Below are 72,089 nucleotides of genomic sequence, written 5' to 3'. Positions count from 1 at the left end.
ATGAAATTGTAATATTGTGGCTATATGTGATAATGATGTTATAATTTGATCTATTTTTAATGATTCGATTATACCTTTGAATTGTTAATTTGTTTATGACTTACTAAGCTTAAATAGCTTACTTTGTGAGTGTTCTTGTTTACCTCTGCTTTATAGATCTTGGATACAAGTTACAAGCTCGAGGATCGTCAGCCAAATCTATCACACTATCGACCATCTTCGATATTTTATAAGCTGAATTTTTGGAACTATGGCATGTATAGGCTGAATTATATTTTGAATTGTTTAGTTTCAGTTTATGTAACTATGAGCCATGTGAAAATGGCTTAATACTTAGTTATGTTTGGTTTTAATGCATTGTCTTGATGATGGTTATGCTTAGTTGCGATTTGGGTGTTATGTTCATTATATATCTTTAAGTGAATGATGGCTTGATTAAAATGTTTGATACGATAGGTTTTGGTAATTTAGTTTAGATGAATGAATTATAAGGTAATGCTTTGAAAATAGTTGGTGATTTTGGATATGTGCATTTGGTTAATTTCGGTTATGACATATGGATAAATAGGTATGTTTATGAACTCGGTTGTGGTTTGTGATATTTTACAAGTTCATTATGTATGCTTAAAGTGAAAGAATTGCTATAAGTTTTGTAGGTACGTTATACATGATTTGGCATTTAAATATGCAGTATATAATGTATTGTTTTGATGTTTATATATATTAGAGAATATATATATTTGTTATGTACTTAACTTAAAGTATAAAATATATGTGTGACATGTATGTTATCAAAGATGGATGTATTCGGCGATTGCAATTGAAAATGGATAAATATGTTATATGAATTACATATCTTGATAAGTTACAAAATGACTTTGCTATATCATAAATTTGATTATCTAAAGTGGTTAATTATTGATATTAAATTTAATATATGATTTGTTGTATAAACTTTGCTTAGAATTAATAAATGATAAGTTAGCATATTCAGTTATTGACGAATACATTTGATAAGTATGCATACGATATATATATATATATATATAGGTTGGTAGCTTAATATTTATGTCGTAAGTTGATGCATATATTCAAACAAAATTTATTCTTCTAATTCAGTTATAAAAGCAACGTATGTTAGTATAATGTGTTTGATTGAGTATATAATTATATATGGTTGATGGATATGATTTGGTAATTGGTTTATTTTGGTAAACATGTGGATTTGATAATGGTGTGGCTTATTGAGGTTAAGATTATGACCGAATAAATGCTTATTTGATTGGGTAGACATATGAGGTTAAACTTGATAGTATGCATACAAGATTTGGACATGTAATGAAAATATTTGGTTATGAGTTTAATATTCAATTCTCATGTTTTCGTATAATGTTGACTGAATATAAATTTGGAGGTTCTATGATTTATTGAATCAAAGTATGAAAGTTTGTTATGAATTGTATTTGTTTGGTAATGTCTCGTAACCCCATTCTGGCCACGGATACGGGTTAAGAGTGTTACACAAAAGCTGCCTTCAGACAATCCCGAATCAATCTAACCTTGTCCTCGGTCTTAGAAACCAACTCAGGACCCAAAACTCGATACTCACCCAACTCAGTCCAACAAAGCTGAGTGCGACACTTACGACCATACAAAACCTCGTAAGATGCCATCTGGATGCTAGACTGGAAAATTGTAACGCCCTAATTTTCGGGAATTCTGTGAATGTTGGCAAAATTTCATGCTTTAATTTTCTCATTTGTGAGTGAAATTATGAAATAGGACCTATGTGAAAATGTTTGAAAATGCTATAGGCTAAATTGAACTGGCCAAATAAATAGGAGTGCAAAATAGGAGGATTTGCATGACAAACCTCCCATTTTACATGAAGTGGCCAGCCATCATGTTGTTGTAGACAATATGAGCACTTGATATCCATAATTTATGGTACAAATTGATACAAATTGATAATGGGTTTAGGTAAATGTTCCATGATGGGAATTTCATGTCTTTTGTATTAAAGAATTAAATGGATGAAATATGAAATTTTATTAAAAGAAAAAGGGGTGAAAAGAACAAAGTTTTGTCCATCTTTGTTCATCATAGCCTAAAGTTAGAGAAGAGAAAGGAGAGGAGAAAGCTCTTGAATGTTCGGTCTCTTGGGGAAGAAAATTGAAGGTAAGTTCATGGTAGTTTGCTTCTATCTTGATGTTCATGAGTTCTTCTTGATTCTACCTTAACTCTTGAAGCATATTTTGGTTTTAGTTGTGTTGTGAGCATTTAGTCATGAATTAAAATGAAGGAAATGGTTGTTGTTTCATGTTCTTTTGATGAAAAATGGAAGATAGGTGAAGTTGAGCCAAACAAATGAGCATGCATGTGCCTTAGATGCTAAGGGGAAAAATCGGCTAACATGTTGTGCTTTAAAATGATGAAATGGAGATTATACTTAAGTAAAATCATAGATATGTGATGATTGATTGGTGATATACATGTTTAAATAACAAGCATGCAAGTTAGGTGTAAAAGAGTGATTTGGTAATAAATCTGCTTGGGACAGCAGCAGTAACGTGACTTTGGAAAATCACCATAAATTTTGGGAGATGAGTTAGAAGCTGCATAAATTATGTAATTAAAGCTTAATGAGTCTAGTTTCAAATGGAATAAACGAGAACATATTTTGAATTCTGTACAATGAGAAATTTGATTCGTAATGAAGAGTGGTCAGATTAGTCAAACAGTGAAACATGGGAAACTTTAAGAAAAATATGGTATTGATCGGCCATACCAAAAATTCTGAAAATTTTATGGATAGAAGATATATGAGTCTAATTTTCAGGGAAAATTAACGGCACTTGATTTGGAGTTTCGTAGCTCAGTTATAAATAATTTAGTGATTTGTTGCTCGGGAAGACGACTTGCGGTGAAATTATGATTATGTGGTAAACATTGACAAAAATTTGTTCATGAGTTGCTTATTGTTTTCTTATAAGCTTACTATGATCTGTAGGTGTGGTTGGCGAATATTGTAAGGGGTTAATCGTAGTTTGTATTTGAATAGTTAGATTAACGTGTTAGTAATCCAATTGTAGGTGGTTAGTGTGTGGATCTAAATCGACATATAAATGCAAGCAGTGTGTAACTAACACCCTCTTTCTTAGTCGGATCGGTAAAAGTCGAAAAGTCGAAATGCCGAAAACCGGTATTTTGTAGATTTATGTGTGTGCGAATGCTTGTGAGGTAAATCGATTAATGTTTTTGGTAAAGCGCAAAATTTGGACGCAAAGTGCATGATTTACGTGCCCTCGATATTTTTGGGCTTAATAGGCCAAAATTGGAATGATGGGCCAGCGGGCCCAATTCGGTAAGAACCCTCGATGCGTGATTCTACTAGTACATGAAAAGTAGGAATATGCATGAAAACCCTAAAATAGATAAATTCTTGAAATACCTTTAAAAGTGGAAAATTTATAGTTTTACCCCTAGTAGATAAATTCTTGAAATACCCCAGGGTTAAATTGACCTAAATGCATGTTTGATTGTTGTTATTTCTTGCATGCCATGTTGTGATTATCGATGCATAGGATTGGGATATTGACGGTGGAATATTGAAAGTGGCTTGTCCACGTCTTGGAGGCTTTGCCTCAATTTATTGTTAGCTGAGCGACAAAGGTCGCAAATCGTGGAGTGTTAAATTTGGTTGGGTTGAGCTATTCCCACATGGAGTGTAGAAATGGTGATGCGGGTGGAGTGTAGTGGTTGGTGGGTTGAGTAGTCTTCCCAAATGGGCTTGCATATGTTATTGATGTTGCGGTATTTTGAAATAGGCCTATGGGCCATCTTGTTATCTGAATAAGGGCTAAGGCCGGTTTATTATAATCTGAAAAGGGCTGCAGTGCAGTACCACACATTACTGAATGGGCTTAGCCCAATAAGCTTGAACCGACTTGGGCTTTGAATGGGTTTTCCTTACACACTGAGTTTCCCCAAACTCACCCTTTTTTATTTTCATCCACGCAGTACTCCCCAACCATAGTGGGCTTGGAGTCGTGAGGGAATTGGATGGCCATTGCTCGAAAGTTTGATTTTCCTCGGTGAACTGGACATCCTTTTTTACGTTTGAAGTTTTGGGTTTTTAAATGTAATAAGGCCGCTTAATTATTTTTGATGGTGTTAATATGTGTTACTAAGATAAGTATTACTTATTTTAAATGTTGAACTTGGAAAGCTTTAGGGCGCGTTTTCAAAAACAACAATTGATTTCAAAATACCACGATGACAAGCAAAGCTTCCGCAATGAAAGTATTTTCCAAAATTAATCACTTTTCCTAAAAAAGACTTAATCAAATCGGTTTCCTAGAAATATACATGACGTTAAGGTGTGGCAATGGCGGTGTGCATGTCTAGGATTGGATCCGAAGGAGCTTGGTACTTAGCGATCCGATGGACTCACCTCCTCTTTTCCGGTTTCCTACACGGTGCGACTTCCATCCACTTTAACGTATAATCATCTTTTAAAACACTAAGTAAGTTTTTCTGGATCAACAATATAAAATGTTTTGAATGCTTCGATGTGGCATGTCGGATCTGACCATAACGTTTGGGCCGGGTTTGGGGTGCTACAAAAATGTTATTGTAGGCGAACTCAGCTAACGGCAGATAATCCTTCCAACTACCTCGAAAATTAATTACACAACTCTGAAGCATATCCTCCAGTATCTGAATCACCCTCTCAGATTGACCATTAGTCTAAGAATGGAACGCAGTACTGAAGTCTAATCTAGAACCCAAAGCCTCATGCAATTTCTTCCAGAACCGATAAGTGAAGTGAGGATCTCTATCAGAAATAATCGAAATAGGAACCCATGCATTCTTACAATCTCAGAGATATAGAGCTTCATTAACTTCTACAGAGAATAGTTCATCCGAAGAGGGATAAAATGAGTGGACTTGGTCAATCGATCCACGATAACCCAAACAGAATCCTTCTTAGTGGATGTCAAGTGCAACCCACTATCTAAGTCCATCATTACTCGTTCCTATTTCCATAAAAGAATCTTAACGAGTTGTAACAAACCCGAAGGCAACTGGCGTTCCTCCTTAACTTGCTGGCACGTCAAACAACAAGCAACAAAATCCGTAACTTCACCCTTCAGACCCAGCCACTAGTACAATTCACGGAAATCCTAATACATCTTATTACCACCAGGATGCATAGCATTAGGGCTATTATGCACCTCTCTTAGAATTGATTGCCTCAAATCAGAATCATTCGGCACACAGATTCGACCTCGAAAACACAAAACTCTATCATTATTCAGCCTAAAGTCCGAAGTATTGTCACTCTCAATCTGACGGAACCACAAACCCAGTGACTTATCCCCTAACTGCTTATCCTAAATCTGATCAATCCAAGTCGGCTTAACTTGCAACTCAACTAACAGACTTCTATCATCAAACAGACTAAGTCGAGCAAACATCACTCTTAAATCAGTCATCGCTCTTTGACTTAGAGCATCAGCCACCACATTGGCCTTACCAGGATGATAATATATCGTGCTGTCATAATTTTGAGCAGCTCAATCCATCAACCCTACATAAGATTCAACTCTTTCTGGGTAAGGAGATACTTGAGGCTATTGTGATTCGTGTAGATAATACACCTCTCACCATACAAATAGTGCCTCTGGATTTTCAATGTAAAAACCACTGCAGCCAACTCGAGATCATGCGTCAGATAATTTCCCTCATGTGTTTGAAGCTGACGGGATGCATAAGCCACAACCTTACCATCCTACATCAGAACACAATCCAAACCAACACGCGACACACCACTGTATACCACAAATTTTTTTCCAGATTCAGGATATATCAGAATAATAGCCTGAGTCAGAACAAACTTGAGCTTTTCGAAGCTCGAATGCTGCACATCGGTCCAAACAAAAGGAACACCCTTACGTAGAAACTTATTCAAAGGAGCTACAATTAGAGAGAACTCCTCAACAAAACACCGATAATACCCCGCCAAACCCAGAAAACTACGGATCTCAGATACGTTCTTAGGCTATTTCCAATCAAGCACAACCTCAATCTTTCTAGGATCAACTTGGATCCCCTTATCAGAAACCATATGACTCAAAAAAGTCACCTCACGCAACCAAAACTCACATTTGCTCAACTTAGCGTAGAGCTGTTTCTCAAGGAGAATCTGAAGCACTACTCTAAGATGCTCATCATGCTCATCTTCGGCCTTAGTATAAACCAGAATGTCATTGATAAAGACCACGACAAACTGATCCAGATATGGCTAAAACACTCGATTCATCAGATCTATAAATGCAGTCGGAGCATTCTTCAGACCAAAAGGCATAACTAGGAACTCGTAATGTCCATAAAGAGTCCTAAATGCAGTCTTATGAACATCCACCTCCTTAACTCCCAACTGATGATACCCAGAATGGAGATATATTTTCAAGAACACTGAAGCCCCTTGGAATTGATCAAATTCCCTAAACGTAAGCTCCATCAGATTTGCCAGAAAGACAGCCCCTTGCACCATTAACGGAACACTCCTATAAAGTTTACTAGCCCAAACAGACTACCTTAATGGAATCAGTATAGTAACCTCACTAGAAGTGCTCTTAACAGAAATCCCCAAGTTTCCAGAAACAGAACTAACTACATAGGAGTGTGTAGAACTTATGTTTATCAAAGCAGTATAAAGTACATCAAAAATTAAGAACATACCGGTGATAACATTTGGAGCATCTCTATCCACTCGTCGTCAAGCAGCATAAACCAACGCAGGCTGATTCCTAATACGGTGCTCTAAAGACCCACATCTCAAATAAGCCCTTACCCTCCTCCAACACTCGCCCGGATGGCGCCTACAACAATCTTCACACGGCTAAATCCCAGTAAGAGCAACAGGAGCTCTCACTCTAAACGATCTATCAAGTCTAGCCTTTTTCTTAGGCCTCTGAATAGAACTAGAGGGCTCTGAATCCCTCTTATCCTTACCTCTCTCTCGGTCCCTATTTTGGCATTCCACGCGCTTTAACATTCTCGATGATCTTCATCTTCTCAACCAGAACTGTGAACTCTTGCTCCCTCTATGGAGCAATCAGTACCCTCAAATTATCCCTCAATCCATCCTCAAACCAGACGCACCTCTTATACTCAGAAGCCATCATACCTCGAGTGTAGCGGTTTAACCTCAAGAACTCAACCTCATACTCGACCACAGATCTACCACCTTACGTGAGATTCATAAACTCACGCCTACGAGCATCTACATAGCTCGCCCCTACATACTTTCCCTGGAAGGTAGTCTTAAAGAAATCTCAATTTAAACGATCAGGCTGAGTACCCTTCTCAACTGATAACCACCACTGATATGCCTTGTCACGAAACAAAGAGACTACACACTTAAGTTTTTGCTTGGGTGTACAATCTATATCATTCATGATCCTCTCGGTGGCCTCCAACCAATACTTGGCCACAGTAGGGGCAACTCAAGTGACACCCCTAGACAGCTCAGCACCATTGGACCGGAGTTGTTCAGTTACCGACCCAAGGCTCCCAGAACCAAAATAGGGTCCAGCAACCCTCTCCAAAATCTTCAACATGGCTTGGGATAGTGCGTCGTCCCCAGCCAAACGACTTTGAGACCCAGTCTTAGTAGTAGAAGAAACCGGTGTCTCACTCATATCTAAATGTGGCATACTGCCCAAAGAGAAAGACTCAACTCGAGCCCCTACAGCCCTTTCCACGGCCTCGAATACCACATCTACGAGTTCTACAAGCGCTCATTGTATAATTCGAATTTATCTATATTATAAAGTTTTATGCATCAGTTCCAGTGTTTATTAGCAGATTTTATGCATAAATTATCAAAAGTTCAAATATGTTTTCAGAAGTTTCAGTCTCTAACTATTTCAGTATGATTCTAGAAAGTACTATCTACACTATTTTTAGAATATACTTTCTAAGTTTCAGAAATACTTATAAGATCGGCGTCGGAGACTCGGTGTACCACATACTTTCTCAATTATTCAAATCATTTAAAAACCAATTCTTTTTGAAACACAATTTTAGAATCCAAAATTTTACAGCTTGAGTTTTGCAACCTGACTCTGATACCACTAAATGTACACCCTAAACCTGGCCTAGACGTAATGGCCGAATCTGAAGATGTCACAAAAAATTGGTTTGAAAACGGAGTTGTCTTGTCAAATAATTCACATTTCATAATTCACATACATTCACAATTTTACTCAAAACACAATTTAATTAGTTCATTTGCCAAAAACTTATTACAGCCGAAGCCTTAAAACCGTTATATTTGAAAATAAAGTCGTGTTTTTTAGAAAAACCTTTTTCTGCGTAAATCGTTGTTTTAAGAGAAACATTTTGTTGAGGCATGCAAGATATCGTCAAAAGAAACCAAAACCAAAAGTTAAAAATCATACAGTCTACAAAGTCCAAAAAATTACAAACTCTCCATTGAAAACCAAAATCTTAAATAAAACCATAAATGAACAAGTTTTAATAGTTTACGGTCGAGTGGTCACCGCTGAGTCTCTACTGCACTGATCTACCAAGTCCGTAGATTACTTGAATGGAACAGAGACATACAGACATGAGTTTTTGTAACTCAATATGTAACCCTACAAAATTAAACATGCAAACATACAACAATCTCGTAATCAATCAGGTACAAATTCGGGCTCGTGCCCATTTCAGATACAGTAAACAAAATCAGACATACAGAATCCTACCCCATCCTCTACACATCATCTCCGACCATCCCAACACACCATGTGGGGTTTAAAACACCCACCCATCCCTACACACCATATCGTGCCATTGCAACACGTCAGATAATGTGCAGCCAAGCTGCCAGAATATATGTGATGATCATCGTACAAAATGCTTCCTCATCATATACAATTCCCACCCCAAAATCATATACAAAAACAAATACAAAAATAACAGACTAGACATGCTCAACTTGCTTATATATAGATATCAGAAATACAGATAGCAGAATGGACAGTCATGCTCAGAGCATACTATCATAATATCAAATCACATAAATTAAAGTTTGGTTAGCCCTTACCGACCCTACGGTAGGCCCACAGTCAATCGGAGCGACCCGTGTGTCCTTAGAGAAATTTCTAGAATTATGAGCCCACATGCCCATGTGGCTTGCCCATATGGGCCCACACGGTCTGGCCCAAAAACCCACATGCCCGTGTGGTATGCCCGTATGGGCCCACACGCCCAACTTGGCCTAGCCTGTGTGGCTCATACGGTCGCGCTCACGCCACTACATGGTCGTGTCTTGCGCACGGCCATGCCTTTGTCGACCACACGGTCTTGTCTCGCACACGACCAACCATACAGGTGACCACACACCCTTGTGGTGTCGATAGAACAGTTTTTTGGCTTTTGCCGAAGCCTCGTTTTTTGTATTTTGGGTACACACTTGGTATCAATTTGATGCGAAAACTATCCCAAGCCTTTTAAGACCTAAAAACAGTGTACCCAACATCGATTTAACGGATTAGTTAACAAATTCAACACAAGAATTGATAAGGAGTCGACTTACCACCGATGCCAAAATGCCTCTAACGTGCACTAAACTGCTAAAATACAATTCTCCGTTTCACAATCTTCACCTAAACACCGAATCCATCAATAAATCTCCCCAGATTTCCATTGCAAAAATCTCAAACCAAAAATCAACGAAAATAGAGTTCTACTTACCACACCAAAAGGAGAATCTGGCAATTCCAACAATACGATCGAACAATGGGTTCACAAGCCAAAACGAAAGAAAACCAAAACAGAGAGTTGCAGAGATGGAGGAAAAACGTCAGAGAGGGGAAAATAAAGAAATTTTAATGTGATTTTCTTTGTAGGAGAGAGAAAATTTGAAAAATAAAAAGATAAAAATAAAAATAATAGATATCCCATATCGCTTAATTTCCTCCCATTAACCCACTAGCTCAATTCTCTCAGTTTCAAAATTTTAACTCCACTGAAACTCTAACAGACAACTGAGCAAAATTAATACTCATACTCACACAGAGGTTCAAACACAAGACTTCCAACACACCTACTCCCTTACCACTTGAACCAACAAGCTCATTGTAATATAGATTAACAGACAATTTATATAAGCCCACTCAAGAAGGGTAAGGCTTGGATCAAAAAATAACAAAATTAGCAAAGATGAGGCTTGAACCTAAGACTTCTTAAACTTACCCAAAACACTCAACCACTGAAGTAGATACACATTCATGTTAAATAATTACAAAATCAAAAATAAATTATTTATGGTGTTACAATAACAATCTCAAAAACATAAAATTTACTAGAAATAAACTCAAAAAGCATACCATGTATGCTCTAAAAGAAGACTGAATGCTCAAACCCCCTTCCATGGCTTCTTTCATTTAAAAGGAGAAAGACGATTGCCTTGATCGTTTTATTTAATTTTCACATTAATTAGTTAATTACCAAATTGCGATTAATTATACATTCAATTTACACATTCAATTAACCGTCCACTATATATAAGCACATGGCATATTTACCAATTAACTCCATAAATTTTTATTTCCTTAACTATTAAATACCTATTACTAATAAAAATTTACTTTTGCAACTCTTACAATTGGTCCTTTTAAATTAATTAACTATCTGAACATTGAAATTTCTTAATCAAACTTTAATACAATCTTAACAACACTTGATCCACTTGACTTTAGAGTCTTACCACTTAAACTTAATTAATCATTCATATAACATAAGTTACCATATTAAAAACCTTTTTAAAATAATATTTGACTCGTAAATATTAAATAATAATATTTATGAACTTATTAAATCGAATTTGTTGCCTCGAAACCATTGTTTCGACACCTTTGAAAAACAAAATTTTACAATATTTTTTAAAAGAATTCTAAAAATTTCAAACAAAAATTCTAAAAAATATATAAAGAAAGTTAAAAAAATAAAAATTTTCTAGAATAATATTATTGGGACCTAAATAAGTTAATTAATGATTCAAGTTTATAATACTAAAGTATTTTTATTATTTTTTGAAAAACCTTGAAGTATATACGGTTTCAAATTTATGTGCTTTAACATGAAATTAGTTATTCTCTAACAAGATTTTAATTTCACATGTTTAATTTTTTTAATTTAACTCGAACAATTTCATTCGATTCGACTCGACTCAAATTTCATTTCACTCAACTTGATTTGAAAAAATTTCAAATTGAGTTAGGATGATAAAATAGGACTCGTCAACTCAATTAACTCAATTTTTTTCACTTGGTTCGATCGAACACTCACCCCTATTTAAGAGTAAGTTTAGTTCAATTCAATTGGGTTTTTTGAATTGTTGAAATTGTCCATGGTAATTTGATTTGATTTGGTTTTAGTTCTTTATTTTCTATACTAATTTTGAGTTTTAAATTTTTTAACTTATTTTTGAAAAAATGAGCTTTGTTTTATGTATTTTAGACATTATTTGGTAAAGTTTCAAAGTGTTTTCCAGAACTATTTTTTTTAAATAACTAAATTTTCAAGTAAAAAACAATTACTTTATAGTATTTTTTATAAGAAATATTTTTATATATTTTTAAATTCATTTACCATTTTAAATATAAATCATTTATTTTTACATCATAAAAATTAAAATTAATTATAAAATAAATAAAAATAGAATTTGGTTAGGTTATAATAACAATAGTGTTTTTATATTTATTCAATAATCATCTAAAAAATTAGGTTGATTTTTTATTTTTCCAAACATACTATAACATAACAAATTAAAGCGACTATTTACCATTTAATCTCGAGATTTGAAAGGATTTAGACAAAAATATTAAGTTTAAAATATGGGTGTAAATAAAAAGACTCATTTTATAAATGAATCGAGCTTTGAGTAAAAGATTTCAAGCCTAAACTTACTCCAGACTAAAGTATTAGTATTTTATATAATTTTAAAAATAATAAATATATGCCAATAAAATCTTGAGATTGTTAACAAAAAAATTGAGGCATTAGTTCATTGAGTATTCAAATTCGAGTTTTACAATAATTCATTGCAATTATCATAAAAGTGAATTTAGTCCAATGGGTGGATTTTTTGCATTTTACATATATTTATACTTGTTTGCGATTATAAATATAACTCTAGTACATTCTATTTTAGTGATTCTGAAAAATATTGATAAAAGTATATTTTTGGTCGTAAATTGGTTTTGTAAAAAATCAAATTAATTTAATTCATATTAATTTTGAAAATGAGCAATTAAGAATAATTAATCATAAAAGCATTTCATCAATTGTACATGATTTTGATTGGTATAATTATAAATTTAGCCCACAAAGTTTACAAGTTCTATCAATTTAGTCGTGATTTAACAAATTTATCCCGCAACATTTGAGCGAATGTGTAAATATTGAGGTCGAGTTTGTTGATTTTTTTAGAATTAAATCTAAAATGACAAAATATATAAACATTGAAGGTTAGAATTGTTATTATACCAATCAAAATTATGTACAATTAATAGAAGACATTAATTGTCTTTAGTTGCTCACTTTCGAAATTGAAATTGATTTAATTGCTCCAATTTTTTAAGAGGGACTAATTTACTTAATTTCAAAATTGTAAGAGATTGAAGAAATTTTTTACAAAAAAAAGAAAGAAGAAAAGAAACATTTAATTTAACTTAATCTAGAAATATCGAATTAAATCTAAATATTAACAATAAAAAATGGGCACAAAACATTAAGCTCATATTTCAAAATAGGCTTAACCTAAACATAAAAATATGTTTAAAAATATTGTCTTATCCTGACCCTATCCAACCGAAGAATAATCTAATCTCAAGCTACCAAAACAAAAACATCAACAGTACGATTAGTTCACTGTAATTGAATAGAGCTGTAATTGAATAGAGCTGTAATGGAATAGAGTTGTAATCAGTAATTCAACTGTTTGGTTGAATGGAATGGAATAGAACTATAATAGCATTCTTTTGTTTGGTTGAATGGAATAATGTTGTAATAGCATGAGGAAAAAAACTAAAATAATCAGAATACCCTTAGCAAAATTTTTGGTAGGTAGATGATTATTGTTATTGTTATTAAAATTTAATAAGATTATTATTAAAATAATTAAATAATAAATAATTTAACCATATTTTAACATAATTATTATTAAATATAATTTAATAAAATAATATATAATTTAATAAAACTCTTAATATAATTATTATATGAATTAAAAATCATAATATATAATACTATAAAAATAATATATAATCTACTTTATTATTTTTAAACGCAATACATATTTAATGTGTTAAAATATCATTTTTAAGCATTAAAATTTTTAATTACAACTTTTATGGCAAATAACAATTCACAAGTACTTCATGCATTTTTTAAAAAATTATGAGCTTTTTATAATTTTGATTTTATTTGAATATTTTTATGAATTTTAAATTATTTTTGATGTGCATAAGATAAATAAGTTATGTCAAAATAAAGTACATATAAATTATCATACGGGATATCAAATTAATATTTTAACCAACATTTCCGTTAAAAAATCCCCTCTTTTTAATACATTAATTATCAAAGTTAACTTAGGAAAAAAAAAACTAAGAATTGACAAAAGATTTTTAGGTTGAGGGAAAAATTAAAAACCAACGAAACCGATGAATCCAAAATTTCAGTTTGGTAATTTTAAAATTTGACTTATATAGTCAATTAATTGTGTCAAGTCTTTTTAGGTGATTACCGGTATATTCGATTTTTAATATAAAAATCACACTTACAAATTCATACAAAAGGAAAGATGGTAAAAAGTTTTCTTTGGGAATTTTATGTGCAACAAAATGATAATGATGGTGATGCTCAAATCCTCAATAGACTACTACTAATCTGTGATCTTATGATTTCGTAATTGCAGAGAACAGATTTGTTAGATAGCAGAAAAATTTCTCAGAATTTAAATAAGAATCTAAGTTGTACAATGCAATTTTTCAAATATAAATTGCTCCCTTGTTAACATGGTAAATATGGCTGGAAATAGGACAATGTGAGAGGGAGACAGTCAGATGCCCCTGGAAATTTGAAACAAGATCTTGTATTATCTCATCCATTGAATACACAAAACTTTTCAACGCCAAAATTACACCCACAATCATCCGAGATATTTGTTTGTCGTTCCTTCTTGCTCTCAGTATCAAGTAGCTTTTCTCTAAGTTTCATCACAAGTTCTTCAAGAGCACTGCCATTTTACGCCAAAAACCTTCTAAAGGCTTCCTTGCCATGGAGTTTCCTGTCGTTGAAACTGTAAAATGCGCCAGATTTTGTAACAAGTGTGTGTTTCATTGCCAAATCTATGATCTCCCCTTCCCGGGATATTCCCTTGCCAAACTCAAGCTAAAATTCAGCTTTCTTAAATGAAGGGGCAAGCTTGTTCTTCACAACCTTCACAAGAACTTGACTTCCAATAGTCTACAGATTAGACATTTCAAAAACACAATGAGACATAGAACATATACAAGAGTGAGATTTGCTGGATTGCAGATAAAGCTACATGTTTAACTTGCTTGGGAATGTAAGAGAAAGTTCAAAGGAAATTTTAACAGGTTGCTCAAGAGAGTTTCAATCAAGCTAAGAGTAAATAAACATATCATTTATATGCGTTTACCCACTACACATAAATCCAACCAACAAACTGAATAGGAAAGAAGGGTGCGAGTTTGATACCTCTTCTCCTTTCTTGACAAGTCCTGTTCTCCTTATATTTAGATGCACTGAAGCATAAAACTTCAAGGCATTACCACCATAGGTAACTTCGGTTGGCCCACCAAATCCAAATGTCGAAATTTTTGACCTCACCTGATATGTTTAAATAGTTAGTATGTACTAAAAAAATATTAAAAGCTACATTTAATTAGCGGTAACAATTTAGCTAGGAAATATTGCATCAATCAAACAGCCAACAAATTAGTGGTTAGAATTATTAATAAAGCCTTTAAATGGGGCAAAATTCAAAAAGTTGACCGAAGGGCAAAACTCACAATGTACACAGAGCCAGAGACTACAACATTAATCAAACTAATTAATGGTTAGAATTATTAATAAAGCAAGAAGGAAACTGAGAGAAAGAATATGTGAAAAGTACTTGTTAGGGTCCAGTTTCTGATATCTGCTTGCATTTGAAAATATTCATGTAGAACCGGGGGGCCAACCGATGATGCAAGCTGCAAGAATTAGCAATAAGAAAGTTACACAAAATATCTATCTACAAAAGGAAAGAGAGAAGAAAAAGAAAATAGTAAGAGTGAACCATGTTAAGAGACATAGTGCAACACCCCTCTTTTTTGGTATTTACCTTGTCCAATAAGAACTGGAAGTAAATAGGTGAAAGAATGCTCCAAAGTACACGAATGCTACTACTAAGGATCATATTTATGCCATTGACATATCTGCCACAAAGACAATAAGATTGCTTTCAAAAGTTGACCCTAGCATGGGTGAAATTAAAATCTTAAAAAGGAATGCATCTTACCCTGATTGGTCCCCAACGCTTTCAAGGGTTCCCCATGGAACACAGGTCATTGTAGCCATTTCGGCATCAAATTTAGTTTCCTGGCCATGCATAAAGGTTACTAAAGATTTGGTTATAACCGTTGAAAATTCATCTTGTAAAATAGCAAGACCTTGTAGAACCAACAGAAGCAATGTTGCAAAATGAATTTGTTATGAAGTAAGCAATACCTGCACTTCAGACATATCCACCCGGTCTGCAAATTGAGAATCGATGATTTTGGATACACTTTCAGCCAGTTCACCAGACTGTCGAAAAATTAGATGTGGGTTACTAAAACTCTAAAATCAGTTTTCATTATCAATGTAAGCATGAATCTTAAGTTCGTCTATAACTAGAATACATGGGCATGATGTACATCTATACCAATATATAATACACGGGCATTATACTTAAGAAGCTCCAAGATTCCCAAAACCAAAGTCATTGATGTAACAAAAGCCAGATGCCTCCCACTTCTTGGCATGATGTAAACCACCAGCCCAATTTATAGCAATATCACATAACTGATTGTTTAATCTTCTTGCAGCATCTGCCAGCCATGACAATCAATTACAACTGAAAATGCACAAATCAAATAAAGAGAAACAGCCCACCATATCAGAATTTACCTATTGTCCCACCAGCATAAATTTGACAAAGTTCAAACAAGTTTTCAAACATAGGGCAGTCCTTCTCCAAGATTGTCTGGGAAGAAGAAAATAGAAAAATATGGAAATCAAACTCCAAACCTATATACATCAGAAAAAGCATAACCTAATCCTTTCTCCATATGATATTTGCATGTTAATTGGAACGGGTGAAATAAAGATGACAATTTTGATAGAGAATTTCTAAGAGGGGAGAGAATAAGAAAATAGATAGCAAAGGGAAGAAGACTAACAACAATCGTTGATAATTGATCGGAGCCTCGCCGTTCCCACAATCGCTGGGCTGCACAGTGGGAGACGTGTGCATTTCTTTGGAAAGCTCCGCCTTCGACATTGATTTCTCCATATTTTCCAGTTCACGCAAATCCACCACACCCAAAATCCAAAAACAGAGAGTATTCTATGCATTTTATGAAAAACCCAAAAAGATTTTCGTTTGAATGATGAGTAGAAGTAGGAAGAGATTTTCCTTTGAAAAAAAAATCTATTACGAGAGCCATTGAATAGGCATTCAGCGCCTAACCCTCTGAATGGTTATGCAGCGTTTACGCGTAATGAGCCCGCACGGAATAGCTATTCGGCGGTCAAATTTCAACCAAACAAATGAGTCACTGTAGTGCGTGGAATAGGGGCGGAATGGAATGGCCATTCCGTCGAACCAAACATGATGCAAGGCTCCATGCTCTTGAATAATCAATTCAATAATACATTTACGTTGTATAAAGAATTAAATTATGTTAAATTAATAAAAAATTAAACCTCAAATTTTAACGTAGTAAAGTTACAAGCCATTTATTGGTTTTGAATCTCAAAAGGACTAATGAGCCCTAAATTATATTACAACAAACTAAAATCACCAAGTATTGAATTAACAAAAAAATCTCTATGTACACTTAAATTACTCTAAAAGTATTGTAAAAGTTCTTGTACTAAAAGTCATATTATATTTTATCCCCTACTAAAAATTGAGTAAATTAATCTTTGTAGGTTAGATCAAATAATAAAGTGATCCTTCTATTAAAAAATTTATTAATTTATATTTTTAAAAACTAGTTATGTGTCACGTGTAATTATCTAATTATTAAAAGAAACAAAATATAACCTAATTCACACTACAAAAGCTCCATTGTAGTTTTACCCTTAAATGGCATATACAAACACACACAAGTCTCAATGAATTGGTTCTGTATTGAACTTTACAGATTCTCTATAGATGAGTTCCTTGATCTTTTGTTATACTTATAATCCATCACAACATCAGACGAACATAAAACATGATGTACGATAACGAGATTACACACATTTTCATGAACTAAACAAGTCTCTGGCAAGCCTCCGTTTCCGCCCTCCATTGATCTTTTGTTCTTCTTTGGAAGCTTCACCTCAAAGATACCCTCAAAGGCTACCGTCAAAGGTTAGTGAAGTTTCTTATAGCTTTTATTACTTTATTATTGATTCCTTATAATAATATGTTTCGTTTGGTTGCTGAGAAAATGCAAGAAAAAAAAAAAGCTAATCGCTTAGAAATTTGAATTACTTTATGTCCTTTATGCATATGAATTTGAATTACTTATCGCCTAAAACCAACTGGACTGAAATCTACTCGCGGAAACCATTAGTTCTAACTCTTTTTTTTTTTTGGTTAATTCGTATTTTTATTATTGAAATTGTATTAACTGTGTCTAAATTTATTCCAATGTTCAATTCTGCACAAATTTTCTTGATCATGAAATTGTGATTGACGTTTTTGAATTTAGCTTTGATAATAATTCGTTGAAGGTTTTGTTATTTGCAGAATGGAAATTGTTTGTGGATTCAGTTTGTTATTCAAATTTTGTAGATGTTCACTTTTTTGGACCATGTGAGTAACTCTCAGTTGCTTTGTTGCTGTAATGATTGGAATTAAGCTTTCAAGACTGAGGTTATTTTCTAATTCCCTATATTCCTCTTCAAAATCGTCTTCGGCTTTATACAACTCATTAATGAAGCGTACAGGAATTGCTTATAAGAACTATGTCAGACCATCTTATGGTTCTGTGAATGGTTTCTATAACAAAACAAAACTTCGTTGTGCTGCAAAGTTTATGAATATTTGTAGTAAAGTTGCGGTCTGTTATTGCATTATCCTCGACTTCATCAAATTTTCCTTTCCAGAGGGTGTTTCCTTTTGTTTCGATAAGCCCAGTGTTGATACATCAATCGCAGTCATTGTCTTTCAGTAGCAAGGCAGATAAGGTTTCAGCTGCTTCTGGTGGAGCGGAAGTAGATGTTAGTAAAAGTGATGGTATTCGTAGTGGTTGGGGTGATAAAGTCAAAGATGCTTGGCATAGTGCTGCGGATGCAATGGGTTATACTGGGCAGAAGGCTAAAGAAGTCTCCAATGAACTGAAGCCTCATGTTTATCAGTTGCTTGATACTCATCCGTATCTTAAGGATGTGGTTCTTCCTGTTGGCTTTGCTTTGACTCTCACCATATTAGCTTGGGTGGTCTTGCCTAGGCTTTTGAGAAGATTTCATGAGTATGCGATACAAACTTCAATCCTGCCATCTAGAAGAATGCTTGGGGATCAAGTGCCATATGATAAAAGCTTGTGGGCAGCTTTGGAGGATCCAGTGAGATATGTAATTACCTTCGTGGCAATCTCTCAAATGTCAGTGGTTCTGGATTTCTATGTTCAACTCTTTGTATCCATTTGTTCATATGTTTCTACATTTTTATTGGGGTCTATGAATAATGAATAAAGATACCCCTGGACTTGCAGTTGCATGCTGGTGGCACCAAGTACTGATCCATCACAATACATTGTGCAGGCATAGAGGGGTGCAGCTATCCTTTCATTTGTCTGGTTTTTGCATCGTTGGAAAACAAACGTGCTTGGTTGTGCACTGGCTACTAAGACTTTAGCAGGGCTTGATAGGGAGAAGTTGTTAACTATAGACAGGTTTTCATCTGTTGGTCTATTTGTTATTGGGATTGTGGCTTTAGCAGAGGCATCTGGCGTAGCTGTGCAATCTATTCTGACAGTTGGTGGTGTAGGAGGTAGATTTTTCTGTTAAATGCATATGTTCTTATCTGTTTCAGTCCATGTTAACAATAAGATCATAAGTTTACCGTACAAAAAGTATGTAATACTCCGAAAATTTTTACAGTAAAATATTATCCGTGATATAGTAAAATAAGGAAATAAAGTGACAAAAAGGGAATTTTTGAGTTATGTCAATATTGGGAAGTATATTATGATATATTAATTCAAGAAAGGACTAAATTGCAAAGATGAGAAAAGTCTTGTTGCATAACAGTAAATACTCAAAATTTAAGGGGTTGAAGTGTAAATATAAAAAAGTTGAAGGACTAATGGTGCAAATATTTTAAGGGTGGAATGATCTAGAAACCAAGAAAAATTGATGAATTAGGACCAAATTGAATAGGTGAAAATTTATAAGGGACTAAATCGTAATTTTACCAAATTAAGTGATGACTCAAGGATGAAATTCTAAAAGATCATGAAGGGCAAAATGGTCAATTAGTAAGAGAGAGAATTCTAGAATATAATGATTATGTTGATGATATTTTAAATTAATTAATTAGATAAATATTATTTTATTAATATTTTTATGAGATGTTTATTATTATATTATTATTTATTTAGTATAAAAGGAAGGAAAGATGAAGAATTAACATCACATTTCCTTTCCTATGCAACCAACGTTAGAAGAGAAGGAAAAGAAAGAAATTTTATTTTTTTTTACAATTTTGTCCTTCCACCAAAAATTCATCATTTTTACCTAAAAATCAAAAGAATTTCCATAGCTACTAAGAGAGAAAAATGTTAAGGAGACCATGGGGAGTTAGAATATCAAGTTAGATTCAAGAAATAGAAGCTGGAGGAGAGAGAAAATTAAGTTAAAGATTAGTATCAATAGAACAAAGTAAGTATATCAAGATTTCAATATGTTTTTAAGTTTGTTATTATTGACAAAGCATGGAAATAATGTTATAGTAGAGTTTTCTTACATAAGGTCCTATGTTCTTGATATGTTAGTGAAGAGAAAATAAGAGAAAGTGATGAGAAATGGTGTAGAAAAAGAAAATAAAGGTGTTATAACATGGTAATTAATATCTTGTACTAAAACAGTTTTGGATAGCAGCAGTAGTATAACTTTGAAAAATCATAAAAATTTTAGAAATCTAATTATAGGATGAATAAAATATGAAATTAAATCTTATCAAGTCTAGTTTCTTATAGAAGAAATTATGTAAGAAATGGAATTGTAAATCATGAGATATGATGAATTTTGTGAGACAAGGTCAGAATGATTTTGGGTTCCCCTGTTCTGACTTTGTAAAATCATAAAAAATTGGATAGAAATAATTATGGGCTTAAATTTATATTTTTCGGATCCTTAATGAGTCTATTTTCAATATAAACAAATGGGAACATCATTAGAATTCTGTACGAGGAGATAATTAAATTTTAGTGAAGAAAGGCCATAACTGTCAGACAGCAGAACAGGGGTAACTTTAAAGAATAAACTGTACTTATTGGATAAACAAAAAATTCTGAAAATTTTATGGTAAGAAGATATATGAGTCTAGTTTCAGCGAAAATTAGAGGATCTTAATTTGGAGTTCTATAGCTCCAGATATAAATAATTTAGTGACTATGATGCAGATAGACAGCTTGAATATTCATAAAAGTAAATAATAAAAATTATTGATAATGTTACTTACAAGTGTGTTATCTACATTAAGGATGTGGAATGGAGAGGAGGAGGAGGAAAAATATGTATGAATATTCATCAAGCATGGCTAATTTGTATATTTTAGGCTCAGGGACTAAATTGAATAAAAGTAAAACTTTATGGGCAATTTTGTAAAAATGTCAGAAATGACCAAATTGCATGAAATGGATTATTTTATTATTTAAATTACAAAATTGAATGAAATTATTAATTTAGTTCAAGATCGGGGGAAAACATGTTTTAGGGATTAAATTGAAAAGTGTTGAAATTATGGAAAATTCTGATATTTTATAGAATTCATGAACTGTTATCAATACATATGAGAATAATAGCTGGAAATAAGGATTAAATTGCAAGAATTTTATTTTCCTTGACCCTAAGGATGAAATCGTCATTAATTAAAAGTTTAGGGGCAAAATGCTAATTTTGCCTAGAGCATTAATTAAATGCATTAGAATATGAAATGAATGAAAATGATGATCAAATTTATTTATAAAGATCCGAACGACTCAAATATGAGACTTAATCGTAGAAAAGAAAAGATATCGGATTAATGAAATTATAAACACAAACAAACAATGAGGTAAGTTCGTGTAACTTGAATTATATTCTTAAATGCTTGAAATGTATGTTATTGATGTGAATATGATTTGAATGTTCATTGTATGAAAATTAATGAAACATTGATATATTTGATAAAATGGGAAGAAATCCCGGTTGAATGAAAGGAAAATTCGATGGATTTCTGAAAATGAATTGACGGTAAAAAGGATCTAGCCCGGATGGGTGATCCTATCTTGATATAGCCCTCCCGAAGAATATGTGTAAAATGGATTTAGCCCGGACGGTAATCTCAATTAGGGTCAATTTAGCTTTGGACTGGTAATTGATTCAAGCTCATTAGAGTAATTGTCATTGTAGGGATTTAGCACGATGGTAATCCCGACAATACTCTATGAGTTTATATTACTGAGGATTTAGCCTGGTGGTAATCCCATTGTAAGGATGAGGTTTTTGAGTGTGCTCTCGATATGAAATGTGTAAGACCATGGTTGAAAAATACCATGGCAACTCGATATGAAATGAATAAGACCATGGTTGAAAGATACCATGGCAACATGACGGAAATGAATAAGACCATGGTTGAAAGATACCATGGCAGCGTGACATGAAATGAATAAGACTATGGTTGAAAGATACCATGGCAACATGACAGAAAATGAGAAAGACCATAGTTGAAAAACACTATGGCATCATGTCAAAGATAAATAAGACCGTGGATGGGAGACACGATGACATCTATTGAATAATTGATATTCAGGTAATATGTATCAGATGACGAATGGTTATATGAAATAGTTGTGTAAAATGTTTACAAGAACTGGTCATATAGAAATATATGTACAAAATAGTTGTATGAAATAATTATGAAGATAGATAAATAAAATAAGAATAAGTACATGGAATATAATTTATGTTAAATTTGATATAAACTTTACGGAATAAATATACATAAAATATATGGAAATGATGGTGCATGAAATATTGATATAACGAAATGATTGATATATACTTATGAAGAAAGCGGTAAGAGAATGATATGTTTCATGACATGTACATATATGATTATCTTTGATATGTTGATATAAGGAAATTATGTAAGTAAAGATAATTATTAAACTCAAGTGTAACATGTCGAGAAAATAAATATATAAATGTTGAATTTATATGAAATATATGCAAGTATACTAACAATGATGTTGTTTGACGTTTAGACAAGTGTCAAGCTATTGATTGAATGGTAATATGTTTAATTATAAGAAGTATTGAAATGGTAAGTACTTAGATGAAAATAAAATTTAAGATTTTGCGAAATTTTTTTTATGATCCCGATTTAATTCTGGCTGATTTTTAATGTATGTTTGGGGCTTCGAGGGCCCAATAGAGAGACGTTATGATTATTTTCAAAATATGAATAATAAATGACTCAGAATTATCTGAAAATATTTAGTAAACTCCGGTAATACCTCGTACCTATTCCGGCAATGGATACGGGTAGGGGGTGTTACAAAGTAGGTACTTTTATCTGTGATAACTCAAATAAGACTTTTCTTTTAGTGTTTTTCTTATCATCAATCTTTGGTGTTAGAATGATTTTTAAGAATATGCAATGGTTTAGGAAATGCTAATTTTACATGCTTTATTGCCAAAATAGAAAGGCGCCAAATTGATGTTTCTTGAATCCTCATATTTGTAGATATAGTATGCGTCACTCGTTTATCATCTTCAAAGTATTCATATAACTAATTCAATCTCCTTAATAAGAGTGGCTACTGCTTTTTCTGCCAGGGACATCTTTGGAAATGTGCTCAGTGGATTGTACATGCAGTTTTCGAAACCCTTTCCTTGGGTGATACAATAAAGGTAACACAAATGAACGTGTAATTTTCTTTTAGTGAAGGAAAAATGTTTTCTTTCTTTCCGTGTGAAAGGATCCACTCAGCTTTTGTAATAGTTACAGTCTACAAAGACAAAAATAGTTTTTTCTTTATTTCTAAATGTATCTGATGAACCCTGTATTTCATCCTAGATTGTTAAGAACTGACCTTCTCTTAGAAAATTGCATGGTTGGATGTTGTACTTAATAATTTATTATTCTTGCTGGCTAATTCTGAGTTGTCTGTTAGAATCAGTTATCATCTTTCAACTTAGCCTGAACTGGCTCTTTCCCTCCTAATTCCACTATTCACTGACTCTTAAGTTAATTCTCTGAAGTTAATTGGGGTTTATTTGATACATTCTTCATGATATATGAGGTCATGGGCAATTCTGACCTTTGCAGAGATGTCAGTTATTTATTTCATCATACCGGGAACTCTGTCATATAACCTGAATGCCCTTTGTTTTGGTGGTAGCCAGGTAAATTTTGATTTACACTTAGTGATTTTTAAAAGTTTTAGTTTGTTCTTTTATTTATTTTTCTTTTCTGCAGGATTACTAATAAATTGTTCTTACTGCAGGCAGGATCTATAGAAAGTCAGGTGGTTGAAATGGGACTGACAAGCACAACAGTACTGAACTCTGAGAGATTTTCGGTTCTGGTTCCGAACTCATTTTTCTCGAGTCAGGTTGGTATTTTTCTTTTTCATTTCTTTTGTTGAAAGAGAAGAAATCCTTGTTTTCAACTCATCAACTCTTATAAGCGTATGCTTATATGTTTATTTACACACAGTAGTCGTACTAAAAAGGCCAAAATTATCGTTGTTTTGTTTACTATGTAAAATTTCAGGTTATTGTAAACAAGTCACGTGCCCTATGGCGTGCAGTGGTGACCAAAATTCCCTTGCAAATTGAAGATCTGGACAAGGTTCCTGAGATATCAAATGAGATCAAGAGCATGCTGAAATCAAACTCAAAAGTTTTCTTGGGAAAGGAGGTCCCTTACTGTTTCCTGTCTCATGTAGAATGTTCTTATGCAGAACTAATCGTTGGATGCAATCTCAGACATATGGTAACCTCTCATCCTCGGTACTTTTCAGATGCATCTTGTATGAGCTTGGTCTACCTAATTAATCTCAACTCTTTTTTTTTTTGATCTTTGGTTTGCCTTGACCTAGCCTTCAACCTCGACTTATAAACATTGTTTTCGCATTCAGTGATTTTGTTGCGATTTGCTAATGCTAGATATTTGTTGGGATCATCTCTGAAATTCATCATTTTAAGCCTGACTTCTGTTTACCTTTTCTCATTTCACTGATATCTACATTGTTGTTTTGATATGCAATTATAGAGCAAAGATGAATTGTACTCTACACACCAAGATATTCTTCTGCAATCTGTCCGGATTATCAAGAAGCATGGTGCTACATTGGGCAGCACATTCCAATGTCCTATAGGTCAGCGATGCTAAGAGAATGAGATCTTTTGCACCCAAGTTGCAATTTATGCGGTTAGACGTCTTCCACAACTGGAATATATCTTGAGATATAAATCGTGTTTGGTGATTTCGTGTTTTTACATTGTTGTGGGACTGGAGGGTCACCATTTTAAATGGATTCATGAAGAAATGGGTATGACTAGAGGTGTTCATGGACCGAGCTGAGTCCTAGTTCCAAAAAATTCCTCACCCGATCACGGTGTGCTTACGCCCCTCCAAAGGCCTATTTTACTGTTTAAAAACAATGTTTTTATTTAATTTAATTATAAAAATATATAAATACTAATATAAAATTAATTTTTATATTTTTATAATTTATAAACCGTAAACTGGTACAGTCTCTGAGGTTGAAAAACATAAACTCAAGCCCGGCCCAAAGCTGGCCGAGCTGCCCGGCCATGAACGCCTCTAGGTATGATTTGGTAAAGAATTTTCTTTGCATATATATATTGTTTTGGTAGACAATAGCACGCCGTAGGACTAGAAACCACAATTCTAAATCATGTGAACTAATATTTTATACATCGCCAATTTAGTTGAAAATGTTTTTCAAGAAAGAAACTCTAGTAGTATGTTGTACTGATCGGGGCAACTATAAATTTGGTGTCGTTTAATTTCATGCCATTGCAGTCATTGAAAATGGTGATATAACATGGGACAACATATAGGGCAAGTCAAATTATTAAAGTGGACATTGAAATAAAACGGAAGGTACCTAACATTTTGTCCGAAATAAATAACTTAGCATATCTTCATTCCTCCGTTTTTGTTTAATTTGCAGCTCCATTTTCCTTCAGGTACTCCACAAATCTATTGAAGTAACTGTCATGTCGGTCTCGGTTCCCAAAAACTTGAGCTGCTTCCCTAGTTCGGATTCTTAGTTTCTCTCCTTCTGCAGACACCATTGCAAGTCTCAGAGCTTTAGCTATATCATCCCTGCTAAACGACCCATCTTCACTTCTCTCTATCTCTACACCCAAACCCTTGTCTACGAAAAGCCTTGCATTCAATGGTTGGTCTATCACAAAAGGTAGCACCACGAGAGAGTGTCCGAACTCCAGTGTTTCGATAATCGAGCCCCACCCGGCGTGAAACAAAGATCCCCCTATTGAAGAGTGTCCTAGTATCTCCAACTGCGGTGCCCAACCAAAGCAGACCATCCCTCTCCCTCGCGTACGCTCTTGAAAACCACAAGGCAACGCATCAAGTTCATTGAAAGCCCAGTGGGGTTTCCTTAGTGCCCATAAAAACGGTAACCCCGATAGTTCCACCCCATATGCTATCTCATGTGTCTGTTCTTTGCTTAGCTTGCACTCGCTCCCGAACCCTACAAACACAACCGAGTTAGGCTTTTGAACATTGAGCCACCTAAAAATTTCATCGGTTTGTCTTCCTTGGGGTTTTTCCGGTAGTAGCAAACCAATGGGAAACACTGGTTTGCTGCCACTGATGGTTATCTTCTCGAATGCGTTTAAGTACTCAGCTTCATATTCAGGGCAAGTACGAAACGCAACAGCTTTAGATGCCTGTAAAATTTTGTGAACCCTGTCAGCATCCGATATCCCGGAAGCATTCTCCCCATGAAATCCTTCGTGCATGGCAGTAGCTAAGGATTTAGGATAACGCAATGGAGAAGAAAAACCAAACCACTCAGGCGGTGACATCAAACTTTCTGGGGATAACCTCATCAACGTCTGATTCAAAAAGAAACTATAAAATGAAGCCGAAAAAAACTGAGAAATTAACGAGAGGGATATGTTGTTCTTGAGCTATTTCCATCATCCAATGAGGAATCACATCAATCAAAATCCAATCTGGCTTTTGATCTATGACGAACTGTTTCACCGGTTGACGAAGCAGATCGTATGCAATCTTCAGGTACTGGATTTTCTCGAAAGGGATATCGACAGTCGCCTCACAACCTTCGGGCAGCTGTTGCTCATCGTCTAAGTTTGGCAATGGAAAGACCACTAGGTCTAAAAGGGTTGCTATGTTTGATGGAACATTGGACAGTCTTTTAATGTTTCCAGGGGTTGATATGAAGGAGAGTTTGATACCTGCTTTGGCTAATTGTAAAGCGAGTTGAAAGAAAGGTATAAGGTAACCAAAAGCTGACCATGGAACCATCACTATATGCAAATGTGTGGTAGCCATATCTGTAACCAAGGCAATACCCTGAGTCTAACCTACAGCCAACAAAGATAAGGGGGAAAATTTAAGAGTTAACAGCATCAAACCTCTTCAAATTATTGGCCAATTTTACTTTGGTCCTTAAATTTCAAAAACATTACAATCCAATTCTTGAATTAAAGTACCGTTCCAATCAAGTTCAATTGATTTATTTGATGATCTACTCAGGGTAGTTGCTTATGGTACACAACAATACTTTCAATTGTTAAGGAATTGATTCACTACTTGATGGACAGCACTTTAAAGATTTTTCTCGAATAAGTCAACTCCTTCAACTAATAACTAAATTAACGAAAAAACTTACTTAAAACAATATTTTAATTTTATGATTTTATTTAAATATTTTAAATTAATTCTTCAAGGTTTGGTAAAATTATACCAATAAATAAAGATCTAAAAATGTTTTTGTTTTTTAATAATATGCCACTTGTTTATAGTGTAATCGGAAGTTGCAGCAAGTTGGATTTCTTAATTTGTTAATATTAGTGCATTTGTCCGACAAAACTTTTAAGTTATTTTCTGTCGGTAGAAATATGTAAGAAATAAACCCATTTTGGTTAAATTATCGAATAAATAAATCCAAATGAGATCCAATTGATTTTTTCTTAATATATTAATGCCACCCTTGTACATCTTTAACTTTATCGGTTGGCAACCACTTCTCTTCAGCCTCACCTGTAATGGAAAATATTATTTTATAATAAATTATTTCAGAAATTTTAAATGAAATAATAAAATTTAGATTTTTAACATTTCTATGAATTATTGACCTATTTAAAAATTTTCTTTTTATTTTGTGACTAAATTAAAATTGATTTTGTTTTAATGATTAAATTGAATTTTTAGCTATTAATGAGGGGTTAGTCTTGAATTAACCCTTTTGTTTCATTTTAAGATGATGGTGATGTACGTGTGATGTTATTATTATTAGATTTATTTTTTTTCTATTAGGATTTTTTGTGATATATGTTTTAGGATAATTATATACAACTTGATTAAGTATCCAGTAAAATTAGTTGAAAATTCTTGATTAAACCCCCAATAATTTTTTTTTATAATTTTTGATGATTTTTCAAAGTCAGAATAGGGGAACTTAAATTCATTCCGACCTTGTTTCATGAAAATTAATATATCTCAGACTATAAAATTATGTTTCTTTCACCGTTTTTTTCATGTGAAACTAGACTCAATAATTTTTAATTTCATATTTAATTCAATCTCTAATCTATAATTTTTGGTGAATTTTCAAAGTTAAGTCACGGCTACTGTCTAAACTGTTTTAATGAAAATATTTTCTTTTCTATGGTTCTTTGTACTATCTTTCATTCAATCACGCATAATTTGTTGGAAAATATGGATGTCACATATATAACAAGCGTAATTACATATTATTGTTTACTATCATGATAGGTTAGCCCAAATTAAAAGTGATCTAATTTGGTTAAAGTTTTATTGGGCTTTAATTATTAAATAAAGTATGGGTCAAATATGTGTAGGTACTCTAGTAATTGAGTTCTAATCAAATTTTAATTAATGATGGGCTAATTAGGAATTAGAACTAATATGCCAAGATTATAAATATTAGGGTTGATATCTTTTCTAATATCTCATCCTTAAGAAAAGGAAAAGAGAGGGTAAATATTCTTTGTGCTAATTTGGAACATCAACTCCCCAAGATCATGAAAAGCTTCAAGGAATTCATGGATTAAGATACGCTTCCGCATTTAGTTTTTTTTTTATTTATTCTTGATGATTTGACATGATAAATCTTAGTTTATTCAGTTTTATTTTAGATTTATTTTACAAATTTAACAAGTGGCATCCGAGCTTTGTCATGTTGAATCATTGATCTGAATTTATTCTTTATTATTTTGAATTGATTTGTTTTTCTTTTTAATTTTATGTATTTGATATTTTAATTATATATTATGTTAAATCTTTGAGATTCTTGATAAATTTTTGGGTTTTGGTTCTTTAAATAAAGTTTTAAGGTTTTATAAATATAATCTAGTTTAATATTTGCATATGATATTCGAAAAATGAAGTTTTATTTATTTATTTATAATCAATTGATATAAATTAATTTGTGAGATTTCTTTTCTTCTTTTCACACAATTATTTTATAAATTTTGGTTAAATTAAACTACAGACTTACAACTTTTTGTAAATGAAGAATTCTAATTGGGTTGTATAATTGGTTTTGAAAGTTAATTCACTTGATAATTAAATAAATGAATGTTGTTAAGATTTTTTTTGCACTATTTGTTTTAAATTTTCTATTTGTGGTTGAATGTATATGAAATTATCATCTTTTGAATTCAATTCATATATACAAATGATTACTTTTGGTTCCTTCTATAATTATTTTATATAAGTTTTAGTCCTTATGGAACCCGACTATAATTAAAATGTTTGGAATTTTTTTAATATAGTGGCTATGAATTTTCATAAGTGGTTGTGCATATGAAGATTTTTTACAATTTGGGATTCTTTTATATTTGGTGGTTATGAATTTTTTTAAGTATTTGTGCGTATAAAGAAGTTTTATGATAATATCTTTAGTCATTAATATAAATTTAAGTTTACATGAAATATGTAAGGCAAACCAATATTATTTTTCTATTATTATAATTGTGTATATATATTATATACATATCAATGATTTTGAGGATTAATGCATGATAATAGTTTATGTGAATAGGCGTTTAAAACTATTATTCAATGAGATATCTTTTATAGTTTTATTAGTAAAATTAAGTTTTGATGGATATCGTTGAAGTAGTTTTTTTTTATGGTTATATATTCAATTTTACGGGTGCTTTGGTGCAAATTCATGTCAACTATATACATATTTAAATAATTTGGTTTTAAGTTTGGTTCTATAATCTTAGGTTTTGGCATCTTATGATTCCAAATATTTGGTTAAACTATGATGATATGGAATTGTGGGATATGCCAACTATTATGATTTTGTTTTTGAGATTTATTGGCTCTGAAAATATTTTTCAAGTATTCATATGAAAATCTGTTTAATCATAAATAGAACTTTGGATTTACATGGTAAATTTAAGATGAGTTTTTCTATGTGATTATGGATACATGTATATGCGTGAATTGCTTTGGTGTTTTTTGTCCATGCCAAAATTATGATTAAATTTGCTTGTTAATTATTTGGCTTTGAACCACTACATTATTTCTGTTTGGTTTTTATATATATGATTTTGAAGAAAAAAGTCAAAGATTAAGGTTTTCAGTTTTTTATTGCATTATTAAAACAACCTTATTTTGGATTATTTCGAAGTTTATAAAGCAATAAAAAATAGTATTGACATTTAACTCTTGGGTAAATTTTAAATTTGAATATTGTTATGTTTATATATTTTAAAATAACTTAATTGAAACAATAAGTCACCAAAGTGATTTTTTATAAATTATTTTGTTTTAAAATATAAAAGGTTGTGTGCATGTAACTTAAGTTATGTTAATATTGATCGGCCCAAATGAAGGTTAATAATATTACATATGCAACTATAGTAATAAACATGTGACAATTATTATGTTTTACATGTGAGCAATAAATTGACCCAAAGGAAGATTTATGGTTCGACATGCTCTTATTGCCAATGTTTGATTATTACACCAATATGTAACACCCCCTACCCATATCCGTCGCTGGAATAAGGTACGAGGCATTACTGGAGTTTACAAAACCATTTTTCATTAAATTTTATATATATAGACAATTTCACATTATGTAATCATATAACATATAGCAACCATATCTCTATATTTTAAATACATTTTCATAACAACTTGTCTTGATTTTTATATTTGAGCTTTACTTATCAAAGTATTTGAAATATCATCTTTATGCAAATAGTACACATGAGGTAGATAATTCATAATTATGAATGAATATATTTATCAAACATATTTCATGTTCATATACCATAGTCTCATGTCTCCATATATCAATAACCATCATTTTATTGTCTTTCAGATAAATACTTGTAACCATACATAAGTATGCAATTCACTATTTCTTCCTGTCAATCACAATTTCAAACGACAAATTCTTGTGAATACGCTCACCAATTTCATAATTCCATGTATTTACCGTTTTCCATATTTATCCTGTTGAATTCCTCGGAATTTCGATAGATTTCCTGTAGTACACTCATGGTGTACAATCTCATTAACCGCCAATTCGTACATATATATACATAAGTCCTTTTCAAAGAGCACACTCTCGCGAACCTCATTTCTTACAGCAGGATTATCAAGGCTAAATCCACTGTAAGAGAGCACACTCCCGCGAACCTCATTTCTTACAGCGAGATTACTAGTCCAGGCTAAATCTCCTGTAACATATGCTCAAAGAGTATTGTTGGGATTATCAGTCTAGGCTAAATCCCCTACAATGACAAATACTCTATAGAGCTTTGTCTGGATTACCAATTCAGGCTAAATCCAGACTCACATTTACTTTGAATTACCCGTCTGGGCTAAATATATTTCACACATATTCTTCAGGAGGGCTTATATCAAGATCACCCGTCCGTGTTAGATCCTTTTCACACTCACCTGTCCGGGTTAGATCCTTTTTACCTTCAAATCATTTTCAGTGATCCATCGAATTCCATTCCATTCAACCGAAATTTATTTCCCTTTTTATTGAATATTATCAACATTTCATCAATAATCATACATTGAGCATTCAAATCACATTTTCATCACATAAACTTACATTTCAAACATTTAAGAATACAATTCAAGTTACACAAACTTACAATTCGATTTTTATACCATAACGATAATCTTAATTTCATAATAAATATTTGAAATAAAACATTATATCATTTCTAATTCAACGTTTATCGATTATAATCGGGCATATGATCAATTTATACACAAGTCATTCATATATTTTCCTCCTCCTCCTCTCCATTCCACATCCTTAATGTATATATCATGCTTATAAGTAACATTATCTATAATTTCACTATTTACTTATATGTATATACAAAGTTGTCCATCGTGTCATAGGCACTAAATTATGTTTATCCTGAGCTACAGAACTCCAAATTAAGATCCGCTTGATATTTTTGAAACTAGATTCATATATCCTTCTACCATAAAAATTTCAGAATTTATTGTTTAGCCAATTAGTACAGTAAAATCTTCAAATTTATCCCTATTATGCTGTTCGACAGCTTTGACCTTTGCTTACTAAAAATTAATTATCTCTTAACACAGTATTTGGATGATATTCCCGTTTGTTTCTTTTGAAAATAGATTCATTAATAATTTAAACATATAAATTTAAGCCCCTAATTATTTTTCTCAAATTTTTGATGATTTTCCAAAGTCAAAACAGGGGAACCCGAAATCATTCTACCTTGTCTCACAAAATTTATTATATCTCATGATTTACAATTCCATTGCTTACACTGTTTCTTCTATGAGAAACTAGACTCAATAAGCTTTAATTTCATATTTTATTCATCCTCTAATTGATTCCCACAATTTTTGGTGATTTTTCAAAGTTAGACTACTGCTGCTGTCTAAAATTATTTTAGTGTAAAATGTTGATTACCATTTTTCCCCTAAACTTTTAATACATGACAAGTTCGTCCCTAGGCTCGGAAAATGAAATTCTTACAATTTAATCCTTATTCCAAGCCTAATTATTCTCATACATACCAATCACAGCCCATGAATTCCATGAAATTTTAAAATTTTTCATAAATTCAACACTTTTCAATTTAACCCCTAAAACATGTTTTCATCCAAAACTCTTTAATAAAACACTTTTAAACATCCATTAACATCTAAATTTCATCATAAAATAACAAAAATCATATTAGCTTATCAATGGTAACTTCCAAAACTTTCAACAAAATCAAAAACTAATAGAATACCAAGTTGGACCTAATTGTAAAATTCCAAAAATATAAAATTTCAAGGAAAAAGAAAGAATTGAACTCACTTTAAGCTAAAATATGAAAGAACAGCTCAAAAACCTTTTCCATGGCTGTTTTTGACAGAAAGTTTAAGAAGAAATGGCCTAGAAATCATTAAAATCAACTTTGGCCATGTAACTTTTGTTAAAATTCCAATTTTGTCCTTTTCACATAAAAATCTTTGATTTTTTCACGCTATGCCGCCTCAGCCATTTTAAAATGGTCTATTTTCCCTTTTAGTCCTTCCTTATTTAATGGTTAATCTATTTAATCACTTTAGAAAGTTTTGCACCTTTTCAATTTAGTCTTTTTTATCTAATTGACTACCGAAACGTTAAAATTTTCTAACGAAATTTTAATACTACCTTATTGACACTCCATAAATATTCATAAAAATATTTATGGCTCGGTTTATAACACCGAGATCTCAATACCTTTTTTTCTCAATTTCTTAACCAAATAAATCTTTATAAAACACAGTTTATTATTTCAAAAATCTTTTAAAAGCTACATTTGGCTCGTAAATATTAAATAATATGATTTACAAGTTCATTTCCCAAATTTGGTGGTCTCGAACCACTATTTCCTACATTGCTGAAATTTGGGCTATTACACCAATATATCACTTACAAGTTAATATTTTATCCAAAAATAAAATATTAATGGAGTGTCTAATATCTTGAGATGAGATTTACCTTTCAAATTATTTTGGTTTAAATTTGAAGTCTTATGTGAGGTTGTTTATGGTTTATGATTTATTTAACTATTATTATATTTGCCAACATCATTGTATGTTGTTTTGGGATAAATATATATACATATATATAATATTATCTTTAAATTTAATTGAAAGATAAGAAATATTTTGAAACAAATAAATTTAGATTTTGGCTTTAGGTTTTAATTAAGGATGTCTAATATTTTAAATAGATTAGTTGAAACAAAATGCCACCAAAGTGACCTCTTTTGTGTAGATTAGTTTATTTAAAATATCAAGATGATTATATATTTTTGTGATTCATGCGTTTATTAATTGACCCAAAAATAAGTCAATACTTGGCAGAATTTCAACGACATCTGTGGTGATAAATGTGTGACAATTATAAGATACTTTATATGAACAATACGTTAGTCCAAAGATTAATTCATTGTTTGACATAATTTATTGTCAATGTTTGATTGCTACAACAAGAGTACCGCTTATTGTTAATATTACTGTCCAAATACTTGATATTAATGTTATGTTTGGTATCTTGAGATGGGATTAGCCATTATCATAAATTTATTGTTTACTTATGAATATTGATGTGAGCTTATTTGTTTTTTGTTCTATATTCAGTTAATTCATCTTCTATTACCACAATATCTGCTAATATAAATTCTTACTCATGCTTAATGGGATTAATTTCAATGAATGGAAAAGGCACTTACTTAAAGTATTTGGCTGTATGAACATAGACATTACACTAAGGGGAGAACAACCTCCACCTCTCACTGTAGAAAACACCCTTTATGTTAAAAGGGATTTTGAGATGTGGGATCTTTCAAATTGCATGAGTCTAATGATCATGAAGTACAACATTTCAGAACCCTTTAGGGGTAAAGAATCTAAAAAGATTACTTAGGCCAAAGTTTCCTTGACGAAATTGAGAAACGTTTTGCTAAAAACGATAATGTTGAAATGACATCACTTCTGTCTTCTTTGATGTCTATAAAGTATAAGGATCAAGGAAATTCTTAGTGATTTAAGGGCTATGAGTTTTATGATCCCACAATTAGGAATATTTTTTAGATGAGAATTGTAACATTCTTTTAGGATGTTGAGTTTGGAGAGAGAAATAACGTTAGAGACATTGCTTTTAAGCAGGAATTGAATTCTAACTCAGTTCCTACTATCACTTTTGATGATGTTTAAGTTCTCATACATGTTATTGATTAAGAAGTGAATCTAGAACCTTAATAAGACAATGTTGAACAACTCCCTATTCAAGATGAGGTAATTGTTCCAGAAGAACAAACTCAACAACCTTAAGAATGAATGTCATTAAAAAGGTCCACTAGAGGAAGGGTTATAATGACTTTAGTGGAATATTTTGACCTTAAGCTATATCAGATGAATATTACGTTAATGGTTTCTCAATGGTAATATTGATCATACATTTATATGGTGCAACTAGAAAACTTTGTGTCTGATGATGCAAAGTTAATTATTTGCAAATTAAAGAACTTCATCTATGAGTTTAAGCATACTTCTCGTCAATAGAATTACAAATTTTACCAAATGATTATCTCATTCGGTTTAGAGATGAATTTTGTCGATAATTGTATATACCATAAGTTTAATGGGAGTAAGGTTCTATATTTGGTTTTATATGTTAATGACATACTGCTTGTCAACAATAAGTATAGTCTTAACCAATACCCTAATAATGATTTTGAGATTACAAAATGCATAAGATTTTTTACATTTTAGCAGTGGGAAGTCTAATGTATGTTCAGGTTTGTATACATTGGAATATTATGTACACTGTTGGGATGTTGGTAGATATTTTAAACAATCCTGGTTTGGACCATTAGATAGCATCCAAGAGGGTTATAAGGTATTTTCAGAGAACAAAAGATTACATGCTCACATATCAAAGGTTTAATCAGTTAGAGATCATCAGGTATACAGACTCCAATTTTGATGGAATATGATACAAAATTTTGTCACTAATGTGCAAATTATGAAAACAAGTTGCAGTCTTTTATTCCAATAGCAACAGGAGCACATCAAAGTTAAAACACATAGACTTTAAGCTCCTAGTTGTTAAAGTAAAAGTTCTGAGTGGTTAGGTGCCTATAAAGCATATTAGGACAAACTCCATGATTGCGGATCCGCTTACTAAGGTCTATACCTAAAGTTTTATAATAGCATACTGCTCATATGGGTGTAATGTCATTTAAGGATATTCGGTTTTAGTGGGAGTTTGTACTTTTAAAAGCTTTTATGTTATGGATAAATTTTTAGTTATTTCAATTTACAGATATTAAATTTATTTTCTGTAGAAATAAAGTTTATTTGGTTTATTTACACTCTGATTTTGGTAAGGTTTGATCTCACTAAGGTTTAAGAGAACCAGTTAGAAATAGACATGTTTAGATCATATTGCATTTAATTTCCATGCTACATATCCATACTTGATCTACGTCATTTGGTTGTGGTAATATACATGATCATGGATGGATTTAGTTACGATATATGTAACGAAAGTCGTCTTGGTTCTATGTTAACATAATTAATGGACGAGATTGTTTAGAATACCTTTTGGATATGATAGTAAAATTTTGAGTTCATAAGGTTATATAATGAAATGTAATTATAAAGTAATTAGTATATATATGTGGTCCAAGTGGGAGATTGTTGGAAAATATGGACATCACATATATAATAAAGGTAATTACATGTTATTATTTACTATCATGATAGGTTAACCCAAATTAAAAGTGATCTAATTTGGTTAAAATTTTATTGGGTTTTAATTATTAAATAAATTATGGGTCAAATATGTGTAGATATACTAGTAATTGAGTTCTAATCAATTTCTAATTAATGATGAGCTAATTAGGAATTAGAACTAATATACCAAGGTTATAAATATTAGGGTTATGATCCCCAAATTACACACAATATATCTTTTATAACATCCCATCCTTAGGAAAGAGAGAGTAAATATTCTTTTTGCTAATTTGGAATATCAAATCCCCAATATCGAGAAAAGCTTCAAGGAATTCATGGATTCTGGTACGCTTTTGCATTTAGTTTTATTCTTGATTTATTCTTAATGATTTGACATAGATCCTGGTTTATTCAATTTTATTTTAGATTTATTTTACAAATCTAACATAATTGCCATACTTTTAATTACTATACAATTTAGACACTTATGTGTATGTGTAGATTACATATTCATTTCTTAATCTTAGTACTTTTCACCATACAAATCACATTCTCTCTTACTAATTTAGTGTTTTAAGTCTCTATTCTTCATCAAATACTTTCTATTTCTAGTATTTAGATTAAATACATGTTTCATACATCTCACTCAAAACATCTTTAACTCAATCTATTGAAATACAAGTAGGTTACCTTCTTTGTCAAGAATTTTTTCATTTCCATGCATTTCTCATCCTTATCACTTTCCTTCATTTTTCTTTTCATTTTCTCCACTTCCATCTTCTATTTTCTTACTTCTAAATTGATGAATATATTCTCTAGAATCTCTACTTCATCTTCTCTCTTTAATATTTAAGGAAATTTTCAAAATTTTAAGTAAAAGGTAAGTTTTCACGACAAATGACTAAATTGTAAAGAAAAAAAACTTTTTTTCTCACCCTTTCACTCACGTTGGAAGGATGATAAATTTCCTTTATCCTTCCTTTCTTTTTATACTATCATTTTCTAAATAAAATAATAATAAATATCTAATTAAAATATTAATAAAATAATATTTAACTAATTAATTAATTAAAAAATCACCAAAATATCATAAACATCATCATTACATTCTAAAATTCTCTCTCTTGCTAATTGACCACTTTGCCCTTCATAATCTTTCAAAATTCCATCCTTGAATCATCACTTAATTTGGTAAATTACGATTTAGTCCCTCACAATTCTCTACCTATTCAATTTGGTCCCTACATGCCAATTCCATATCTTATTAAATTAGATTATTTTCACTTTTAGTCCTTCAGCTTTCTCGTTTTTACACTTCGATCCCCAAAAATTTGAATATTTACACTTGAGCCAAAAACTTTTCACATATTTACGATTTATCCTTTACTTTAAATCAATATACTAAAACCTACTTCTTAATTATCATTATCATCATCATCATCATCATCATTATTATTATTATCCTCAATATTCTCTTTTATCATATTTATATCATTTTCTCATTTTACCGAAAAATTAATTAGACATTATTCAATTTATTACCACTTTTATTATATATCAATTTTAGAGATGTTACATTTATACTTGTGGCATAGAACTTTTTGCATATTTACAATTTAGTCCCTTTCTTAATAAATTATATCATGCTTCTTGATTTAACTCTCTTTTGATATATTACAACTTTCATTTTCTTTAATCGATATCTTATTTCGATAAGATTTTATCTCATATTATTTACAACCAAGGGAGTTTTGAGGATGTTATAAAAGTCACCAAGTATTGAATTAAAAAAACATTCACTAAGTACACTTAAATCATAGTAAAAGTATTGTAGAAGTTATTGCACTAAAAGTTAAATTGTATTTTGTCTCATACTAAAAATAAGTAAATTAATCTTTAAACGTTAGATCAAAGAATAAATTGATCATTCTATTAAAAAATCATCCATTTTATTGTTAAAAACTAGTCTCTATATGTTAATATAAATTACACACGGCACGTCAAATGTAACTGTCTAATTATTGTCATCTATATCAGTTTTTAACAATAAAAATTGATAAAAATTATAATAGAAATGACCTATTTGCTCTTTAATTTAATATACAAAGATTAATTTATTTTTTTTTTAGTAAAAAAAACAAAATATAACTTGACTCGTAGTATAAAAGCTCCATTGTAGTTTTACCCTTAAATGGCATATACAAACACACACAAGTCTCAATGAATTGGTTCTGTATTGAACTTTACAGATTCTGTATAGATGAGCTCCTTGATGTTTTCTTCGGTAAACGACGGTTGCTCAAAATCAAAATTGAACGGCCTCGGGCAAATGGGCTCTTCGTTGATGTCATAGAAAGGTGCCAAGTACGGGTGGCATAGAGCCTCTTCAACTGCAACGAAAAAGGATGTTAGCAAAAGGAGGATAAGGGATGATTTGGTTCGATTCCGATGCTTGTTCCGAACTAAGCATGGGATCGGAACTTTTGCTTGAAAGAAACTTGGAACAGTGCTATTTTGAAGTAGCATAGAGAAATAAGCAATTTATAGTACCCGTAATGCGCCTATGGGGATCAAAGACAAGCATCTTCTCGAGCAAATCAACAGCACCAGACGAGCTGTTAGGAAATCTAGCAGAGAAATTTTGCTTTGGATATTGCGGAAGCTGTCTAACATATCTTCTAGCGTTCTCGCTTCGAAGGAAACCAAGACTGGAATCATCGGGTGAACCTATAAGCTATATTCCAAGGAAAAGGAAATTACGTAGTGTCAGAAAAAACAGCACTAGAAAAGAGCAAGCAAATAACGATCACGCAGGAAGGTAGAGTCAATGTTGATTTTACAGAATTAAGCTAAACGGATCCGAGATAATGCATTTTGCATACAAAGCAAAATCGAACTAAGAACCTTATAATAAAGGGGCCACCAGTAACAGACCATCCGAAATGCTTTCAGGTAGTTTCTCGGGAGATCGTAGATAACATACCTCTGTGATAAGCCTCAACTGATGCACATAGTCTTTGCCGGGGAAGAGGGGTTGTCTAGTCATGGTTTCACCGAGAATGCAACCCACCGACCAAATATCGATTGCGGCAGTGTATTCAGAACAATTCAGAAGCAGTTCTGGTGCCCGGTACCAACGAGTAACTACATATTCTGTCATAAAATCAGTTTCAGATGTTGTCCTCGCAAGTCCGAAATCTCCGATTTTAAGGTCACAATTCGCATTCAGAAGCAAGTTACTCGGTTTTAAATCACGGTGCAAAACATTTGCTGAATGTACGTATTTCAGCCCTCGTAAAACCTGATATAAGAAGTACTGCAAAACTAACAATGTATCAGTGGTGGAATACTTTGATATTTGTAGTTCCACGAGAAAGAGTTACTTAGGATTTCTTTCAAGTTGAATTTAGAAAGGAAATACATCAGTCAAAAGTTTATTGATTAGAGGAGAAAAGAATTTCTTGAATTGAAGCAAGGGCGTATGTCGGTAACAAAATACGAAAGATAGTTTGTACGACTCAGTAAATATGCTCGTGAATGTGTCTCTTTCGAAGCTATAATGTGTAAAAGGTTCGAGAATGGATTAAATGAAGAAATCAGACTATTAGTTGGAATTCTTGAGCTGAAAGAGTTCACCATTTTGTTTGACAGAGCTTGCAAAGCCAAAGAGCTTTGTAAAGTGAAAAGAAAAGTCGATTCTGAGGCAGTGTTTCCCACGGGCTAAGGGCATAGGCGTGCCCCAAGTCACACGAGCGTGTGAGTCCACACGGCCCACCTACACGGGCGTGTGACACTCCAAAGCTAGAAATTTATTAAGTTGCCCAAAGTTTACCAAATATTTTCGGTTTTGTCCCGAACCGCCTTAATGTAGGTTATAGGCCCCAATGACCTGTATAAGGGACGATGTGCATATGTTCTAGAATTTTTAATTTTGGACGAAATTTGGTGACCTGGTTTTGTATGTTTATGAATGTTTAAGTCTGGTAATGCCTCGAGCCCTGTCCCGGTATTGGATACGGTTGAGGGATGTTACAAAAAGGCTTTGAGAGAGCACAAATCTATTCAAGTTAGGAATATGTATACGTGCATTGTTTTTGTAAACAATGAGGAGAATCTCTTGAGTTGTAAAACTAATGCATAATCAACAATCGTCCGGCTTCTAATTTGCCTACAGAATCAAATAATGTTTCTATCTAAATAACACAATAAACAGTATGAATATTGGTACCAACCCGACAATGATCATCCGTCAACGACTGGCTAGATCGTATGATTTGATGAAGATCAGTGTCCATAAGTTCATAAACAATGTAGACATCATTAAAGTGCTCCTTTAATGGAGGCCGGATGATGTCTTTAATGGCGATCACCTGAAGAAGAAAAGGACCAACCATTTCAACTATAAATTCCACAATCGGAGATTAACCACTTTGGTCGAGCCTAGGAGTAGGAAACTATCATAAACCTGTTCCTCCATTGGCGCATCAATAAATACGATAGGAAAAAGTTTCTGATATGAACATTTAGATCATGCATAATATTAGAAGCTTAGTCCTTGTTTAATAGTTAAAACTATCTTACAAAAATCGAATATCTTCCTATGGAAGCTGACCCCTCGTAGCATGCAAGGAGCATAAGGATTACGGTTTTGTTGACTTAAACGACATTTTCGAAACATCCATCGAATAGGTGAAGCATGTGAAATTATAGAGCTAAAAGTACACTTACATTCTCATGATCCATGTGACGAAGAAGCTTGATTTCTCGCAATGTCCTCTTGGCATCGATCCTGTTGTCGAATGCATTGCTGATTTTCTTGATAGCAACCTCCTCTCGTGTCTCTGAATTCACGGCGGCACTAAAAAGAACAAACAGAGGAGCAACAATGGCATCTTAGCTTCATATTATTAATAACATAAAGACAGCAAGCCTTAATACAGCCAAAACTTGAGCTTTAGATTCATTTTTCATTTAGAAGGGTAACACACTGCAAAAATACAGCTAAAAATGCTGATGAAAGCCAGTCAAAGGGTCACGCACTCTCAACACTACATGAAAGTAACCAAAGGCTAAGGTCAGTCAATTCATTAAATTAATTCACCATGAAATAAGCTTGCCGAGGGAAAGCCGACTCCTTCCAAATAATTCTTCAAAGTGTCGTCCGTCCAAAGCCATTGGACACCTCAATAGGCCAGTCTTGTTCTCGGGTTGAGTCGAAATTTTGTCTCGTGATCCTGCGGAAAGCCTAAGTGCTTGAAGAGATCGTCTAGAGCATGGATTTAGAGAGCCAGAGTGCCTTGCTGCTAGGTCAAACTGTACATGGCATATGGTCACCTCCCAAAGGAAGGTTTGAACCTAAGCTATAGGATATAGGTCACTAGAAGGGAGGAGTGATACCATTTGGTCAAGCTTTGTGCACCACGCACAGTCCGACCTAGTAAGGCACTCTTATTTTGTGAACCTGTGTCACTTGATTTTTTCAAGCATTCGGGTTCTCTGGTGTCTGAAGACAAAACTTCGACTTGACTCAGAAATGATACCGACTCATTATAGGATCCATTAGCTCCGGATAAAAGACACTTCGAAACCCCTCTCAAAAGAATCCAAAATCCAACAGCAAAGTTCAATCAATCTAAAAATAACTTAATAAAATCAAGAAGCTATATAAAAAAAACACAGAAAATCAACATTATCATATGCAACCTCAAGACAAAAGAAAAACCCAGATCATGAAATAAACAAAAACTCAATCAAAATAGCAAAATTAACCCCTTTTTTAATTTCTTACCAGACAATACCATTAGCGCCACGACCGACGGGGCGAATAGGAGGAACATATTTTCTGGAAACTTCAAAAAGGCTACCATAAACATTATACTTAATATAGCCTCCACCATGAGTTGCTACTCCTTTGATACCATGATCAGCTGACCGAGACCTTGATTCTATTGACATGCTTTCTGGATCCGAATTTTAGTTCAACCCGGACCCAAACTCCAACCACCCAAAAAAAAAAATTCCTGCAAAATTCAGAGAGAAAATTTCGTCTTGGGTTTACTATTAATTTTCAAATTTATTGCAAAGACGATAAAAGTCTTGAGTGGGAACCTTTTGAACTGGAAAAAAAAAGAGCTTTTCTCGTGAAGATTTCAACTTTCTGATACAGTTTTTTTTCTTTCTGTGTTATTTGATTTTGATGGTTTTTTCTTTTTCATTGGATTATTCTTGAAGGTGCTAAAGATTAAATGCCCCAATAATAAAATTTGGATTCTATTCTGCATTGTGTTAATCGCTGTGAAAAGATAAGATTTTTGTCCAAAGCTCGTCACACTCGAATTTATTCTCGTCTTCGTACAAAGTTCAGAGCAATGAAGTTATGTTGGAAATTTTCTCTAATGAAATTGTACTATATATTTAAAATATATTTTATTATTTTATTAATTTTAAAAAATAAAAATAAAAATTTATTTATTTTAATAATTTTATTTTGTATTAACTCTTTTGAATCCAGGTTTACATATTTAATTCTACATTAGACTACTTGGTAAAGTCTACCAAATAATAGTGATAATAATAATAATATATAAGCAAATTCATAATGAATTTATTTTTGGTAGAATGTTCGAGTATTAATAAGTTTAGGTCGAACAATTTAATTAAATTATTATATTTTACTTTAAATATAAAAAAAAAGTTAAACAGAATATTACAAGTTTTATATTAAGAAATATGAGTTCATATGCATAAGTTGATACTGAGGAAATGATTTAACATCAAAATTTTTATATTATATCAATTAATATAATCAGTATCGAAAAGGAATATAATTTTATGTAGAATTAAATGAGAACAATTCATCAAAAATAATTTAAAACTAAATTAACTTATTTCTACATACTATTAGTGAATAAGATGATTCTGAACCATTAGGAAATTTTAAAACTTATTTAGCTTCTTTTTTTATTTAATTTTAATGATTGTTGCATAAAATTATATGCATCATAATTCCACCATCGCATTTCCAGGGATAAGCAGATAGCAGATGGTGTTATATCAGATAAACTAAAACCAACATTTAATGTATCAAAATTAAATCACTAATTTCTATTTCTATTTATTTAAATATTTATTCAACAATAATTATATAAATTATTTAAAATCTATAAAAATATATATATATTGAAAAATTATAAATCAACTCAACCACCTATTGATATTAACTTAAAAACCGGTTTAGTCCGATTCCAACCACACTGTACCCCTTACGTTAAAGTCTACCAGATCCAGCATTTGGCCCCATCATAACTCGTAAATCCATAGCCATAACCCCAAAAGCCATTAAAGCTTTTGCTTTCTTTCGGCCAATAAGAGCCATTTAATATGGCTCCAAGTCCTTTGACCAAAAGTAAGCAAGCCATGGTCAAGTGCCAATCTGCACAAGCCACCAGGCTCTCGGGCGGTGGTCAGTCCCATGAACCATTCTACCAAAGAATAGTATATATAGTACCACCAGCCGCTGCATCTGCAACAATACTATCCAATAGATTAAACATGCAATTCATACTATCTTCCCAGTTTCATATTAGACTTGAAACTTGACAACTTTTCTCAATTTCGATCCCTGTGATAATATTTAGGTGAGTCATCACATGGACCAAAACTGAAAAATGCTACCAGGTTCAAGGACTAAATTTTACTTTTATCTCTTCATATTACCATAATAGATACAACCTGAGGATCTTCTCAGCACTCAAGCCAGGGATCATGAAAATGGTCGGAGCTAAGCTTGCTGTGCTGTCAAATGAAGATATCATCCTTGAGAATGACTCTGAGGAAAAAGAAATAGAATAATATCCCGATGAAAGAAAAATAATGCATATATTAATTAAAAAAACCCAGAAATACACAGCTAGAGATTTTCGTAGCTTCTATCCGACCATATCATCCACTTAATGTTTTACTTCAGAAAACATGTTATATATGTGAAAAATGAATAAGTGATATCCTAGGAAAATGGTGATTGATAACAATAAGAAGCAAGCATTTGCAAACAAATATAAGCCCTTTTTATATAGCATTTGACATAGGATGGTCCAAATACATGTACAAACAAGTACTATAGTATAACACACCTTACAACTCACACAATAAATACTTTCATTACCCAAACAAGGTTGTATATCCCTAGTTAGAAAACAGCAGGTCTCATACCTAAACCATCTGTATACAGAAGAGTTTAGCTTTACTTCATTCATAATTCACCTCACAATTTGCTCGTCTGTGTTTCTTCCCAGAACTGAATTTGGGGAAGCACAACCTGCTCTTAGATTACAAAGCAAAGCATCACGCCCAGACAAAACTATTTTGAAAAAGTCATCTACTACCTTTGAAAGATTATCCAGCCCTTGCGATAGCTCCTCTGCTGTCTTCCTCAAATCAGAAACGGAATGCTTGAACGATTCCTCTTGAGCAGGACTGAACCCGTCTTGAAGCAAAGGATACAATTTATTGGCACAATTATCAACAGCAAGAAGTTCTCTAAGAACCGTAAATTCTCCACGAGAAAATATATTTTTAATTTCCGTACTCACAGTTGTTTGAACATTATAGAAAACTTGTGCCCATGGCAGTGTAGCAGGAACAGTCGAATTCAAATCTAATAAATTATCAGTAGAACCAGAGAAAGCTGCGGCAAAGACACTACAGATATATGTGGTCGCCACCTTAGCTCCGTACATTGCATGCATCAGAACCTTCCCCTTAGCAGAGTTCCTTACCTTCGGCAAGTCCAATGATTCCACAAGGTTGTCCAGTACAGGACGACATGTTTCAACTCTGGGATTTTTTGAGCGAATTTGCTCTCTCCAGCTATGAAGTGAGGAACAAGCCCGCAGGAACTGATCTGGGGAGTTGGATTCCAACTTATGCAAGACACACTGAAGTAAGAGATGGCCTTGGTTGAGCCTTGTAAGTTCAGAGGTAAAAGCAATAGTAATATCAAGCAACTTTACACTGATGTCCAGATACACATCTATCCATTTCTCATCCCAATCAGTCACAGGGATCTCAAGCTCAGTTATCAGGTTTTTTATGTCACGGTGAATCTCGGAAAGTGATTCCATTGCTAGTTTCATCCATGACAAGCTAAGGATGTCACTCTTGTCTTTAGGCACAAGTTTCTGCAGCCTCTCTGACAAGGTTTTCTCAAACTTATCCAATAAAGAAAGAAGTCCTGGAGGCAAATGAGAACCCTTTGGTGAACGGAAAGGATTTCCAAAATGGAAGAAAGAACGTTGTGGTTCTTGAGGACGGCTCATTTTGATGTATTTACTGCAAGATCAAGAACAAAGTCAATCATCAAAATGAAATAATACTTGATAAACCAAATCAAGTCAATAATTCCATGTTTATAACAGACATCGAACACCCTGAAGTTTCCATAAGTTTCATCTTTATACTATGCAAGCAAGGGCAAAGCTTGAAACTGACATCATCTCACTAATAACAATTAGACCATTAGTTCAACCATCCAATAATAAAGAGAAATTAACTTGAAACCATGTCCAATACCATACCGAACAGATCTAACCACATCATACCTGATAAGCATCAAATCAGTACTGAATTTTGTAGATTCAACCAAATTATTGATGGCAGTCAAGACCATATATTCAACATCAAAATCATAAAAAAATGCAAAAGATATGGTGTAACAATAAATCATAACAAATACATCGAGATCTCCTTAGTTGCCTTATTTTCTCTCAGGTTATCCATCCTAGCTAGGCCTAATTCTACTTCTACATGATTTGATTGATTTCCTCCATGAACATGAGGACAAACTTCATACAGAGAAACAGCCAAGTCATTCCTATACAGAATAAAATAATTCCAAACCAAAAATTTCAAGGAAACCCTGAAAATCAAATCTCTAAAAATAAATCCTTAAAAATCGAAATTCAAAACTCAGATATCACGAAAGCTAGAGCAGATCTCATAAACCTGAAGCAAAAAGATAAAGTCAAACCAAAAAACCAAGAAAACTTACCTAAAGTTTATATCCTTAAACCAAACGACTGATTAAACCAAGCAGAAACAAAAATTCTCCACAGATCTGTTAAAACTTTGTTAATTAATAACAAAAAAATATAAAAAAACAAATTATAACCTAAAAAACATTTCAACAACAAATAAACTTCATCTAAAAAAGCAAAATTTATTTTTTTTTAAAAACAACGAAATTTCTTCAGAATCGCACGAAGATCGGCGAATTTAAAACAAAATTAAAAATTAAAACATAAAGAAAAATAGAAAATTGTACCGGACTTTGTACTGGTAAAGCAATTGGGAATTTTCAAACGAAAGCTTCAAAATGACTTTGTGTATTATTTTTCAGCTTCGTTGAATTTTCCTCTTTGTGGAGTAGTTGAAGACGAGGAAGTGTTTGATTTAATCACTGCCTGTTACGGAATGTCAGTCACAGAATGTATACGTGGAGGACATTGATTGGATAGAAGAATTTTGGGTTTTTAAGGTAAATTGTTGATAATTACTAAAGGGCCGTCGGCTGGGAATTATTTTTCAATGGGCCAACCAGACGTCAGCCCTACTTAAAGAAAAAGGCGTTTACTTGACTATTTAATATTTGGGTAAACTACATCTTAGATCACTGAACTATTAGTAAGTTTAAGTTTCAATCACTTAACTTTAAAAAATTACGAAATTATCACTAAATTATTCAAAAAAATTTATTTAAGCCACTGAATTGTTAAAATTATTGTTGTATGGTCTTTCCTTTTTGCACGATTTGTACCAATCAAAAGCTTTCATTATCCTTCTCTTTTACACTTCAGCTTTTCTTAACTAACTGCCAAATTAACTTAGATTTAAGGTATGTTGTTCTACTCATAGATGGGTATTAATCCACCACACCGATTGTCGAATAGTCGTTGGAGCTTGTTGATCAGATTTTTTATTAAAAAAAACTTAACAGTCTAGTTACTTAAATAAAATCTCTTGAATAGTTTGGCGAATTAAATGAAAACTATCAAATAGTTTACTAACTAATTTATAAATTTTTGAAGTTGAGTGACTAAAACATAAATTTACTAATAGTTTAGTGACCTTGGGTGTAGTTTACCCTTAATAATTTAGCACAAAAAATCAATCATGATTTGGCGCAAATCCAACGGTCATAAATGAGCTGCCAGCTACTTGCCAGCTGCATGTTTCATGTTCCAAAGTATTTGTGATTATATGGATATAAATAATTTTATTTTAATAATTGTAGGATAATTATTTTCTTTTTTAACAATTTTATTTTAATGGATTTCCCAATTGGTTTCTTCTAAATTGGTATTTTAAATTTTGCTCTCTTTTTTAAGGTTTAACTAAATCGGAAGCCATTAAATTATACCATTTGTTTGAGTTAGATATTTTAAAAAATTTAGTTGAAAGAAGTATCTAAATTTTATTTCCGTAGCTAATGTTGCCATCTATCATTGTATCGGTTAAAAAAATTTTATTACCGTCAATCAAGAAATGTCACATCATTAAAATTTAATTAAATAAAAATAATTATATTAATATTGAATAAAATAAAAATATCCCCGCCCTTTTTTCATCTTCTCCTCTCATCTCTCAAATATTTATTTAGGGATAAAATTTAAAATTATATATTAACTATGGTTTTATGTGTAATTATATACATGAATTTTAATTTGATTCAATTCTTGTAAATTATTAACATAATTATTGATATAACGTCGTTTTATGTTTATATATTGCATACATAAATAATTATATTTATCCAATATAAAAATAAATTGATGTATTTATTTCTTTAAATATGTATGATTAAATCAAATTTAAAGTTTCAAATATATATTTGAACCACAATTAAAATTTCACGTGCACAATTGCACCAAATTAAAGTTCATGTATACAATTTAATTTGCTATGAGTTTTTCTTACATAGAGTAACAATAGGGACCAACATTGATTATGGAATTATAATTTATGTACCCGGTTCACAAAAAAAAATTAAGTACCTAATTTAAACAAAAGACATAATTTAAGGACCTCATGTTAAATTAAGCCTTTTATTAGTTCCATATTTTGAGATTCTTTTTCCTTTTTTTGGTGATGTAGGCATGGATTGGTGAAATTGAAGCAATGTAAGCTTCTTTGTGAGCAACCGCACGCCTTATGGATCGGAGCCGCTCACCCCTACCTGCTAGCTAACCATTTTATTTCCTTTTGCTTGTCTTATGCATTAGGCATAATAACCTCAAGACCTCTCCCTCATTTTGTTGCCCAACTTTAGGCTGACAATGAGAGACTGATAAGGATCATGTTTGTATTCAATGGTTTTCATCAATAATCTATTTTCAGTGGTATAAAACAGTAATTTTAGAATTCGATTTTCTAAATTTGAGTCAATAAATATTATTTATTAATATTTATGAGTCTATTATGGAGTTATATAGAATTTCGGTCCAATAATTTTATTGAATAGTTAATGATTGAGGTATAAGGATTAATTTATAAAACTGAAAAAATTAATTGGTATAAATTTTTATTGATGGAAGGCTTAAAAGGAAATTGTTTAAGGTTTAAAGTGGCAATTTACTACTTTTTAATATGAGTGGGAGGTTGGTTGAGTTTTATTTTAATAAATTATATTAAAATTATGATTAAATTAATAATTAAAGTGTTAAAACATAAAAATAATTATCATCATCTTCCACTTTGCATTTTACCACCGTTTGGAAGGGAAGAAAAAAAGTGAAGCTATTGTTAAGCTTCATATATTCGGCCAAGTTTTACTTTATTGCATGGTAAGCTTAAATTGACCTGTTTTTCGTAAATTTTATATTTTTGAGATCGTTGTAGTTTGATTTAGCTATCCCGTGTGTTGATTTTCAAAACTGTTAAAGAATTTGAAGAATTGAAATGTTGTCATTGTTGAATATTGAAGTTTTTAGTATTAAACTGATCAATTATAAGCTTAGATATGTATTTGAACATAGAGACTAAAATGTAATAAGTTTGAATTTGACATGAAATTTCTATAATTATAAGTGTTAGAGAGCTGTAGAAGATGAAATTGAGATCAATGTCAAAATCAAAGCTCAATTTTGAAAGTTATGACAAAATTGGGTTTTAAGGACTAAATTGAATAAAATACAAAAGTTGAGGAAATATGCGATAAATGAAATTGAACTAATATATTATAATAGTATGTTGTTGTGGAATGTTTGGAATTGATAGGTTGAAATTAATTACTATATGGGTCAAGATTTGACTCAAGTCGAGGATAATCCAGGAAAAGGGAAAATTATTGATTAGCCTCTGTAGTACAATTAGACTGTTGATTTTGTCAAGTAAGGTCATATGGTATATTTATATTTTGCACCTTATGTATGTTATAATGTGAATATATATAATTTTAATGAACTTTGATTTGCTTGCAATTTAGTACAAAATGGGTGAGATTTGGATTTAATTTGAAAACGGATAAATATGAACTTGTACAACGAAAACTACCCGATGAAATCTCATAAATGTATCTTACTCACAGTTATAGGTTGATTTCCGATTATACCAAGCTCCAGCATTTGTTGCGAACTCGAAAATACATGTGACACAGATTTAGCCTAGATTGGTAATCTATTGTCGTTTTAAAGGTTTAGCCTTGGACTGGTAATCTTACATGTATTTATAGCTCTAGCCAAACTATTTGATGTGCCAATATAAAAGTTTAGCCTGTACGAGTAACTAGACACGATTGTATGCTCAACTCAAATGAGCCTCTGATGAAATTAATGCTTATGTTATTGAGTTGTTTATTGGGTTTCATCGGGTAATACAGTAATATGAAAGGTGAAATGAAAATGAGATGAATTGTGTAAATGCTCAAGATATCCTAGTCTATTCTCAATTTTGAATAAATGAGTTGGGGTTAGTTTGAATATGAATATAACTCACCTTGTTATATTGTGCTTTGATGATTTGGGTAAAATTTATTATTCGTGTTAATTTTTCATATGTACTTGTTATTTGAGGTAAGTTATTTGTTTTTTACATATAAGTTTACTAAGCATTTTATAATGTTTACTCATTCTTTTCTTTTCCTGTAGATTTTGGTCTTTTGAATTGTGTCAATCGAATCTTTAAGGAGCTTATACTATCCATCTCCTATTTTAGTAGATTTTTAATCATTTGAATTTGGTTATATATGACATGTACTTAGGAGTGTCAAATGAATTGTGATGTCAAATATGTTTGAATTATAGCGAATATGAACATTTAAGATAATGACATTTTGATCATGCTCATTGTTTACATTATATTATGTGAATATATATTTTTAATGTCATGTTATAAGGAATAGATGAATGGTGTGAAATAGCATGATTTGGTTCAATGGTGATGACATTTTAGTTAGTTGAACTTCGGATCATTTGATGATTATATGTATTGTGTTGTAAATGGTTTTGTGCTGGTTATAATGGTGTTTAAGGCACCATTTTAGGTATCATTTGATTTGAGTATGAATAAGTACTAAAATGTGATAATTTTGACATTTTTGACATTAAGTATCGATACCTTGGATAAGAGTATCAATATTTAATCAAATGAACAATATTTTAAAACGATAAAATGCTAATTTGGCATATATACTAGTATAAAGTATTGATCATTGGGAATGGGTTTCAATATTTAAATAATGGTATTGATATAAAATGACTTGTTTCAAATTTTGAATTATAAAATAGGAGAATAAAATGCCTAGAATTATTTATAGTTCCTCTTGAACTCAAAATAGGAAAATAAAACGTATTAAATACACTTAAATACATTTTCTCTTATAACAATACTAATACTAACTAAACTAAGATTTTTGTATTAAGTTTGACCTTTGAACTACTATATTTTTGTTGGGCTTCTTCAGCCCATTTTCTATAAAAGTGGATTCTTTAAACAAATAATCCAAAAAGTAAAAGTAACTTAAAATAATAATTAAAATGGGGACCCTCCATAGTTGATTTCCAGGCTTTTTTATTAAATTAACTCAAAAAAATAAATTAATTATCAAAATAATTCATCTTTTTAATTAATACAAAAATAACCCGTTTTCTACGGTAAAAAGTGGTGGAGCCATATGATATGGCGCCACCATAGTGCCACGTCAGCAATGGGTGTTAAAAAATTATTTTTTGGTGGAGCCATGTTGAATGGCGCCACCAGTATAAAATACTAGGAAAATACTTAAAGTTCTGAAAAAACGGGAGACTTAAAAAAAAATTTACCATTTTCGGGTGGAGCCATTCTAAATGGCGCCACCACTTTTCTGCCTGACACCTTTTTGTTTTCTTTTTCTTTTATTTTCATATTTCTTTTGTTTTTTCCTTTTATTTTTATATTTCTTTTTTTTACTTTTTATTTTGTTCCTTAATAAATTGTCTTTTTATTTTTTTTACTTTTTGATTTTTTTATTTCATTTTGTTTATTTTGTTTTATTTTTATTATTAACTTTAAAAATTTGTAATGTATATTTAAAATGTTTTATAATACTTTTTAAAATTTTAATTATTATTTTTAAATTTTTTAACTTTAGATATATATTTGTGAAATTAATTTTTATATATTTTAAAATGTAATTTTCAAACTAATTTTTAAAATTTTAAATATTAACCATATTTTTAATAATATAAAATCATTTAAACTTTTAAAATTTGTAAATACAATTTCTTTAATTTCTTTTAAATTTTTTAACTTTTTTTATTTTTGAAAAGTTTGGGGACCTTAATAATAATTTTTCATTTCGGTGGAGCCATTTCAAATGGCGCCACCATTCTCTCACCCTTATTATTAAAATAAGTTGCATAGCGACGTCAACTCGTAACCCAAGTTGCATAGCGACGTCAACTCGTAACCCAAGTTGTATAGCGACATCTTCTAATGTGATAGTGCACTCCCCGCATGGCATAATGAAGGTGTGGGTCTCCGTACACCACCGCTTAACCAAGGCGGATAGTAAGTTTGGCCTCAAGTTAAACCTCCGGATCAATGCGACGTCGCCAAATCCAGCCAACCGTAAGTATGGCATGATCCGCTTGTCCGGATCGTACTTGGGAAAATGACACCGCAACCTCAAAACCCGATAACCATCCTGAATGGTAAATTTTTAAAAAAATACGATAAATCCATTATCTATATAATTTAATCATAAAAAAATATATCCAATCGTAAATTTGAAAGATTGAGAAAACAAAAACATCACACTTATACTATACCAGGAATATAAACTAGGGACTAGTAAAATTACAAGAAAAGAGAAATTCATTGAGCAGCAACTCAAACTCCACGAGTGTAAAAAATAAGTCCAAACCAGAAAGCAAACGAAGAGAGGATGATTGGTTCAAGCAAGTTCAATTTGACACCAATGGCTACAATACGTATATATTTCTAATTTTAAAATTTTATGATATCTTGTTCAAATTTTAAAGTGAGTAATAGCAAAAAATTATTTTTCAAGGAATACTAATATTTTTTTATATGATAAATTTTAAAAACATAAAGTAATTTTTAAACAAATACTTTTGTTTTCTAGTTATTTATAAATTAACTAGTAAATAATCAAATATATTCACTTTTATTATTATTGTTTTAATAATATATATATATATTAAAATTAAAAGAATTTTTTCATAAATCGAGCTCGTTAAGTAATAGTTTTCCGTATTAATCCCTAGATACCGTCTAATAAATTAAGTATGAAATTAGTAAAATAGAGGAAAATTTTAAGTAAGTCGATTTTAAGGGTAGTTATTTAAAAAATGAAAATATCCTAATTTATTTTTATAATATATCTATTCTATTATAATTTGTGTGATTAAATTTGATGTTTGGAGGTGAGTGATACTAAACTTTTTTTATGTATACAAATACAATTACAAATAATGTATATCTAAATCAATTATAACAAAAATAAAGTATTACAAAGTATAATCAAATTAATAATCTAAAATGTTCAATGAAGCTAAATAACAACTAATTAGAGATAAATATTTTAAAACAGTCAAAACATGTTCAAAGAGAGTAGCGATTAGCAAAAAAAAATGGGAAACTAAACCGATTTTTTATTTAATTTATAATAAAATTTACTGTTTCGTCGATCATCGATGAAGTGTGATCCGTATTTGCTCTAGAAGACATCTTAAAATCTGTATAATATAAAAAACAAAAATACAATACAATTATTTTTATATTACATTAACTATAAAATATAAAAACAAAAAATAAAAGTTTAACATATGTGCCTTTTTGTTCAACCTCTTCATCTATACAAGGGGACCAAGCCCTACCCATATATATAACAACTTTTTTAAAAAACAAAACAATAAAAAGAAAAAAAAATATTTTATATATTTTTCTAATATTTATATTTATATTTAAATTTATTAATAGTCACATCACTGACATGATGTGACTAGTCATAATAAATATATATATTTTAATTTATACTTTAAAATTTAAATATATATCTAAAGTTAAAAAAGAATTTAAAAATAATATTTAAAATTGTAAAAATATATTATAAAACATTTTAAATATACATTACAAAATTTTTAAAATTAATAATAAAATAAATAAATAAAATAAAATTATGATTTCTTATATTATTAAAAATTATGATTTTTAAATGTATTTAAAAATTGTATTTAAAATTTAAAAAATAATCTCAAAATACATATCTAAAATTTACAAATATATATATATATATATTAATAAAATATTTCAAATTTTTAAAGTTAATAATAATAATTAAACATAAAAAACAAAACAATAAAAAAGAAAAAATATTTAATATTTAATATTTTAATATTTATATTAATATTTAAATTTATTAATAGTCACATCACTAACATGATGTGACTAGTTATAATAAATATATATACGTTTTAATTTAAACTTTAAAACTTAAATATATATATCTAATGTTAAAAAAGGATTTAAAATAAAATTTAAAAATTGTATGCAAAATTAATAAAATATTAAACATACATTTCAAATATTATAAAACTAATAATTTCAAAACTAATTTGAAAAATATATATTTAAAATTTATAAAAAATAATTTCACAAATATATATCTAAAGTTAAAAAATAATTTTAAAATAATAATTAAAATTTAAAAAAATTGTAAAAATTAATAATATAAATTACAAATTTTTAAAATTAATAATATAAATTAAATAAATAAAATAAAATAAGAAAATAATATAAAACTTAAAAAGAAAATAAATTAAGAAAAGACAAAATTTAATAAAAAGTAAAAAAAAAAAATAGATAGAAACCGGTAGCGCCATTTGAAATGGCTCCACCGGAAATGAAAAATTATTATTAAGGTCCCCAAACTTTTCAAAAATTTTAAAAAGTTAAAAAAATTTAAAAAGAAATTAAAGAAATTGTATTTACAAATTTTAAAAGGTTAAATGATTTTATATTATTAAAAATATGGTTAATATTTAAAATTAATATTTAAAATTTTAAAAATTAATTTGAAAAATATATTTTAAAATATATAAAAATTAATTTCACAAATATATATCTAAAGTTAAAAAATATTTTTAAAAATAATAATTAAAATTTTAAAAAGTATTATAAAACATTTTAAATATACATTACAAATTTTTAAAGTTAATAATAAAAATAAAACAAAATAAACAAAATGAAATACGAAAAAATCAAAAAAGTAAAAAAATAAAAGATAAAATTTATTAAGGAACAAAATAAAAAGTAAAAAAAGAAATATGAAAATAAAAGAAAAAACAAAAGAAATATGAAAATAAGAGAAAAAAAATAAAAAGACGTCAGAAGGCAAGAAAAGTGGTGGCGCCATTTAGAATGGTTTTACCCAAAAATGGTAAATTTTTTTTAAGTCTCTAATTTTTCCAGAACTTTAAATATTTTCCTGGTATTTTATATTAGTGGCGCAATTCAACATGACTCTATCAAAAAATAATTTTTAACACCCCTTCTCGGCGTAAGCCTTGTGTGGGGCCATATCATATGGCTCCACCACTTTTACTTAGAAAACGGATTATTTTTGTATTTAATTAAAAAAATGAGTTATTTTGATAATTTATTTATTTTTGTAAGTTAGTTTAATAAAAAAGCCTTTGATTTCCATCCTTAACTCCAAAAACACTTTTTAAATTGCTTCATAAACAATCAAACCTAAAAGTGGAGTACGGTTGTTTTTGATAAGTTGCTATATTAATTGTGATTGGTTACACATAGATTTGGAAACTTTAACACGCTATGTTATCTTTGTTACTTTACTTTTCCCAATAAAAAAAGATTGGTCTCCTCATTGTTTTCATTTCTTAAAAGATAGAATTATAAGCGACAATCTTCGCATATAAGAATCATGATTCTTTTTCCTTTTTTTTTTTTTTTTGGTAGTTATATTCCATTCTGATTGAATTTGAAATTTAGTCATATCATAATTTTAAATAATATCTTTCAGTGTTATTTTTTCTTATATAAAATATAGTCTGAAGATTAACTTAAAGGGACGTTGAACTATTTACAGGAGTGAAACCACGAATTAAGTGATAAGGGATCGAGATAAAACCAAATGGTGGGGGAAGACAAAAATTTTTGTATTAAAATAGTACTATGTATTAGGAGTTAGATTGTATTTTGCGCCCACTACTTAAAAGATGAACAAATTAGTCCCTATATGTTAAATTAAGGAACAAACTAGTCCTTCAGTTAAAATTTCTATCTATTTTAATGTTAAAAATTGGTCCTTATACGTCTTCATGATGTACACGTGGCATGTCACTTGTAACTATCTGGTTATTCCATCACTCACACAAGTTTTTAACAATAAAAATGGATGAAATTTTTAACAGAAATTACCAATTTGCTCTTTGATCTAACGTACAGAGTCTAATTTGTGGATTTTTTTAGTAAATGGGGTAAAATGTGAAATGACTTTATAACGACCTGATTTTCGGTAGTGCCGAAAAATACAATTTTGGGACCCCGTTTCTATAAACTAGGTTCGTAAATATTAAATAGGGATATTTACGGAGTTAATATTTAGATCAATTGAAATTTGGATAGTTGTGTACTAAATTGTACAATCCAATCACTATGAACTTTTAATTGGTAAATGGCTTGGGGACCTAATTTACAATTATCCAAAGGGCCAAAATTAATAAACCATTACTAGCCATGTGCTAGTGGATGGTAATGATGATTGTGGATTAAATAAAATAAATTAAGGTTAATTAAGATTAAAATCTAATTAATTAAACTAATTAAAATTTAATATATATATATATATATATGTAAATTAATGGAAGGAGAGAAGAAAAATCATTTTCTCCAATTAGCCTAACATCGAAACAAAGGGGGACACCATTGTTGTTTCTTTAAGCTTTGCCTTAATTTCATGTAAGTTTTTAGTCATTTTTCTTTGATTTTTATAGATTTTTTTTTTTATCTTGAAAACTTGATTAAGCGAACCCAATGATCAATTAGTGAAGTTTTGATGAGATGTCTGTAACATTCCTATACCCAGTTCGACCTAAGGAACCTGATATAAGAATAATAAATTAGGTGCCAAAGTGATTTTGGCTAATCACTAATATATTTGAACATTAAAAAAAAAAATTATATAACTTATATTTTAGTCCCTACTACTTGGAACACACTTGATGCTCCTAAGTGCATGCCATTCTATTCAAAATTTTGAAACATACCCTCTTGGCACTTGGAGATGGGATGAGATTGAAGCTCACAACCTCAATTACAACTCTTCAAAATTATTGTACCTAATCTACGCACGGAAAACTCATTTGTATTTCTATAATTCGAATATTTAAAGACAAGAAATTACAAATATACAATTGAAATATAAACACATATTAATATTTAATTTTTACAACAACCATATCATATTTCATTTGTTTCACAAATATCTCAATTCTCATACTTACTATATAAATAGCTTTTCACAATTTATTTACATTTCTTTATACAATTGTATTATCCATTCCATATTCATTTCAGGAGTATATAACTCATATATAACACTCCTAACCCGTAACCGTCGCCGGAATAGGTTAAAAGGCATTACCAGACCTGTAACTCAATTCAAAATATTCATTTAACAAATTCCATCTCATTTCAGTAACCATCAATCATTCACATTCAAAATGTACTTAAATTAATCATACAAAGTCTTAATCATGCATTTGGTACTAAATTGATAACATATAAAAATATCAAAAACTTTAAAAATTTTCAACTTTTCAAGTGATACACGTTCGTGTGAACAGGCCTTGTGCCCCACACGGTGTTAGGCACGCCCGTGTGTTTAAGCCGTGGCAAAATAGGGCATACATACTGACTTGGCTACACGGCCACAAGACACACCTGTGTGCCAGGCCGTGTGAAAATTAGGGAGGCTACTGACTTGGGTCACACGGCCGACCACACGCCTATGTGCCAGCTCGTGTGCCACACACGACCGATAGACACGCCCGTGTGTCTAAGCCGTGTCAAAACTACAGGGTATACTGACTTTAATTCGTAAGGTACCCTAGAGGACAAATGGCCGTGTAACATGACCGTGTCTCACACACGGCTGAGACACACATCCGTGTCTCTGCCCGTGTGGATAAAAATAAGCCATTTGAAAAGCCAAATTTTCCACCCTAAAACATAAGCACTTAAATTCATATTAGACCACAATTATGCAACTCAATTGGCAACCAAAATAACCAATTCAATATACATTATAAGCCATAACCAAGCTTACCATTTACAAATCCAAATACATATTTAACCACTTATACTATTCATTCATCTAACTTTTATATATCAAGACTTCATTTGCATAATTTCATCCAAATATTACCATACCAAAGCATACACCATTAAGCTCATATATGAAATCAAAATATGATACCAAAATAAGTCAAATCACATGGCTTAACTTATATACAATTTCATTCTTAAACCATGATACCAAAACATAACTATTATTATCAAACTATCATATACATGCCATATTTACATAAGTTCATAAGTTTAAAATACCAATCGGAAATTGGATAGTGTGACATGTAACTCCGACTTATCCAAAACGAGTGAGCTAACAAACCCTATAAAACATAAAAAATGAAACAAAGTAAGCTTATAGCTTAGTAAGCCCGTATAATTTAGAATTTAAACTTACCATTTATAAACTATCAAGCAATAAATAAAAATGCCAACAATTCAATTTAACCATCACCTAATCACAAGTATCCATCATATGTTAGTCAATTAACAAATACATAAAGCTGTCTATTAGTACTTTACTTTGCATCAATTCTAAAGTCACATATAAAATATTTAGCACTTATAACATGTAACATATCTGAATAACCAATATTTAAGCCCGTTGGACCTATTAGAACTTCAAAGGATAATCGAGTGAACAATGTCAGTAATCCATCAATTCATCATCATACATGCTCTTTCGAGTCATGGTCGATAAGCTCCTTCGAGCTGAACAGTAAGCTCTATTGAGCTGAAACGGTAAGCTCTAATAAGCTAAACGGTAAGTTCTACTAAGCTGAACAGTAAGCTCCAATGATCTGAAACAGTAAGCTCTTACGAGCTATGGTGAGTTCACAACAAATGCAGGAGCTCGACCAATACAGTAATCTCAGTAACACGTCCTCGTATCCAATAAATTCACATAATTCAAACGGGGCTCAGTAACGAATACAATATATCATCTAGGCATTCATATTTCAAGTATTTCAATAAATTACATTCAATTCAACAATTACAAGTATAGAAAAGTTTGATTCTAATTATACAAACTTACCTCATATTTGCTTGGTTAACTTTCGTCTACCCGTCTACTTTTTGTTTCCCCCGATCAAGTTCCGATATTTGTTTGTCTTGATCTATATTTATCAACTTCAATATTTCCAGTAACTATTCATTTCAATTTAGTCCCTAATTCCCATATATGGAAATTTACATATTTGCCCCCATAATTTTAACTATTTTGCAATTTAGTTCTTTATACATAAAATGGTAAATTACACATTTTTAACCACAATCCACCATAGCCGAATTCTATATGGAATTATAATAGCTTATATTTTCACTTATTTCACATTTCTAACCACAATATTTCTATCTTTTTCAATTTAATCCCATATGCTCATTTTTGTCAAAATTCATTTAATAAAACTTGCATATCCTTCAATATCCATCAATAATCTAGCATAATACTTCAGAATATACTAGTATTCATCAATAGCACATTTCAAAATCATCAAAAATTTTAGAAATTGAGGTACGGGCATGATAGAACACAAAGCAACAATCTCAAAAACGTAGAAATTATCAAAAACTGAAGCAAAACATACATTAATCTAGCCAAATTTATAGTCGAACCCTAACTTGGTATTTTTCTTTTCTTCCTTTGATAAAATCGGCCAACAAAGATGATAATGGCCTTTATTTTATGTTTGTTTTACTTATTAATTCATTTAAAATCAATTTACCATTTTATCCACACTTAATAAACATATAAAACATATATAACAAGGCCATCAATGTTCACTAACACTTAAAATAGTCTAATTACCATTTAAGGCCACTATATTCAAAAGCTAAAGCAATATAACATATTTAACATATAAAATGCTACTTTTATCTTTTATGCGATTTAATCCTTTTCATAGAATTAACCATTTAAACGGTAAAATTTCTTTAGGAAATTTTCACACAATTAATCTATCATGCTGTAGACCTTATTAAAATAATAAAATAAATATTTTGACTTCATATTTGTGGTCTTGAAACCACTGTTCCGATTTAACCTAGAAACGGGCTATTACAACTCTCTCCCCTTAGGGATTTTTGTCCCCAAAAATCTTATCGGTAAAGAGGTTAGGGTACTGTTTTCGCATAGCTTCCTTGGGTTCCCACGTAGCTTCCTTAATTTCATTCTTATACCAAAGAAATTTCACAAGAGCTATACGTTTATTCCTCAATTATTTAACCTCCCGAGCCAGAATCCTGATCGGTTCTTCGTTATACGATAAATCAGACTGTATCTCTACATCAACGGGAGAAATCACATGTGACGTATCCGATCTATATTGACGTAGCATCGAAACATGAAAAGCATTATGTATCTTTCTAACTCAGATGGTAACGATTGTCGATATGCTATAGGCCCTATTCTTTCAACAATCTCATACGACCCGATGAATCGCGGACTTAATTTTCCTTTACAGTCGAAACGGAGAATTTTCTTCCAGGGTGACACTTTTAGAAATACTCGATCTCCGACCTGAAATTCTATTTCTTTATGTTTCAAATCTGCATAGGATTTATGTCGATCTGAAGCTGCTTTTAAACTGTCACGAATTACTTTCACTTTTTCTTCAATTTCTTTGATCCATTCAACCCCGTGAATATTTTTCTCGCTCAATTCAGTCTAATATAATAGTGTTCGACACTTGTAACCATATAAAGCTTCGTACGATGCCATTTTTATACTCGTTTGGAAGTTGTTATTATAAGTAAATTCAATCAGAGGTAAGTACTTCTTCCAGCTACCTTCAAACTCGAGAATACAATAACGCAACATATCCTCAAGTATCTGTATAATTCTTTCAGACTGACTATCCGTTTGGGGATGAAAAGCTGTGTTGAAATTCAATTTTGTTCCAAGAGCTTCTTGTAATTTCTTCCAGAATCTTGATGTAAATCCTAGGTCTCTATCGGAGATAATAGACAGTGGTACACCATATAATCGTATGATTTCAGATAAGTACAATTCAACTAACCTATCCAGAGAGTAATCCGTACATGCCGGTATGAAATAAGTAGGTTTTGTTAGTCGATCAACAAAAATCCAAATAACATCTTTCTTTTTCGGAGTTAGGGGCAGTCTCAATACGAAATCCATAGTGACTCTATCTCATTTCCACTCAGGAATCAATACAGACTGCAGTAAACCAGATGGTACTTGATGTTCAACTTTTACTTACTGACAAATCAAACATTTCGATACAAACTCTGATATATCCCGTTTCATTCCCGACCACTAATACTGCTGTTTCAAATCATTATACATCTCAGTACTACCCGGATGAACAGAAAAGAAACTATTGTGTGCTTCATGCAGAATTTTATAAATAAGCTATGTATTTTTCGGTACATAAATTCTATTTCGGAACATTAAACAATTATTAGTTCCAATATGAAATTCTGGATCAAAATTAAACTCACATTGAATTCATTTAGCTTGTAGTTCATGATCATTTTTTTTAGCTTCAAAATTTTGTTACAGAAATACAAATTTAGCTTTCAATTCAGCTAAAATAGACCCGTCATCACATATCATCAACTGGGTATTCATAGCTCGTAACGCAAACAATGGTTTTTGGCTCAAGGCATCAGCAACTACATTAGCTTTTCCCAGGTGATAATCAATTACAAAATCATAGTCTTTCAATAACTCGAGCCATCTTCGTTATTGCAAATTCAAATCCTTCTGTGACATCAAATATTTCAAGCTTTTATGGTCCGTATAAATACGACATTTTTCACTGTATAAATAGTGTCGCCAAATCTTCAATGCAAATACAATCGCAGCCAACTCTAAATCATGCGTCGAATAGTTCTTTTCATGCGATTTCAATTGTCGAGAAGTATAAGCAATAACTTTTCCATCTTGCATCAAAACACACCCTAATCCGTTTAACGATACATCACTATTAATCATGAACTCTTTACCCAATTCAAGTTAAACCAAAACTGGTGCTTCTGTTAACAGTGCTTTCAACTATTCAAAACTCTATTGACACTTTTCCGACCATTCAACCTTTACATCTTTTTGTAGCAGTCGAGTGATTGGCGTTGCAATAATTAAAAATCCTTTTATGAATCTCTGGTAATAGAGCGCTAAGCCTAGAAAACTACGGACTTCAGATACATTTCTCAAAGGTTTCCAATCAACAATAGTGGAAATTTTGCTCGGATCAACTCTGATACTGTCGACTGAAACAATATGTCCCAAAAATCCAACCTCCTTGAGCTAGAACTCACATTTACTGAACTTTGCAAATAACTGCTTTTCACGTAGAGTTTGTAACACAATTCTCAAGTGCTCAGTATGCTCAGTTTCATCTCGTGAATAGATCAGAATATCGTCAATGAATACAACAACAAACTTGTCTAAATACGATATGAATATACGATTCATCAAGTCCATAAAAACAGCAAGAGCATCAGTTAAACCAAAAAGCATAGTAAGGAATTCATAATGGCCATACCTTGTTCTGAAAGTGATTTTTGGTACATCTAACTCTTGAACTCGCAACTGATAGTAACCCGATCTTAGACCAATCTTTGAAAATAATGTAGCCCCTTTTAACTGATCAAATAAGTCATTAATCCGTGGTAGAGGGTATTTGTTCTTTATAGTCACTTTATTTAACTGTCTATAGTCGATATACATACATCATGCCATCTTTCTTTTTCACAAAAAAAAAACTGGTGCACCCCAAGGAGAATAACTCAGTTGTACAAAACCTCTGTCTGTTAATTCTTGCATCTGGGCTTTCAACTCTTTTAGTTCTGTTGGAGCCATTCTGTACGGAGCTATCGATATCAAAGTAGTTCCCAGTATTAACTCAATACCAAATTCAACTTCTCTGATCGGTGGTAATTCCAGTAATTCTTCTGGAAATACATATGAGAACCCACAAACAACAGGTACGGATTCAATCTTTGATTCTGACATTTTTGTATCCAATACGTATGCAAGATATGCATCATAGCCCTTTCTCAAACATTTCTGAGCTAACATAGATGATATCACAATAGATAATTCATTCGAATCATTAGACTTAATCCAAAGAATCTCACCATTTTGACATTTCAATTCAATAGTCTTCCATCTACAATTCATAACGGCATCATGCATAGTCAGCCAGTCCATAGCCAGAATCATATCAAACTTATCGAACGATAGAAACATCAAGTTTGCTCGAAAACAGTAATACCGGATCATCAGAGGACAATTCTTACAAATTTTATCAACTAAAACAAACTTGTCTAAAGGGTTCGATACTTTAATTACAAATTCTGTAGACTCGATATGTAAACTCTTTTAAATACTAAATTCATACAGATATATGAATGGGTTGATCCCGGATTTATCATCGCAACTATATCAGTATCAAAAAGAGAAAAAGTACCGATAATAACGTCTGGTGATGATGCTTTCTCTCGTGCACGTATAGCATAAGCCCTGGCAGGTGCTCATGCCTCGGATATCACTGTCAAATCTCTCGTAGTACCTCGATTACCACTCACATTTTTGGTGTTTCGGGGTGGTCTCCTTCTATCAGTTGTGTTACTTGTTTTCACTGGTTGTTCTCTTTCAGCTGTGAACTTTTCTGGACAATCACAGAGAAAATGATCAAAAGGTCCACATTTAAAGCAGGCTCTACTCACTAATCTGCATTCACCTTAATGTCGCTTATTGCAATGTTTACATTTAGATCCAGCGTTTCTAACACTTCCCACACTGGCAGCAGATGTCACCTGAGGTTTTGAACTTGCTTGTCTCGCATTTCTATCTCTAATAGAAATTCCCATAGAGGCTGTAGAACGAGGATGATATTTTCTAAATTTCTTTGATGCTGACTGTTGTGATTTGCCTGTAAATCTTTTTCTAGACTCTCTAGCCTCAGAATCAGCTTTTCTTTTCTCTTTACAAAGCTCTTCAGCTTTACAGGCTCGGTCAAACAAAACAACAAACTCTTTCAGCTCAAGAATTCCAACCAACACTCTGACTTCTTCATTCAATCCATCCTCGAATCTTTTACACATTATAGCTTCAGAAGAAACACATTCAGGAGCATATTTGCTGAGTCGTACAAACTCTCGTTCATATTCTGTAGCTGACATACGACCCTGCTACAATTTAAGAATTTCTTTTCTTTTTTGATCAATAAACCTTTGGCTAATATATTTATTTCTAAATTCAACTTGAAAGAAATCCTAAGTGACTCGCTCTGTGGAACTACGAATATTAATGTATTCCACCACTGATACATAGTATCTCTCAACAATGATACAACACACTTCATACATTCTTCGGGTGTGCAGAACAATTCATCAAACACCATAATCGTGCTCTCAAGCCAAAATTCGGCCCTCTCAGGATCATCATTAGCAGTGGCTCTAAATTCCTCAGCTCCGTGTTTCTGAATTCTATCAACAGGTGGTTTATTTAATCGCAAAGGATCGATACATTGAGGAGCTACTAGGATTGATTGGGGAACAGGTGGGGGTGGAGGTTGCAGAACAGCTGGATTCGTACGAATGTACTGTACAAACCACTCATTTAATATCTGAAATAAGTCTTTTTTAGCCTCACCCTCGTGACTACTCATCACAGGTCTAGATTCAGTAGGCACTATTCCTTGAGTAGGAGCCGGCGCATTACTTTCTACATCATCCGCTACAGCTCGTTTGGGATCCATTACTATATAAAAACACATTTAAGAACGTCAGGAGTCATCACACAATCACAATTTTAAATATGGCACGTATAGTTAGACTTACATACGCTACGATAGACGTAGAATCGACTAAACCGTAGCTCTGATACCAATAAATGTAACACCTTTAACCCGTAACTATCACCGGAATAGGTTAAGAGGCATTACCAGACCTATAACACAATTCAAAACATTCATTTAACAAATTCCATCTCATTTCAGTAACCATCAATCATTCACATTCAAAATGTACTTAAATTAATCATACAAAGTCTTAATCATGCATTTGGTACTAAATTGATAATATATAAAAATTTCAAAAACTTAGAAAGTTTTCAATTTTTCAAGTGACAAACAAATGTAACACCCCTAACCTGTAACTGTCGCCAGAATAGGTTAAGAGGCATTACAATACCTGTAACTCAATTCAAAACATTCATTTAACAAATTCCATCTCATTTCAGTAACCATCAATCATTCACATTCAAAATGTACTTAAATTACTCATACAAAATCTTAATCATGCATTTGGTACTAAATTGATAACATATAAAAATTTCAGAAACTTAGAAATTTTCAACTTTTCAAGTGACACACGCCCGTGTGAACAGGCCGTACGTGTCTAAGCCGTGGCAAAACAGGGCACACATACTGACTTAGCCACATGGTCACAAGACACGCCTGTGTGCCAGGCCGTGTGAAAATTAGGGAGGCTACTGACTTGGGTCACATGGCCGACCACACGCATGTGTGCTAGCTCGTGTGCCACACACGACCGATAGACACACCCGTGTCAAAACTGCAAGGTATACTGACTTTAATTCGTAGGGTACCCCAAGGGAAACACGGCCGTGTAACATGACTGTGTGTTACACACGGCTGAAACACACGCCCTTGTCTCTGCCCGTGTGGACAAAAATAGGTCATTTGAAAAACTAAATTTGTCACCCTAAAACACAATCACTTACATTCACATTAGACCAAAATTATGCAACTCAATTGGCAACCAAAATAACCAATTCAATATACATTATAAGCCATAACCAAGCTTACCATTTACAAATCCAAATACATATTTAACTACTTATACTATTCATTCATCTAACATCTATATATCAAGACTTCATTTGCATAATTTCATCTACATATTACCATACCAAAACATACACCATTAAGCTTATATATGAAATCAAAATATGATACCAAAATAAGCTAAATCACATGGCTTAACTTATATACAATTTCATTCTTAAACCATAATACAAAAACATAACTATTATCATCAAACTAGCCTATACATGCCATATTTACATGAGTTCATAAGTTCAAAATACCAATTGGAAATTGGATAGTGTGATGTGCAACTCCGACTTATCCAAAACGAGCGAGCTACCGAACCCTATAAGACATAGAAAATGAAACAGAGTAAGCTTATAGATTAATAAGCCCGTATAATTTAGAATTTAAACTTACCATTTATAAACTATCAAGCAATAAATAAAAATGCCAACAATTCAATTTAACCATCATCTAATCACAAGTATCCATCACATGTTAGTCAATTAACAAATACATAAAGCTATCTATTAGTACTTTACTTTGCATCAATTCTAAAGTCACATATAAAATATTTAGCACTTATAACATGTAACATATCTGAATAACCAATACTTAAGCCCGTTGGACCTATTAGAACTTCAAAAGATAATCGAGTGAACAATGTCAGCAATCTGTCAATTCATCATCATACATGCTCTTTCGAGTCATGGTCGGTAAGCTCCTTCGAGCTGAACAGTAAGCTCTATTGAGCTGAAATGGTAAGCTTTAATGAGCTGAACGGTAAGATCTATTGAGTAGAACGGTAAGCTCTACTGAGATGAACGGTAAGCTCCAATGAGCTGAAACAGTAAGCTATTATGAGCTATGGTGAGTTCACAATAAATGTAGGAGCTCGACCAATATGGTAATCTCAGTAACACGTCACTCGTATCCAATGAATTCACATAATTCAAACGGGGCTCAGTAACGAATACAATATATCATCTAGGCATTCATATTTCAAGTATTTCAATAAATTACATTCAATTCAACAATTACAAGTATAGAAAAGTTCGATTATAATTATACGAACTTACCTCATATTTGCTCGGTTAACTTTCGTCTACCCGTCTACTTTTTGTTTCCCCCGATCAAGTTCCGATATTTTTTTGTCTTGATCTATATTTATAAAATTCAATATTTTTAGTAACTATTTATTTCAATTTAGTCCCTAATTCATATATATGGAAAGTTACATATTTGCCCCCATAATTTTAACTATTTTACAATTTAGTTCTTTATACATAAAATGGTAAATTACACATTTTTAACCACAATCCACCTTAGCCAAATTCTATATGGAATTATAATAGCTTATATTTTCACTTTTTTCACATTTCTAACCATAATATTTTTATCTTTTTCAATTTAATCCCATATGCTCATTTTTGTCAAAATTCATTTAATAAAACTTGCATATCCTTCAATATCCATCAATAATCTAGCATAATACTTCAAAATATACTAGTATTCATCAATAGCACATTTCAAAATCATCAAAAATTTCAGAAATTGAGGTACGGGCATGATAGAACACAAAGCAACGATCTCAAAAACATAGAAATTATCAAAAACCGAAGCAAAACATACCTTAATCTAGCCAAATTTCTAGCCGAACCCTAACTTGGTATTTTTATTTTCTTCCTTTGATAAAATCGACTAAAAAAGATGATAATGGCCTTTATTTTATGTTTGTTTTACTTATTAATTCATTTAAAATCAATTTACCATTTTATCCATACTTAATAAACATGTAAAACATATATAACAAGGCCATTAATGTCCACTAACATTTAAAATGGTCTAATTACTATTTAAGGCCACTATATTCAAAAGCCAAAGCAATTTAACACATTTAACATATAGAATGCTACTTTTATCTTTTATGTGATTTAATCTTTTTCATCGAATTAACCATTTAAACGGTAAAATTTCTTTACGAAATTTTCACACAGTTAATCTATCATACTGTAAACCTTATTAAAATAATAAAATAAATATTTTGACTTCGGATTTGTGGTCCCGAAATCACTGTTCTGATTTGACCTAAAAACGGGCTGTTACATCATATATTACATATATTTGCAATATATTTCACAATCTATTTTCAATTCACTATTTCACTTCTATTTCTCATACCATGTCATTTCAATATCAATTATAAAACTTTATTATTCATTTTCCCTTATTAACACGACTCGGACTCGAACGGATACACGGATCCAACCAAAACAGACCAGTTTGGCACCCAGTTTGGCACCCAGTGCCTCATCGGATAATTCGAAGTAATAATTTGACACCCAGTGTCTCATCAGCTAAATCAAAGTAAATTGGCACCCTATGCCTCATCGAGTTAATCCGAAGTAGTGAATTGACACCCAGTGTCTCATCGACTCGAAGTCAAAGAAATCCCTAAACTCTTCCAATCCTATGGCATGCCATCTATATCCAACTCAGTCCGATACAGTTTATAAGGTTTAATTTTGCATTTCAGATATAATCAATATCTAATACTGATTTTTCATATAATCACATAATTACATATCTATTCATTTCAATTAAAAAAAATCAATCCATTCATAATATATATATCAATTCAATCAATTCCCATCAATTTAAAATCAATTCAATATCAAAATGTCAAATACTCACCTCAACTACTTACCATAAGCATTAAATCAAAATTTAATAATTAATAACTAGATTCGGATTATAGAAATACAAACCAGACATTTTGAACTATTCGATGTCGACTTTATTTTTCCTCTTTTTAGTCAAAGATTCCGGTACGACGTTAGCTACAGAATTAAAACAATTAAAATTCATCAATACAACAGAATTTGATCTACTAATTAATATTTCAATTTTTATACCATATTTGCCTAAATTTCAATTTAGTCCCTAAACCGAGACTAATTTTTAATCTTCACAATTAATCTTATACTTTCATACAAATTCCAATTTAAACTAAATTTAACTTTCTATTTTAAATTAAATTCTAAATTTCAAAATTTTCACAATGTAGTCCCTATTACTCAAATTTTACAATTTATTCTACAATTTAATTCTTTTTCATTTCTAACTTAAAAATCTATCCATTTAATCCCTAATACTAAAATTATTCAACATTAACAGCACTTAAAAACTCAATAATTTCTAAAATTTTGATATGGGTCGAGTAGTATTTAACACCAAAATTCCAAAAATATAAAAATTACAAGAAAAATGGACTAAATTAACTAACCAATTGAACTTTGAAACTTTGAAGCCCTTAAGGCCCTTCGTCTCCTTCTTTCACCTTCTTTCTTTCACTTTTTCTTTTCTTTCTTTTCCTTTCTGTTTCGTTTTGCTTGTCTTTCTTTTTTTCTTTTATTTATTTGTTTTATTATATTATAATATATATACTTAATAATTAAGTAAGCATAATTTAATATAATATATATTAAATTTACATACTTTTAACTTATGCCGCCTCATTAATAAAAAATGACAGAATTGATTCTTTAGTCATTTTAATTATTCTTTAATCTATAATTCAACTTTCACCCTTTTTTCAATTTAGTCCTTATACCTAATTACTCTTAATTCATGCAAATTCACTTAACCAAAACCAAATTAACTACACAACTAACTTCCTAAATATTTACGAGTCTGATTTACGAAAACGGAATCCTGAAAATGTACTTTCTAACACCCTTAACTATTGGGTTGTTACAATGTCATTATTGAGAATTGAATGTTTTAGGCGTTAAATTTATAGAAACTAAGCTTAGTTGAAGAAAAAGACTAAATTCTAAAGCCCAATTGATAGTTTTGTACATTAGAGACCAAATTGAATAAAATGTAAAACTAAAATGAAATTTTGATAAGAATAGAAAATAAAAAGGTCCCTAATGAATATATGTGAAATCGGATTTTAACCTGAAGGTCTAGATTGAAAGTTATGTTTGTCTTGGGTTTAGAGACTAAATTGAATAAATGTGTGACTTTGTAATTGATTGTGAATTGTGTTGGAATTTAAAATTTTTGTATTATTGGATTATTATTCATAGCTAAAGACTACGCATGGCCATCAAGAGGGAAATGAAAGGAGAGAGCTGACAGTGAGTAACTCGATTCTTCTCTTTGAATTTCTATGATCCGAATCACTAAAATTGTTGCATATTTGTACTGTTTTGCATAGTATGATATTGAGGTAAGATAGAAGTAATGATTCGATTTGAAATTATAATTGAGATTGGTTATCCGAATAGAGAACTAAATTGAATAGATTAGAAAATAGTGTAAATTGATGAAATCTGATATTGACTTTGAATTGGGCTAGAATATGATATTTTATGTGATAAATTGATTAATTGGATTGTAAATTTGAGATGATGAAAGGTAAATTATGTTATATGATGAATTGAATAATTAGTTACCCTATTAATTGTTCGAGCAAAGTCAGATTTAGTTGGCATGCCATAGGATAGATTGAGTACGGGTTACTTCGACTATATATCGATGAGTGTGGCACAACTTTTACTTCGGTTATACCGATGAGTTCTGGGCGCAATCTATTTACTTTGGACTTTCCGATGAGGCATTGGGTGTCAAATTGCTGTGTTGGTTAGGATCCGTGTATCCGTTCCAGTTCGAGTCATGTTAATAGGGGAATATAATGTATTAATTGGTTAATCGGTATTCAAAATGATCAAACATTACAAGTTGCACTACAAATACTTATTTATGATATTTGATTATCAATAGCATGTGAAATACCATGAGATCTGGTTACCTGAGGGTCGATATGATAAGATAATGAATGATCGATTTGATATGAAATTGAAATGTGAATATGATGGTATATGTTAAATTGAGTAGGATTATGAATATTGGTGATGTTAGAATGGTATTATCATCTGGCTTAATAGTAAAGAATTACATAGCTAATTCATTTGGCATAATTGGTATATTATGGCATGTTGTAAAGATATGTGAATTATAGATTAACATGATTTGTATATGAAATGATATTGTATATGAATTGGTTGATATTTGAATATGAAATTGATTTTATGCAATTAGTTGGAATTTACATTATATTGGCTTGAATCATAGAAATACCACTGAATTCTATTGCTCAGCGTACAGTTTTGTTTTTCATGCGCAGGTTAGGTTCGTATTCCCAAGCATAAACTCCAGCATCCAGCTAAAGATATTAAACTTAGCCATGTTCGTATAGTTCTCTTTTGTTGGTTATACAGCATGTACCTAGGTTGAGTCGATTTGGTATTTTGTTATGTTTTGAGAACTTTGAATTGAAAGTTGTTAAATGGTTAATCATATAAATGCAAAATTCTCCATATGATTTTATCATATGGTTTTGTAATCTATAAATGATGTATTTGCAATTAGTACTTGTGGATAACGTGCATGTATATGATTTGAATGAATTGCACTTGATAGTTAACTTAGAGGTAATAAGGTATAATAAGCATATTCTTGAACAATGTATTAATGTGCTTGAATTGATACTTGAGGGTATATGTTTTGGTTGTTTATGAGTTGAATATTCATAGTTATTGATTTGGAAAATGTTTATATAGAAAATGCAGAAACAGTATGTGACGTTATGACGTCCATCGAGTGTCGTTGCAATGGGATTAGGACACCATTCCACGATACGATGTTGAGTATGGTCGTTGCAACGAGGCCCAAAATAGTATGTTGCATCATGACGGGGAACCCCCCTATGTTGCAACGTCAACCTAAATTTTAGAAATATTGCATTTTAGTCCTAGTTCGGCCTCGGGTTAGCA

At 31.4% G+C, this 72,089-nt stretch overlaps 3 protein-coding genes and 2 pseudogenes across 7 annotated transcripts; 1 reads left to right on the top strand and 4 right to left on the bottom strand.

Annotated features, from left to right (window-relative positions):
• Positions 1-14,007: 14,007 nt before the first annotated feature.
• LOC108478371 (vacuolar protein sorting-associated protein 53 A-like) lies at positions 14,008-17,025 on the bottom strand. Of its 2 annotated transcripts, XM_017780824.2 has the most exons (9): positions 16,533-17,025; positions 16,261-16,336; positions 16,016-16,181; positions 15,820-15,897; positions 15,611-15,690; positions 15,434-15,527; positions 15,224-15,302; positions 14,806-14,937; positions 14,008-14,550 (listed from the first exon to the last, which is right to left on the bottom strand). In XM_017780824.2, the coding sequence occupies exons 3-8, from the start codon at positions 16,034-16,036 to the stop codon at positions 14,876-14,878; spliced, it is 414 nt and encodes a 137-aa protein (XP_017636313.1). In that variant the 5' UTR covers positions 16,037-16,181; positions 16,261-16,336; positions 16,533-17,025; the 3' UTR covers positions 14,008-14,550; positions 14,806-14,875. The 2 variants fall into 2 exon arrangements, with proteins under 2 accessions (XP_017636313.1, XP_017636314.1); XM_017780825.2 differs by lacking the exon at positions 16,016-16,181 and having other exon boundaries at positions 16,533-17,023.
• A 1,256-nt stretch (positions 17,026-18,281) lies between these two features.
• Positions 18,282-24,952, top strand: LOC108477557 (mechanosensitive ion channel protein 1, mitochondrial-like; annotated as a pseudogene).
• A 626-nt stretch (positions 24,953-25,578) lies between these two features.
• LOC108478762 (putative UDP-rhamnose:rhamnosyltransferase 1) lies at positions 25,579-27,221 on the bottom strand (annotated as a pseudogene).
• Positions 27,222-38,518: 11,297 nt separating this feature from the next.
• Positions 38,519-42,950, bottom strand: LOC108476661 (mitogen-activated protein kinase 4-like). 2 transcript variants are annotated; one of them, XM_017778932.2, is made up of 7 exons: positions 42,680-42,950; positions 42,360-42,591; positions 41,300-41,429; positions 40,804-40,941; positions 39,555-39,887; positions 39,122-39,305; positions 38,519-38,961 (listed from the first exon to the last, which is right to left on the bottom strand). In XM_017778932.2, exons 2-7 carry the CDS (start codon positions 42,524-42,526, stop codon positions 38,789-38,791), a joined length of 1,125 nt encoding a protein of 374 aa, XP_017634421.1. In that variant the 5' UTR covers positions 42,527-42,591; positions 42,680-42,950; the 3' UTR covers positions 38,519-38,788. The 2 variants fall into 2 exon arrangements, with proteins under 2 accessions (XP_017634421.1, XP_052879357.1); XM_053023397.1 differs by lacking the exons at positions 40,804-40,941; positions 42,680-42,950 and having other exon boundaries at positions 42,360-42,670.
• A 1,664-nt stretch (positions 42,951-44,614) lies between these two features.
• On the bottom strand, positions 44,615-47,040 carry LOC108479476 (protein BPS1, chloroplastic-like). Of its 3 annotated transcripts, none has more exons than XM_017782097.2 (3): positions 46,893-47,027; positions 46,620-46,685; positions 44,615-45,901 (listed from the first exon to the last, which is right to left on the bottom strand). In XM_017782097.2, exon 3 carries the CDS (start codon positions 45,886-45,888, stop codon positions 44,830-44,832), a length of 1,059 nt encoding a protein of 352 aa, XP_017637586.1. In that variant the 5' UTR covers positions 45,889-45,901; positions 46,620-46,685; positions 46,893-47,027; the 3' UTR covers positions 44,615-44,829. The 3 variants fall into 3 exon arrangements, with proteins under 3 accessions (XP_017637586.1, XP_017637587.1, XP_017637588.1); XM_017782098.2 differs by having other exon boundaries at positions 46,620-46,694; positions 46,893-47,008; XM_017782099.2 differs by lacking the exon at positions 46,620-46,685 and having other exon boundaries at positions 46,893-47,040.
• Positions 47,041-72,089: the final 25,049 nt, after the last annotated feature.

This window comes from Gossypium arboreum, chromosome 12, assembly GCF_025698485.1.
Source record: "Gossypium arboreum isolate Shixiya-1 chromosome 12, ASM2569848v2, whole genome shotgun sequence".
Taxonomy (NCBI): Eukaryota; Viridiplantae; Streptophyta; class Magnoliopsida; order Malvales; family Malvaceae; genus Gossypium; species Gossypium arboreum.
The sequence above is the reverse complement of the archived record's forward strand: the minus strand, read 5'-3'. Positions and strand labels throughout refer to the sequence as shown.

Excerpts from the sequence above, each read along its gene's own strand:
- LOC108478371 (XM_017780824.2), bottom strand. The coding sequence starts at position 16,036 with ATGCCCGTGTATTATATATTG. Across the intron at positions 15,691-15,819 it reads TGGATATGTCTGAAGTGCAG|GAAACTAAATTTGATGCCGA; the intron begins GTATTGCTTACT and ends ATGCATGGCCAG. Across the intron at positions 14,938-15,223 it reads CAGAAACTGGACCCTAACAA|GTGAGGTCAAAAATTTCGAC; the intron begins GTACTTTTCACA and ends TAAACATATCAG.
- LOC108476661 (XM_017778932.2), bottom strand. The coding sequence starts at position 42,526 with ATGTCAATAGAATCAAGGTCTCGGTCAGCTGATCATGGTATCAAAGGA. Across the intron at positions 41,430-42,359 it reads GGCGCTAATGGTATTGTCTG|TGCCGCCGTGAATTCAGAGA; the intron begins GTAAGAAATTAA and ends TGTTCTTTTTAG. Across the intron at positions 39,888-40,803 it reads TGACGGATGATCATTGTCGG|TACTTCTTATATCAGGTTTT; the intron begins GTTGGTACCAAT and ends TTAGTTTTGCAG.
- LOC108479476 (XM_017782099.2), bottom strand. The coding sequence starts at position 45,888 with ATGAGCCGTCCTCAAGAACCACAACGTTCTTTCTTCCATTTTGGAAAT.